The 72089-nt window shown below is 38.8% G+C and overlaps 1 protein-coding gene across 1 annotated transcript; it reads right to left on the bottom strand.

Annotated features, from left to right (window-relative positions):
• Positions 1–7023: 7023 nt before the first annotated feature.
• Positions 7024–52391, bottom strand: WNT7A (Wnt family member 7A). The gene is made up of 4 exons (XM_032210997.1): positions 52321–52391; positions 49978–50204; positions 26975–27246; positions 7024–7503 (listed from the first exon to the last, which is right to left on the bottom strand). Exons 1-4 carry the CDS (start codon positions 52389–52391, stop codon positions 7024–7026), a joined length of 1050 nt encoding a protein of 349 aa, XP_032066888.1.
• Between the last annotated feature and the right edge of the window lie 19698 nt (positions 52392–72089).

Genomic DNA, 72089 nt, shown 5'->3' on the forward strand with positions numbered 1-72089 from the left:
TTACCGTGCCTAAGAATGAGATACTAATTCTCAGTTTTACATTCGTTTTATTTTCCAAACTGTAACTTGTGATGAATTCTACTGTACACTGCCTAGAATCCTTCTTTGAAGGAGATGGGAGATTTAGAAATAAGAAATATAAATGTAAATAATATTTCTACATGTATTATATATATTATCTGTAAACCTCCCATCTCCTTCAGGGAGGATTCTAGGCAGTGTACAGAGGAATTCAGCACAAATTATAGTTTGGAAAATAAAATGAGTGCTTTAGATAGATAGATAGATAGATAGATAGATAGATAGATAGATAGATAGATAGATAGATAGATGATAGATAGATGATAGATAGATAGATAGATAGATAGATAGATAGATAGATAGATAGATAGATAGATGATAGGTAGGTAGGTAGGTAGGTAGGTAGGTAGATATAGATATAGATATAGATATAGATATAGATATAGATATAGATATAGATATAGATATAGATATAGATATAGATATAGATATAGATATAGATATAGATATAGATATAGATATAGATATAGATATAGATATAGATATAGATATAGATATAGATATAGATAGGAGAGATATATAGAGAGATATTTCCCTGACAATATTTTTACCAAAAGTAAACCTCCCCACTGAGTTGAATCCTCTGAAAAGTAAAGAAGCTAATATATCAGGGTCTCTTCTAGAAAAAAAAACAAAGTTATGAACTGCTACCTTAACATGCAATGATTAACTAAAACCATGATATGGATTTCTTAATAAACTCCAAACTGATTTTCTCTTTTTTAAACGTTTCTTTTCAATGTTTCTTCAAGGAGCAGGCAGTGTATAGAAACTCCTGTTTTTTTCTTACAAATGAAAGGTTTCAGCACCAGGCATAAACTTTTTAGAATAAAAGTAGTGTTGCTGGAATGATAAGGGTGAGAAAATTGGCCATCTGCAGGGCTTTGGCAACATTTCTAGAGCACACAAGACCCCTCCTTCCCCCAACTCTCTTTGAGGTAAACAAACCATGCCTTAGTTACACTGGCACTAATTTTCTGCATATCCTTAACTTTTGTTCTAGGATGTTCTGATTCTTTTTGCTTTGATACTATTTTCATTTAATACAAAGAACTTCCAGATTACTCCCTTAGTAACCAATTGGGAATTTCTTGTGTGTCAAAAATTGAGAATAGGAGATTGGGAGGGAGAAAGAGATCAAATCCTTCAGACTGGCTCTGAGCTAAGTGGGTTGTGACATTTGATACAACCCAAGTAGTATACTAAATACTGTGAGCTACCTATTGGCCTGTGCTGCATATCAATGCTTGTTGGCAAAACTATGACTGGGAAGAAGAGGACTGGGGTTGAATCTGCCTAAACTTTATGTGTTTATATATTTTTCTAATTAGCTTGCTTCTAGGAGCAACCAATTTAGAATACTGTTCAATGAATATTCATTGATGTATTTGAGAGTTCACGCATTCTCTAGATGCCCTTTCTTGCAAAATCACAGTGTCACATTAAACCAAGTAAAAGCTCTTTAAATTAAAATAGACTATTTGTTTCAGATCTTAATTTATAATCTTGAGCAAAGACATTCTAATTAAAGATTATATAGCTACTGCTAATAAACATTAGGATAAATAATTTTAATATCAAAAATTGGGTTTATGATTCTTTTGGTTTCAAGTAATGGTGTTTAAATAGATATTATGATATCTTTTTTTCCTTCCTTCCTTCCTTTTTCCTCCTCCTCTTCCTTCTTCTTCTTCCTTTCTCTCTCTCTCTCTCTTCCTGCCACCCATCACACAAAAAGGGAGACTGTGGTTTACAACAATAATCTTTTTGCATTAGTGTTGTTAATTATGTTTATTTTAAACTGCTATTTCCCTTGTGAGGTCATAGAATAAGCTGTGCAGAATGTACCTCAAGCACCAATGGTTCATTTTATGCTGAGGCTGTTTTTCCAGGTATAGTGAAGTTTGCAATAGCAGTAAGAAAATTACAGAAATAAAATAGTTTGTGTGTTGAGTTTCTTCTATATTGTGTTGATTTGATCAATGGACTCAAATAAGATGTGACATTATTCTTATGTTTATGAAAAGGCTTTTACTGATATTTCCTGGAAAGAGTGGCACTGACATTCCATTTAAAGAAAACTAGATTATTCTATATATCATCACAGCTCGGTTTGGGACGTTAAAGCATAATGGGTAAGATGGAGCTTCTGTGACCATCTCAGGGGAAACGTGGTGATGGAGGAGATGCTAATGATGATGGTGGTTGTCATTAAAACTATCCCCAACATCCTTTTGGAGTAGTGGAAATATGAATTCGCAGTTGGATCATAGTACTCCCAGGTATTCTACTCCTATTGGGATGGCTGTTCAAATATACATAAAAATGATGGTGTTGAACAAACATTTATGTGGTACTTTTTAAGACTTCCTTCATTCTGTCATTTTAACATTAAATCTATATGGAGCCAGTGGGTGAAATATACATCTACCACAGATATGGAACAGGGCACCATCAGTATTTTATCAGATTCCAATTAAACTGTTAAAAAATTAAACTAGATCTTGTGTTCAATATTAGACAGAATGAAGACAAATACATTGAGATTAAATTCATATCAGAAATGCAGTTGAAAATACATTGCTCTCCTGTAGGACTAAATAGTATGTGCCTTTTTAGATGGAGTTTCACTTCCTCTTAAAGGTCATAATTCAGAAACTCATATCAAAATATTTATTATGCTCATAGACCAGCATAAGAGTTCAGATTTGGGTGTTCAACTGACTTTAGTGATCACACTTAGAATTTAATTTTAGCCTTTTTCTAGGCAGGAATGTTCGCTACAATAATAGGCATCTTGCTAATGTTCCATTTACATTTGTAGTGTTTTGTGTATGTTTGAGGTACACTTTTGTAAATTACAGTTAATTCAAAATGGGCCATTTAAAATGGATCAAGCTAGTGGAGAATAAATCATCATTTTAAAACAGTGCACTGGCTGCAATGGTCAGTTGCCAAATTCCAATTAAGGTTTTGGAGTTTCATTTAAAGACTTAAGAATGTTTGAAACACTAAGGATCCCCCTTCTTCCACATTGTAACTATTAGAATCCTTACTGAAGACATTTCTCAGTGCTCCAGCCTCTCCTGCAAAATTATTTTTTAGCTATGGTGCTTTAATTCTGGAATTCTTTCCCCCATAATCTTGTCCAGCATAAGTTCAAAAAATTTCAGTAAAGTTTAATGCTGATTATCTGCAGCAGACAGAATAGCAGTCAGACTATAGGAGGATGAAAATGAGGAAGGAGGAGAAATAGAAGGAGAAGAGAAGGATAAGCACAAGCACAAGGAGAAAAGAGAATTTCCATTTCTTTATGACGGTTCCATGCTTTATTCAGTGATAATGATGATATTCTGAAAAGAATAGGCCTTCTGTCTCTGAGGGACTCTTATATTTGCACTCTAACACCTTAATAAGAGTAGCTGCATTTGGCAAATTTTATGTTCCATGGAGTTTTAAATGGTGAATGGCATTGCTCCTTTGAGAGTAACAGTCAAGTTTAACTTGACCAGCAAGCTTACATGCAATAAAATTAAATTGTATGATTTCTACCCTGATTTACACAGTATATTATCTGTATCCTATAAAATGCAATTTCTGTTGTTTAGCATATTTTAAAATGTCAAGGAAACTATGTCTAGAAATGGTCTGTTTCACATTGGCCTGTAAATGACTTGCTTTGTGCTGATTTTCAGTTAATGTTGAAGTTCATTATTTTATTCAGTGCCTCTAAATAAACTACTACATTCATAATTGGTTAACGGTTTTTGGAACAGACTGACCTCCCAACTTGGTAAGTAGACCATTTCAGTCCTGGAGCATTATTTAGAAGTTTATTTTAATTAAACTTACCTGTGTAATTGGAATAATGCGTTGTTTGCCTTGTTTTAAACGCAGAAAGGTCAGATGCAACTATCTGTATGCAATTCCTTTTAAAATTTTACCTCAGTTCCAAAATCCTGTCTTTTCAATATGTCAAAATATTGAAGGGATATTGAAGGGATATAAAGAGCCTTACCTGGGCCATTTTTTGAAAGCAATGTTCAGGAACAGTTTAGAGTTTAGCACAATGGCATTTTACATGGTTTAAGAAATTAAGAAATTTTCCTTCCATAAAAGAAAATGAACAGTCCATTCAGGGCAGGGGTGGGTTCCTGCCAGTTCTAACCTCTTCTATAGAAGAGATTCCACAAATCTACTGTGCCGTTTAGAACCGGTTCCAGCTCCCTCCCCCTGCCCGTCCCCACATCATCAAGATGAAGAGCGAGAGGAGGAATTCTGGGAGTTGAAGTCCACAAGTCTTAAAGCTGTCAAGTTTGAACAATAGTTTTTTTTAAAGGGTTAGGGGTGCAAGGGTCTTGTAACTTGATAGTTTTAAGACTTGCGTGCTTCAAATACCAGAGTTTCTGAGACAACATTTTGGTTGCTAAGCAAGAGTGTTGTTAAGTGAGTTTCACCACATTTTACAAGTTGGCTATGCCCACCCAGTCACGTGGCTGCCAAGCCACTCCCACCCGGTCACATGGCCAGCAAGCCACTGCCACAAAGCAGGCCACACCTACAGAAGAGGTTCTAAAAATTTTTTGAAACCCACCACTGATCCAGGTACAAAAAAAGATGTCCTCTCAGGCATTCTATCCTTTGGGTCCCTAAAATCAGAAGGGTGCCCCCCAATGTTATTGTTTTTCCCTCTGTGATTGCACAAAACTATATTAGCAGAAGACTTCATATCACTATGTAAAACACACTGCAAATATATAGAATAGATTCTCTCCCTCTGTTTTTTAAAAAATGTCTTTTTATATGTTTCTTGCGCATCCTGTTGTTAAATACCCAAAAGAAAAAGACCAAAACATCTAGTTTGTCTGCTGTGTGGTGATAACGTGGAAGTTGGTCCCATTTCTTTTATTTTGGTATCAGTTTGCCAGAGAGACAGAAATACTAATAAATTATAAACTTGGGGATCAAATGCTAATGGATCCTGGCAGAATGATCACAATGATGCCACAAAAGCAAACTATTTAATTGAGCATAATTGCACTAGAAAATCTTAGGGATAAGAAAGGAAATGCCAAAGTGTAAAAACCAAAGAGTACAAAAGAAGCAAGTGGGTGGGAGAAATGGATGGGTAATTGAAAGCTTTTCTAAATATGACTTGAGAATATTTGGGAGGCAGGGGAAGAGAAGAGTAAGGGAAATGCCAAAAACCAGTTGGACAAAACCCGTAAGCTTTTTGCCTTATCTATGGGAATCAGATGATGTGTGTCATGCTAGTTTTTATAGTCATCGCCCACAGTCTTACCCTGATAAAATCAAATTTGACAGTAGCACAATATAGAGGTTTAACTGACAGCACACACAGCACATTTGCTAGTCATAATGCCACAGTTTAATGACTGACGCATCTGGGAAGCTAATTCAGATTTTTCTCTCTCTCTCTTTTTGAATGGGATAAAGGAGCATCCAGTTAATTCCAACCCTCAATTCAAGCCTTGTAACAAAACTGATGCTACATACTCTGTTCTTGTTCTGCATATTCTGCAAATTGAACTACAGGAGCTACAGCCACTCTGTACATACATCCGGAGAGAAAATTCATTTTGTACTTTGTATATACACCAGCTTGTTACTTTTTATGTCAACGAAGTAACTGGCCTTAATTGTTAAATAGCCCATGAATTACAAATGGTGTGCCTGTTTTGAGAAAAATTACAGGTTACAGAATTTTACAAGCAGATATAGTATAAATAAAATATTCATATAAAAATAGTCTCTTACAAAATATATTCTTTTATCCCATGGTTCATTTTCCAAAGGTGGAAACTTGTCTGGCGTTTTGCATTTATAGGTCGTGTGTTGTTTCCAACTGGATTTTTGAAATGATCCTTTTAAAAAAAAAAATTGGAAAAATTCTGTACTGTGATATCTAGAGGAATGAATAGCAATTTGAGATTCCAGACAACTAGCAGCATACAGCCCAAAATTATAAAAGATGCCTGCTTTTGTACTTAATACCTGCAGAAATTATCCTGCATTTGCAACTAGTAGAAATACCTAAGTAAACAATAATATATACACCTCAAGGGGTTTCCCCTCTACTGAATCTACAAAAATGATTCCACAAAAAAGCAGGCTATCTACTTTAATTGCAGAATGCTTCAAAAAAAATGGTGGTAGAGAGTTTTTAATTAAATAAATTAATATTAGTTTTATCTGCAAAAGTGATTAAATATTGCTATAATTATTATGCTGAGATTTCCCAACACGCTGTGCTAAAATCAGCAGCAGAGCAGAAAAGCAGCTAAACCAGTGTTTATATGGGAAGCACCCATTGGTCTACTTGCATTAGCACAGGCTGAAGAATGGGAATACAAGGAACAACCAACAAGGAACAACCAACAAAAGTTTTTTTCACAAATATAGAAATCCCTACAACTGCATAATTCACACTCTTTCAATGGAAATTCACACAGGTGCATTGTCCCCCGATTGTGGACAAAGCCCCTCTTAAAATATGACTTTTTTCTCAGATCACACTTTAGGCACGTTGCATGCCTCGTAAATGCCTCCTCCAAGATATTCAATTTTTCCCACAATTTTAAGGCAGTCCGTAATGTTTGGATGGCCCAGATTGAGTATTTCTCCAATGTATTTCATTTTTGTATAGTTTGCATTAGCTAAAGTTTTGCATTAAGCAAATAGTTTGTTTCTGGATTCCTTTTAAAGATCTGGGCATAGTGTTTGGGCTGTTCCCAAAAGTCTTTGACCAATATCCACATAAACACTGTTAAAAGGGAGGAGAGGAAATGGGATTATTTTACTGGATTTTCTTTTGGAAATCATTTGGGCCTTTGCTACAGTATTATTTAGATACACTGAGCTTATGTGCAAAAAAAAGGTGTGTACTCCAAGGCTTTAGGTTCCCCTGCCAAAGCCACGCTTTCATTTACAGGTGTAGACTTCTGTTCGTTCACTGCATGTGTTACATTTGACGTAACAGCACCAGTGAAATTTGCAGTTGCACTGCCAGACTCTGGAATATTGATGTGTATTATAACCTCGTCCACAACACATCAGGTCACAGCCATTGGTTTGCTGGGCTGTTTTGTTGCACATTCTGCCCTGTGTACCCACACTGCCAGTCACAGGATCCTCTTCACAGTAGTTGGGTGATTTCTCTATGTAGACTAAGTCTGTATCCATCGGTTTACGATAGGAGAGCGGTTTCTTTATCTTCAGAAAAGTGGGACGCTTATTACGACTTGCCCGCACGGGTTCAACCTGAACAGCTTCGTTGTATTTCTCCTTAAGGATATAGCCCAGCTCCCTGAATTTAGGAAGAGTTGTCCAGCATGTTTTAGTAGTGCATGATCCTGACACTCCATGGCACTTGCACTCCAACTTCATGTTATCTTCAAGGATCTGGAGTGAAAAGAAAAGAAGACATGATGTTTGAAACAAAGGAGGGAGGAAGATTTGGAGGCAAAATTAAATTATTGAAGAACTCACAATCCAGTATAATTATCCACACATCTGTTTTTACACCATCTACATGATGCTTTCAATGATAAAAACATGAACATGTTTTATAAAGCCAGAACAGGCGCACTATACTAGCAGTTGTGTTATGGTTTGTGTTCTCGGGTTGTGAGGTATTGCAAATTTAGCTCAATTGTATTTTAACTCCTTGCAAATTGTTCTGTTCAAAAAAAAAAGTATTGCAACTCTGAGATATTTTTAACAGAATTTGTTCCATATATTAAAACATAAAATCAGCCTGTTCAGTCTTTAAAAATATATTATTTTCAGCAAGTTCAATAAATGGGAAATAAATTGAGTATGAAAATATATTGGACAAACCTAACCATAGTGAATGTACTTACAGATAGATATACATTCCATTTTGGAGTAGGAGAACCATTGCATCCCCCCAAAATATATGCTAGCTGAGATCTTAATAACTGTCACTAGCATCAAAAGTGAAGTACAGGTAGAGATATTAAAAAATCTGGAAATTTTTGATGCAATGAAACACCTTGTCTTACAAAAACTATTAGAAATTTGGAAAGAAATCTAAGTATATGCCATGTTTCCTTTTTATACACATAAAGTCTCTTTCTACAGTGTTTTATGTATATAAAACAACAGTGAGATAAGTTGAGCAGAGTGAAACTGACTGGTCCAAAGTCAGATATTGTGGGACTTGAATCCGCGTGTTCCCAGCCAAAGTAACCCATTACAATACACTGACTCTCAATTCAGTTCAAATGGCTAAATGCCAATAAATATTGGCAAACAATTATATTTTTGCAAACAAAAAAAAACATTTAAAAAACAGCAAATACAGTGGTGAAAAGCTCCACAATTTAGAAATCAAAAGTTCTGAAGAACTTCAGAATATTCCATTCACACCCTTCCTCCAAACCATCCCAACCTCTACTAGATCAAGGCATTTTGAGAATGGCTCAGCAATTTTTGAAGTAAATCCCCTAAAGAGAAAGTGAGTTGAGGTATTCCAGGCTTACTTGTCCCTATCTTCAAGACATCTCAAACTGTTTCTAATCCAGAAGATATTTTGCCACCAAAACACTTTGAAACACATAGACTAGAAGAGTTTCAGTATGTTCCAGAGATGGAATAGAACAGGAATGTCAAACACAAGACCCAGGGGCCATATGCAGTCCATGGGGTGCTTAGATCTGGCCCATGGAGCCCCCCCTGAAACAGCAAAGGACCAGCCCGTGGTGCCTCTATCAGTGAAAATGGAGTTCAGGAGGACTACCCTTTGCTGGCAAAGGATTGCAGGAGGCCATCGCAGCTGAAAATGGAGTCCAGAAGACTGTTTTCACTAGCAGAGCGCTTGGTGCCCCCGACATGAGTGATGTCGAGCTGTTTATGCCCACCCTGGCCATGCGCACCCTGGCAACGCACCCTGTCCCCCCAAGGTCAACTACAACCCTGATGTGACCCTCAAATCGAGTTTGACACCCCTGGAATAGAATGTTTCAGAGGAGGTTTTTTTAACAATATTCCAATCCCAAATTAGTCAGTTTTTCTTTTTTCTAATCAATACTGTATATGTCTAGTTGTTGTCTTGTGTTCTGAACAGAACACAGTGAAAGTTGTGTGGAAATAAATTTGGAATATATATCTTTAACTGTAATCTCATGTTATACCCAGAAGTGCCATTATTTTCAGTTTCTATATTTATTTTCATCCTTTATTTTCCAATTTCTAATTTTTACGAAAATGAAATGTTACTTACATTGTGCTAAACACCACTATTCTTTTAATGTTGTTTTACTGATTGATTTGCTATGGTGTCATATCTGGCCCAATTTCTTACCTATCACAATCATTTTATGTATCATTAATAAATAAGTTTCCAAGGTGTTGCCAAGAAACAAAAATGCATCTCTATTACACATTCAAGCAGCCCTATCATTAGGATGTTTTTAAAAAACCTGGCTCCCTTAAGAATTTAGAGAGAAACTCTAAATTCTAAGGCCCTTCCAAATCATTTTTGAAATATGTACAGCCTGAAAACAGAGCATTGTAGGAAGGCTAAAGTAGGGTCTATCACAAGGAAACCCTGCACAGAGTCTAGTCTAGTATCTATAGGCAATTTAAATAAGGATACTTAAATAAGATTTCCAGTTTACCCTCCATTGAATAGGTTGCATTCTCAGAAGCACCAAACATATCTTGAGATGTAAAAAAAAAAGGTTTTAGTTTGGGAGAGCAACCATTTAATGCTGCTGTTCTAAGTATTATGATTTTCTTTATGTACACCATAGTGCATATTATTTTAATCACATTCTAATGATATAAATTATGCTTTGCGACATCCTTCGCCTTTCCATTCGCACATGCTCAAAAAGTGGCAAAGGCAATAACCTAATCTGCGCTCATTTTAAAATCTCATACTTCTGTACTCTGATTAAGCTTGTGGCTTTGATGAAAGTAGAGTACACTTTTACAGTGTCCAAGTTCCAATTCAGCCCACGGATAGACAGAGACATGACTACAGAGGGAATCAACAGCTCCATTTGAAAGAGCTGAGTAAGCTGCTGCAGAGGATCAATAGCTAAAAAGTCTCGTGACATATGTTGAGCTTGCTGTTCTCTGGATTGTATGTTGATGCCAGATGGAACAAGTCCTGTTTAATTCATTCTGATATTTCCTTCCTCATTTTAGACACAGATACTGTAAAGTATATCGCTGATAGGGATATGCACTGACAATAAGATTTGGATCAGGCACAAATTTCTTCTCCTGTGAAATAGTGAAGTTTAACTTAGGAAAAATCAGAGACTACTTGATTTGATCCAGGATCCAAATCTAATGCGAGTTGCCCCTTTTCCAATGTCTCTAATGAATATGGAATTTAGAGTGCTTTCACTACTTTTGTGAGGAGCTCTATTTTAACTAGCATCTCAGTCTCAGTATATTATGGTGCTCTGTGTTCCCAAAACATTATGGCAGAGTTGAACTATACTAGCCTTTGACTTTCAACAACAATTGGAACCAGAATTTTCCTTGCTAAGCAAGGCAATTGTTGCACCTGGTTTTATGACCTATTTTGCCACAGTTGTTAACCAAATTACTGCAGTTGGTAAGTGAACCACACAGTCATTAAGAGAATCTGGCTTCTCCCATTGACTTTGCTTGTTGGAAGCTGGTTAGGAAGATGGAGATCACATGATTCCAGAACACTGCAAATGTTGCAAACATATGCCAATTGCCAAGTGCCTGAATTTTGATCATCTTAGTGGGGTGATGCTACAATGGTTGTAAATGTGAGGACTGTTTGTAAGTCAATTTTTATAGTGCCAATGTGATTTCAAATGGTCACTAATTGAAAGGCCGTAAGTCAAGGACTACCTGTATGTGTATATTGCCTCACTATCATAGGTGAACTGAAGGGAAGCATCTTCCTTGAAGCATTTCAAAAAGATACTTGGATCAAAGCTTCATGAAAGCAACTGCATACCTTTAAAACTCCACATGTCACCATAACCTTTTAACTTTTTTATAGCATGGAATTAAATGTTCAGATAGTTTAAATGCTTTTGAGTGGAATATTTTGCCCAGTTTCTGAAAAACAGTAGCAGTGGTTTTGGAGCTAAGCTCCATGTAATTAAACCAGAAAGTTCCTGTAACTGTTGGTTCTGAAATGTGTTTAAACACGATAAATTCGTCTCTGTTTCTTAGTGAACAATTTCTATGAAAATTGAAGTTATTGTAGAGGTGCCCTGCTGTCAAGAGACCTCCCTAATTTAAGGTGGATTAAGAGATTTCAGTGTTTAAATTGTGATTTTTCTAAAAGGAAAATAAGTGCTTTTAACTTCATTGAAACTTGGCCATAATTATATAATATTTCCTAAATGGGAACTCTTAATAGTGTAAGTTTCTGTTAGGTTCAGAAAAGTGAATTCCTAGTTCTCAATGTGTATACAAGTATTTTGATTTGAAGGTCATTCCTAAATCAACTAATGTTCCTTAGACAACATCTTCTGAACTTCAGAAGTGGTTCTTAAAATATTCCACCCAGATTTATTCTTTCTCCTATCTGCTTTTCTTCCCTCTGCATATTCCATAGATGTATTTGCCTCTCCACACTGCTCAGACAACGAGTCTTCTAGTGGTCCCAATTCTGTTTATTCCAAACCAGATCAAAACTTCTTCTTTTTACTTGGTACTAGAGCAAGTCCCATGCATTCTGGATAACATCTAGGTCTAGGGCAATCTCAGTAAGAAATGTATTCTTTGGGGTATCTGAAATGGCAGCTTCCTAAATTTATTAATCTTTTCTGTAATATTTTCAACATCTCCTGGAATACAAAACTGCATCCCAATGCCAAAATCACCATTGTAATATGTGCTACCTGTGTCAGATTTTTAGCCATCTCAATACTGCTAACTCTGTCAGCTTTTTAGGTCTAATGACAGGCAATTGTGATTACACCTAAAAAGCTGTAAATCAGATTGGACTGGCATGGGAAATCAGGCAAAGCCAGATGTAAAGTCTCCAAATTTCAGGACTCCTCATCATGAATCAGCAGTGTGCTCCAGCTGCCAAAAAAAAAAGTCAATGCAGTCCTAGGCTGCATCAAAAGAAGAATAGTATCAAGATTGCGTGAAGTATTAATGCCACTCTATACTGCCTTAGTAAGATTGCACTTGAAATACTGTATCCAGTTCTGATCACCACAATATAAAAAAAGATGTTGAGACTGTAGAAAGAGTGCAGAGAAGAGTAACAAAGATGATGGAGAGGGCTGGAGGCTAAAAAGTATGAAAAATAGTTGCAGGAACTGGATATCTCTAGTCTAACAAAGAAAAGGCCTAGGGGGTGGCATGATAGTACTCTTCCAATATTTGAGGCACTATTACAGAGAAGAGGGGATGAACTTATTCTCCAAAGCACCTGAGAGCAAGACAAGAAATAACAGATGGAAACTTATCGAAGAGAGATATAACCTAGAACTTAAGAAAAAAGTTCCCTGACAGTGAGAACAATTAACCAATGGAATGGCCAGGGATGGGCTTCAAAGATTTTAGCAACAGGTTCTCTGCCAGGTTGCTGGGTGGGCATGGACATGGTGGGTGTGGCCTAGTCAGCCTCCTGCACCATAGAGGGGGTCACATTTTCACCCTCCCCAGGCTCCAGAAGCTTTCCTCAAGCTTCTGGGAGGGAGAAAACAGCCTTCCTCAGGCTCTGGAAGCTCTCTGGAGGCTGGAAATGGGCCTGTTCCAGAACTTTCAGGAGACCTGTTTTTCGCTTTCCCAGAGCCTCCGCGAGGGCCCTGCACTTACCGGGCATCCCAAACGGGCCTCATGGAGACTCCTGGGAGGGGCAGAATGAGAGTTGCAGGGCAGGGTGGGATTTGTGGGTTCGCTGGACTGGGTAGATCCTTAGCTAGAGGATCACTCAAACCTGTGAGAACCCACAGCAGCCCACCCTTGGGAATGGCTTACTTTCAGAAGTTGAGGGTGTTCCATCATGGAGGCTTTAAAAAGAGACTGGACAGTCATTTGTTTGGAGTGGGTATAGGGTCTCCTGCATGGGCAGAGGGTTGGAGTAGAAAACCTCCAAGATCCCATACAATTCTGTTATTCTGTATTCTGTATTTGCATATGCACAAGTTTTTTATAATTATGTATTGTTATCAGATCAGTATGATTCAATCTCCCCGAAGGTAGTCAAATGTTGCTATACTGCTTGTAAAATTAGAAAGATATTGAATGAGGATTAAAAACAAAATATAATTTATGAATTTTTGCTGATGATTTGCTGATAATTATGGAAAAAAACTTTTAAAGAAACATCGTATTTGAAAAAAGCCTGCGTGGGTCTCAGTACCTTGGCCAAGAGCCAAGGTGGCGCAGTGGTTAAATGCAGCACTGCAGGCTACTGCTAGATCAGCAGTTCAGCGGTTCAAATCTCACCGGCTCAGGGTTGACTCAGCCTTCCATCCTTCCGAGGTGGGTAAAATGAGGACCCAGATTGTTGGGAGCAATATGCTGACTCTCTGTAAACCGCTTAGAGAGGGCTGAAAGCCCTATGAAGCGGTATATAAGTCTACTGCTATTGCTATTGCTAGTACAAGAGGCATTTTATACAAAAAAAAAATCAGCAGGCAAAGAAAGGTAGTTAATCTATTGAGAATTGTTAAACAAGAGCATGGAGAATATGAGATGCAATTAGGTCAATTGACCACAGAAGGATTTTATTTTCATGGCTTTTGTAGACATAGTTAAGAGAAAGATTTAAGATAGATAACAGATATTTGGAATTAAACAGCACAAGACAGAATTTGAAATTGAATTATGTACAAAGAACATATAATTGCTAAAATATATACATTTTTGTTGAAATTTCAAAAGAATATGATAAAATGGGGAAATGTCTCACTGAATTTTACATTATAATATAAAAGAGAATGTTTGTGAAATGATGCATCTTTGATACACGACTCCAGAAAAATTATCTAGAATGTATAAAGTACTTTGAATTGATATTGGAAATGTGGAAAACATAAAGGATCATTTTATTATGCCTAGTGAACTTGCAAAAATGTCAGAAATTTTTGGATTCAAATTCATAAAGGGATACAAAGAATTTTAAAAATATTTTGAATATTCAGTTGAAACCAGAACTCTTTTTGTTGTGATTACAGTAATGGATAGATAACTAGAAAAGAGTTATGGAATATGGCTTTTTACATATAATGACTGCTGCAAGATTATTATTTGCATAAAAATGGAAAGACTCTGAAACACCCATAATGGAGGAATGGTTGGTAAAGACAATAAAATTAACTGAAATGACAAAATTGACTTGCTGGATTAGAAAAAGGCCAATAACCAGATTTATTATGGGCTGGACCCTCCTTTTTCCTGAAAAAAAACTGCATTAACTAGTTATTTAAAAGATCGGACTGGAAGAACTGGAGAAAACCAAAAGAAAATCTTGTACTAATTGATTGAACTAAATATCAGAAAAGTACTCTTATTTCAGACCAACATGTTATTAGGGTGTTGATCAAATACAAGATATCTGGGAAATGATCTCATTCAGAAAATGATGGAAGTCAAATTTAAATTCTCCTTATAAACAGCATCACCATCAGATGGATTTGCAACTGGCTAACAAACCATACTCAATGAGTAGTTCTTAATGGTACTACATCTACATGGAGTATGACATGGTTCCATCTAGGATGATTAAAAGGCTGGAAATTAAAATATAGGAAGAATGGTTGCAGGAACTGGGTATGGCTAGTCTAGAGAAAAGAAGGACTAGGAATGACATGATAGGAGTATTCCCATATTTGAGGGACTGTCACAAAGAGGTCAACTTATTTTCCAAAGCACCAGAAAGCAAAAGACAAGAAACAAACATGACACTTGTAAGAAAGCTGCAGAATTACAGAAGAATATGTGTACACTAAGCATTACCAAACTGATCTGTTGTGGAGTGGCAGAAATCAATAACGAATCTTTTTGCCTACCCCCACACTATAATGGAGAGGGTTGTACCAAGTCCTGCAAAAATTAATCTATGATGTTAGCTTATTTGGGGATATGAGTTCCATAAAATGCCAATCTGTAAAGACTCCACCAGAATGAACATCTGGGTGTCAAATACCAAATTCTTATCCATTTAATTTGTGTTAATATCTTATAGTGCAATATTTGCCCAACTTCATGTCTTTGACATCATCTGCTTTGAGAAGAAGAAGAAAAAAGAACCTGAGAAGGAGATCAGGAGATCCCTGCTATGCCAGTCTGTTTTAATCCTAGTCACTTGACATCTGCACCTTTAAAGGATGGGCTGTTGTGGTTTACTCAGCTGAAGAAGTAGACATTTGTGTATATTATTCTAACTTTTTTCTCCTGCTTAGATTTTTTTTTTTGTAACATAGACAAAGAAACCCCTGGCACTTTTTGGGCTGAAAAAAGCCGCCTCGGCTTATACTCGAGTCAGTGAAAAATTTGCCCGAAATGGAGGAGAAAAGGGGGCGGGGCCATGCCGCTGGGTGACACTCGTGAATGGCCCAGTGCCCCTGTGAGTTTCCCCTCCCTCTGTGTCAGTTTGCCGCGCAGCGCGCACCGCACCATCCCCCCTCCTCACGTTCTAATGTAATGCAGGGCTGTCTTACGATTCCCCTTCCTCCCCCTCCTGCCGCTCTGCAACGATGTCCCACCTCCTCCTTGTTATGGCAAGCAGCCACATAGCGATGTCCCACCTCCTCTGGTACAGTGATCCAATGATAGGAATCACTGTGCCGTGTGTCATAGGAGGCAGGACATCGCTCCCGCGGCTGCACGGGACATCATCATCACAGCGGGACATCAGCATCATGAGGTGAGTGAAGTATTTCATTGAATACACCGCTAGTTTACTGTTTTTCTTTGAAATAAATATTCAAAAACATTATTGGTATCTATTTTTATTTTTGAAATTTACCGGTAGCTGCTGCATTTCCCACCCTAGGCTTATACTCGAGTCAATAACTTTTCCAGTTTTTTGTGGTAAAATTAGGTGCCTCGGCTTATATTCGGGTCGGCCTATACTCGAGTATATACGGTAGTCCCATCAGAAGTTTTGTTTTTTCTGTGCTGATCCAGAAATTCTGCCTTAAATTCTAGGAATTCACTATCCCTACTGAAAGGAGGAGGGATTAAATGAGGCATCTGGACCATTAGTGAGTTTGCCTATTTGTTGTCTTCTCCAGCACTAACAAATAGTTTAGTGTTGATTTGGAGGCAAAACTGTATTAAAGAATATAGCAATTGAGAAAGTGGAGTCCTTAATACTCTCTGAGCTTAGTTCTTTGCTTGCAGATGTTTTTTTATCTGACTAGGTAACATAAACAATACTAGTGAGTGTGAAGTTCACTGCCAGCTTAAGTGTTTATACACTTTATATATAGTAGTTTATCCTGCCAGTGTTGGTGAGGAGATGTTTTTCTCCTTGGTAGTTCCTTGATTAGGAATTGTTTTCTGCTTCATTGTTTGTCTGGTGTTATTGCTTTACATACAATTGCACACCATTCAAAAGAAACAATAAAATAGCTAAGAAGTAAACCAAAAGATCAGAATACATCCTCTCCATCAACCTATACCCAGATAAGTACCAGACAAATATCCAGATTAACCAGATAAACAATCAGATTAACATCTTTCTTTTCCCATTTTTTTTTCTTTCTCTGTCATATATTTCTTATATGCTGCAAGCTACTCTAAGAGGCTTTCTGGGTTACTGCTGCTCAGATTTCCAACAATGTGCAAAGAAGAACAAAGATTATAACAAATTTGGAATACAAATTGTATGATTAATGGCTAAGAGAACTAGGTATGTTTATCCTAACAAAAGGAAAGCTTGGGGAAGACAAGATAGGAATCTTAAAATACTTGAAGGGCTGTCATAGGGAAGAGAGCATCAGTTTATTTTCCATAGTACCTGAGGGCAGGTCAAGATGCAATGAGTAGAAATTCATCAGAGGGAGAGATCCCATCTCAAAATAAAGAGGGATTTGCTGACAGTCAGAACAATTAATCAATGGAATAGTTTACCTCCTAAAGTTGTGGTTACTGCATTGTAGGAGGCCTTCAAGAAAGGATTGGACAACCATTTGTTCTGGATGGTATAAGGACTTCTGCCTTCAGCAGGGGGTTATACTAGAAGACTTCCAAGATCCCTTCTAACTCTATGATTCTATGATTCAAGGACCCAATCAAGGAATTACCTACTTAGAGAAACAAACAGTAAATAACTGAATTGAGGAATTAACAGAAACTCTGCCACCAACACTGACAGGGCAAGTCAGTTGTCTAGAAACAGAGAGCAAGCCAAGAACTGATGATATCATGTAGTTGGGCAATGAAATATCTGCAAGAAAGGAACCAAGCTCAGAGAGCAACTAGGATCCCAAAAACTAGATTCTGCTCCATGTACAGTCTCTTTTCAAAAGAGATGATGGAGGCATAGGTCACTGGGAATAAGTTGATAATTTATTGTGAGAATGTTTGCTATTCCTCTAAATTGTTTATCTGTGTCAATTTGATAAATCAAATAAAATAGAACAAATAAAATTATATTTTATTATTTTTTAATATATAAAGTAGAAACAGGAAGTTAAATATTTTAAGTAGGAATTTGGTCTCATTTCATTCCAAAATAAACATTCAGATTGTAGGATTGTATGTATGTTTGTATCTATGAATATATAGAATTCTGTACAATACTGATATAGCAACTTTTCCAGGAAGCTTTCAAAGGTAGCCCTTTTATTAACTAGTATTTAAACTTGGATTGCTTTAACTTGCTTTCTACAATTAAAACTATGTATTCCCAATCTTATCTTTGAACACCAATGCTAAACTGTCTTGCTGCCTTTGAATCCTTACTTATTACTAACCCTTTTGATAATGACAACTAAAGAACAATAAGGCTTCATATGAAGAATTCTTGTTTGCCGTTTCACCATTATTATCAAAAGGAAAAGAAGAGTCGAGAAGAATCAAATGTTTCAAATTCATTTTTGATCAAAATAGATAAGCTAGTGAAACAACATTCTAATGGAAGTTAGAGACATAGGATGTAGAGACATAGATACTTGTTGCACAGTGATTAGAATGTAGCATTGCAAGCTAATTCTGCCGACTGCCAGAAAGTTCAATCCTGACCAGATCAAGGTTGATTCGGCCTTCCATTCTTCCAAGGTCGGTAAAATGAGGCCCAGATTGTTGGGGGCAATATGCTGATTCTGTAAACTGCTTAGAGGGGTCTGTAAAAGCACTATGAAGCAGTATATAAGTCTAAGTACTATTGCTAAAAGTCAGAAAAAACAAATGGCAAACTTTTCTGCCTTTTGTAATATGTACAAGTATTATAATCCATACTCTTTCCAGCTGCAGCATACAATAATGGGAGAGATTGTGATGTAAGAAAGTGAAAAATTAATTTAAGATTATATAAGTCTTTATCATCAAATTTCTCAAATGAATTTAAAACAGCCAATAAAAATTGTTCCAGCTCTGGATATATACCTTGGTGCCAATTCTGGCAGCAAACAAGGCCATCAAGCACAATGACAGGAGCTGAAGATATATTATAAGGGTGTTATAGACCCACAATTATCTTATGGACCCTGGATTGCCACCTCTGCATCATAAAGATGCCTTCTCAATACACACTTAGAAACAATTTTTACTGTAATCAATGGGATTAACTTTTAAATAAAACAGATTGTTTAATAAAACATAACATTAGAATTCCTTCTTTGTGTAGCATCTTTTAAAATCACAAAGGTCAGAAAGGTATATGTATGGTAGAGTAATAGCTACACTACACCCAAGAGCATCTTCAACCTTAGGCTTCAGTAATACAAAAGGAAGCTGCATGGAAGATTTCAAATCAGCATCTAGCTGCACAAGCAGTTCTCCCACACACAAACACCTCGCTCTGTTGGATAGTGGCCAACCACTTGAAGGCTTTAAAGCAAAGATCAGCAATGTTAAACAACAGCAAAGTCAGAAAATGGCTTTTAAATGGCATGATTAACACCTGAGCTTCAAGGCCTAGGTGGCTTTGTGGCTGATACCATAATATCACTTGATTCCAGAGGTATCTGAGCAACCTCCATCATTTTTTTAATTATTCAATAGGAGGATGTTCTTCTAGACTTCCTGGAGTCTATGGCAATTTTCAAACGTTCCAAACATATGAGGGCATTTAAAGCTTTTTCTGCTGGCATGACTTGAGATAGCTGACTGCTACAGCACATATTTTTGGTTTCCATACTAGTACAGCAGATTTCCCTCTTCAAAGATACCTGACTTAAAGGCCAGACTAAGACTGGCACGTCAAGAGTGGAGGAGGGAAGTTTCCCTTTGTGGTGCTATCTCCATGAACCTATTCTAGCATGGAGGCCATGCTTTGCTAGCAAGTGTCCTTTGTTCAACCACTCCATGTTTACAATTATTTTTTTTCCATGGTTAAAATGGCAGCTTATGGCCCTCTCAACCAATTCGTGTTAGAAAACAGAATTAAGACTCTAAAGAGAAGACTAAAACAACAATTAAAAACTCTCATCATCAATACTATTCAGGGTGTCCATGGAGGAGGACAATTACATTAAAATGCAGCTGTTAACTGGGTGATCAAAGCCCAGCCACTTTTTAACATGCATGATACATCCATTAAAAGATCAGAGCATTCCATTGTCCAGTTTCATCTGCCATTTTGATGTTGTTCACATACAGAGAGACACATAGACAGCCCTGGTGTATTGAAATGTTGCAATGACAGGAAAGAAAAAGCTGATTGGTATTTTTAAAAAAGCTAGGCTAGGTATCTGTGAAACCAATAACATTATTCAGATTTAGGAGCACAACATGTAAATGCATAAGTTATTGATCATTTGAACAGCCTGTGAGGAGATTCCTTGAAAGTTTGGCCATGTATTGAACCTTTAGATTTATCTTGTGGTTTATGTTTCTTTCCTCATTAACTCATTCTTCTGCTACTAAAGTTTATGTGGTCGAAGATGATAAAAATCTGGGTCCATTTCTTTAGAGTCTACATTCACGTAACCTATTTTACAAAACACCCTCAGATTTAAACTGAAGATACTAATCAGTTGGCAGATATTTGGACTGAATTTGTTGAAAGAAGGAACATTCCTCAAAGTAAGAGTTGTCAGGGATATATATGTATATCATTTCTTAGATTTTTATGCTTTACTGGAGAAAAAAATTGACACAAAAGGTAGGGGAAGGACTGTGGCTTCGGGGCAAAACATGTGCACAGAACGAGTATCTGGTTCAGTCCCTCAGGCCTTTAGGCATGGCTGTAAAGAATCCAAATTCAATCCTAGAAAGCCACTAACAGTAAGAATGCTCCTGAGCTATATGGCAAAACCACCTCATTATAACTCAGTTACCAGTATCCAAAATGGTTTATCGCCACATAACACTTTTAAAACTGTCGGTAATTCGATTGCTCTTCACTTTTTTATCTTCTTTAGAATAAATTCGTACTTCTGTGTATTCCTATTGTAAGTTATGACCTCATCTTTGATAACTGCACATTGCATTGTTCTTTGTTGTATTTGCTTTCAACTGTTTGATGCCTCAGATTTCAATTCAAGCACTGAAAGAAATATAAAGTGCTCCCAGCACACGACATGATAGGATTACTAAGTCAGTTCACCTAAATCCTGCAATGAAGAGGCACATCAAATAAAAAGCCACCTTGATAAGTCCTTGGTTACAGGAGTCTTCTAATGCAGCCTGGGTCATAATTTATCACAATGACTCATAATGTGGTGTTATGTGTAATATGATGTAATGCTGATGCAAAATTCCATTCATTGAATTTCAAGGTCACAAAAGAGAAAACAAGTGAGAGAAAGAGTACACTTTCCTTATCGTTGTAACCAAATGTTCTTCCTTGAAAAAGCTTTGACTCTTTCTTACACGTGCTCGTATTCTGTAAAATTCCTGCTTGAAAATACTCTTCTGTTTTGTCTAGCGTATCCATTAAATAACACACTTCTGCTATTCTCACAAGACCTTGATTAAAAAGGAAGTTGACTTTGATAAAAGCCAAGGCTTTTCTTAACCACAAAGTGATTTTCAAGCAGCCACCTTGTGGCTGAGATCTGCACTGGAACTGATTTAGCTCACAGCTTGCTGCTTTATTGCCACAGTAACTAAGATGCCAGTAGCCAAAATGAGGCAGCTTGCAGAAGTATTCAAAGATCTCCTTCTGAGAGCTAGAAAAATATTATATTGGTGAATGCTTCAGTTTTAACAGTTTAAACATATTGTACGGTAAAAGTACAAAGACAGTAAGGACATGGGAAGTATCTACTGAGTTGCACAAAAATATACTTCAAGACAAGTTATGGATGTGTTCTATGGTTCAAATTTAAGATTCACAGATGATGGGATGCCCACGACAACTAAAAGAATACAGAGGATGGGAACATCAACAAAACCCAAAACTGATGTCAGTATCAAAGCTACCATGGCCAAGCTAATCAAAAGCAGCTCATGTTACTTCAGCCAGGAATATGTCTACAGATGGTTTAATTTTTTAAGTTTATTCTTTTCTACAAAAAGATGGGACTTATTGCAAAGTAGGTGTGTTTATCAAATTCCATTGTATTTTTAAAATTATAATATCACAGTCAGTGGTGAGATTCAAATAATTTAACAACCGGTTCTCTGCCCTAATGACCAGCTGAGTAGGCGTGGACCAGTGGTCATGTGACCATGTGGGCCTAACCAACTCAAAGTCACTCACATCAATGGGCGCTTTGCTTTGGCTGTTACAATGTAATAAGGGTTAACCAGAGAGGCAGTTTCTGTAAGCAGGGCAATAAAGATTAGGCTAGAAACAACTCCAGAATGTTTCCTTCCTGCCTTCCTTACAGGATTAGCCCTGTAAAAATGGAAAAAACCAAAAGGAGATTTCTTCCAACCACCAGTTCTCCGAACTGCATAGAAAGTTAACAACCAGTTATCCCGAATAGGTGCAAACTGGCTGAATCCCACCACTGATCACAGTGTTCCATCTGCTCTGATTGTGTATTTATCAATACTGACAATGAGTTGTGTTTAGATTACATACCACATTATATGCCAGATGCAGGATCGTGATACAGAGAAGAAATGTTAATTATGTATTTTAATGTTGTGATAATTATCATAGATCTTTAAAAGGGCCCTATCCATAATACTTTTTTTGTACAGAATCAACTTTAGCTGGCTAAACCACTGGATCAGGGGTGGGCTCCTATCGGTTCAGCCCGGTTCAGCCAAACCAGTAGTGGTATGCTGGCCTGGTTCACAGAACTGGCAGTGACCCAGGCTGGACACGCCTCCAAGCTGGTTCCCTGGTTGCCACTGTCACCGCCGCCATCTCTTTTTTTAGTTCTGTGCATGCGCAGAACAATTTCCATTGAATTGTGCATGCGTGCACAACACACATTCTGCACATGCGCACAGAAGAGCAAACCAGCAGTAACGCTGGTCAGAACCCACCCCTGCACTGGATACATGTTTAATTTAATTGATTTCTGGCTTTTAGGTGAATAGTTAATTCTGTTGAAGTTCAGATTGCTGAAGTCAAAAGGCTAGTTTATAACATCCTTCAATGAAAGTTGGTAGATCACAATCAACCATAGTTCTTCTTTATACTACAAAAATCAGTAGATTGAGTAGCTCTGGATAATTGGCAAAGAACAAGAAGATATTGCCTTCATATCCTTCTTGAAGTTTTATAATGACAACTAGTGGGCTTATCCTTAACAAGGATAAAGTACAATAAGTTTCTTGAACTGATCTGATAAAGTTCTTCCTAGATTATTTTACTATGCACAATAAACGAGTAGATGGCATAATTAACTCAGAAAATGTTGTTATTGTTAATATTGCTCTTAATGGAATGTAGCAAGAAAAGAACTCTGAAAGAAAGGATATTCCCTGTGAAACCATTGACCATTTAAGTACAGAATATTCCTGACACATTCCCTTCCACCACCTTGTAATCAAATAATCAGATGAACCTCAAATCAACTGATGATATTTCATCAAAAATATTCAAACTAGATTATCTATCCAATTGAAATAAGGTCGGGGGAGGAGAGACAGGCTAATGAATTGTGTCATATGATGACCTTCATATAATAATTGCTTGGCCATTTTCTGTTCATCAAATACTTTCTTCTCCTCACTATTTTAACTAATGGATTAGGAAAGAGATGGTTAAGATATAATTATCCTCAAATGAGTAAAGATATCCCAGCATCCTCAAATGAGTAAACTATGCATTGTACTGAAATGGAAATAACTAATTAACAATCATCACCAAATAATGATTAATGTAATTATATTAAAACTGCACTAATGGAATTTGATTGTAGAGTATTCTAATAAGAAATTTTTCATATCTCAGTGATAACTATGGTATGCCTTAACAACAACAAAAGAACTCTTTGGCATGTAATTATATTCCAAATCAAATACTTTGAAAAAAAAAGTCAAATGGTATAGCAATTTGATCTGATTTTTATATTAAATATTTTATTATCCGTTAAGTAAATTCTACATTTAAAAATGCCATTTCACCAATGTTTATATTTTGTGAACCTTCATTTAAATAGCTGAAATAAACATCAAAGTTATTAGTATCTACATAAATGAGCTCGTATGGATTTCTTTAATACTGTTAACTAGTCTTATGCTGGATTATAGAAACAAGAAATTGCCAATAATCCCAAAATCAATACAATCGTTCCACATTGGGCAAATATATAAGTATCTGCCCATTAAACATCCTTTAAATTTGTGGGGGAAATGTTATAGGGCCAAAAATAGCACACATGCGATTTTCCCTAATAATGCATTCTACAAAGTGAAAGTTGTTGATTATTAGTATTAAATGCAATTTAAGTACACTATATTGCCAAAAGTATGTATCTACCAGCCACTTTTGCATTACAGTTTATATATTTGAATCAGTGGTGAAATTCAATTATTTTTACTACCAGTTCTGTGGGCATGGCTTGATGGGCGTGGCAGGAGAAGGATACTGCAAAATCTCCATTCCCACCCCACTCTGGTGCCAGCTTAGGTGGTATTTGCCGGTTCTTCAAACTACTTAAAATTTCCATTACCGGTTCTTCAGAACCTGCTGAATTTCACCCCTGATTTGAATGCTAGTATGTGTTGTGATACATTGGTAGTCTGCGGAGCTGGCAGCAGAGTTGGACGGTGAGGAGGTTGGGGAGCAACATGGGCCAGTCTTGGAGTCTGAGGAAGGCTCGGACAAGGGCTCTGTGTTGGAGGCAGAGAGGGAGCCAGGACCATCTGGGAGTTATGTGCTGCCTCTGGAGTCTCTGGAATCTGACATCAACGAGACAGAAGAACAGTATGAGCCTGTTCCTACTGTGTGCATGCGCAGAGCTTCCAGAAGGCAAGAACAATTAAGACAAAAACAGCAACCCAGGAGTAAAGCTTGGAGATGATTGGCTCATCCGATAAGACATAAAAGGGGAGCAAACGGATGTGAGCCTTTGCAGAAAGCAATTTTGTTCATTCTGGTCAGTTCAAACTCTGAGAAACTCTGTTTGACATTGTGCTCCATTTGGCCTTGCAAAATTAATTGGCATTTAGGTCTTTGGCAGTGTTTAAAGGGAGATAAAGGTGAGTGCTTATCAGCCTTGCCCTGAAAGACTGATTTTTCTACCAACAATCTGGGACTCTAATGCTCTACTGAAACTTGTATGAATACAGCAAAGAATACATCTGTTCACATGACATTCAACAAAATTTTAATGTGTGAAAATTCACTATACACATTAGGACTATTGTTAGGTAAAATCCCCATTGGGAGAGCGAGTGCATTCAGAGAAGCGTTGTGAGAGTGTTGTTGGAGAACACACAAACCAGCATACAGAGACACTGCAGTTTAAATAGTTTCGTGGAAATAGAGGTATCAGAGTCCATCAAACAGTCCAAATCATACACGGTTAAGACAGTCAGTCATCAACGTCTTTCAGTTAAGGTATAATCCAAATAACATAGTCCATAATCATACAAACAGTCCGGTACACAAAGTTTGCTAGCAGTCTCAAAACTTACAATAGCTCACGCTGATCACTACATGGCACTTCTAACAGCCAGCTTCCAAACACTCAGATCAGATCAGCATCTAACAGTGATTCTGGCTCCATCTTATGGCCGCTTGAGGAAACAGCAACCAATCACATTTACAGCATGATTTAAAGAAACAGGTACAGCATTGCTACATGATTTATATATTGCCAACCCAACCGTTAGATTATATTTCTAACAACTATGCAATGCTTTGAATTCAGTTTCACACACACACATGCTTCCCAGCCTGAACAGTTCTCACATACCAATTGTGCCACACTAAAAGATGTCTATAAGGGAAGTAAGGTGGAAAAATGTGCGCTGTGACATTGTGACACAAATTCCTTACATATTTGCTGACTATGTTATAACAAAAGCATATAAAGACAGAGCTTGCATTGAGATGTCAAAATGCACATTTTGTCATTTTGGTGACATTCAGTGACTGCTGTTATGTAGATATTATAGGAGAATTGTCACGTTAATATTTAAGTATAGTATTAATTCTGCTCTATTGTGGGGAACTATTGTATTGTCTTTGAAAAGAAAATATTGTTATGCCGTTGTAGTAAAAATAACAAGAAAAAAAATCCCATGGAATTCTAAGGCCAAATATAATAGTAACTTTTATGGGTTACAATCTACTTGATCAAAAGTATGTTACACGATATGCAATATACATGAATTTAGAATAAATACCAAATGGTAAAGATGATACAAAGACCTAAATAAACGTCTTTCAGCATCCTAGGATGTCCCGAAGGTGCTATATTCAAAATTTGTTAAATAGAAATAATTATCATCAGTAGCCCATGCCATCACTATTCAGCAAAACCTAAGCCTTATGTGTGGTAAAAGAGACCAATGGATGTTCCCATGGCTGTATCGGGGTGGGGGTGGGGGATTACTGCCATGCTTCCAAGAAACAGGAGCTGTGGTATTGCAGTGGTTAGAATGCAAAATTGCAGGCTAACTCAGCCAGCTGCCAGAGGTTCGAACCTCACCAGATCAAAGCTGACTCACTCTTCCATCCTTTCAAGGTCAGTAAAATGAGGACAATATGCTCACTCTGTAAACAGCTTAAAGAGGGCTGTAAAGCACTGTAAAGCGCTATATATAAGTCTAAGTGCTAGTACTATTGCTAACAGATCATGTGTCAGAAATGAAAAATTCATCAAATTATGAAATTATTCTGGGGATTCTAAATTTGTAAAAAAAAAAAAATTTTTTATATATATAATCATTTTTTCAGTCCCATCTTGCCAATTTTACAGTTTTTCATACAGAATGAGAAAAGTACATTCTAACCATGAGATCTATTCCCTGCATTGAGTTGTTCCAAACAGAATTATGATTTAAAAGCAACAGTTTGGTACTAACTTTTTATCTTACCTTCTTACACATATGATGCACTCATTACTTCATGAATAATAAATAAGTCATAAGTAAAGGAAAAAAATCTGATCACTGAGCTACATGCATGATTAATGTTAATATATTATTTCATTATGAATATGTTTTTCTTGTTGTTGCTTCCTGCTTTATTATTGTGATACATCCTCCTTGTACAAATAATTTCCTGAAAGTCCGTTCCATTGATATGCAAATTCACATCCTTGTTAAATGGGAAGTGACATTACCTTCATAGCACATGCACATACATAATACAAAATAATTTGCTCGGCCACATTAGGAGCGTAGCAAAGGTGCCTACCTTCCGCCCAGCTTCATTGTTGTGCAAATTCATGAGAGTCCTTGCATTTTGCTTAATCTCCCTTGCATCCACAAACACTTTGGAGAATCCTATTCCATATCGGATGTCTGCAGAGCATCCTCCCCATTTCCATCCTTCGTCTTTGTGGTACTGTCCTTGCTTTTCCTTGTCACAACCACAATTGCTCAGGTTCCCCTGGGTGCAGGCAGCAGTGATGGCATGGGCTACTCCAGCAGCAATGATGGCATAGGTGAACGCTGCTTCTCTACTACCTGAAATAAGAATTACATGTCTCAGAAAAAGATAGACTATTTGGAAGAAGAAGAGCAAAACAGCGATAACAATAAAAACACAGTGTGCAAGTCTATGCAATGAAAAGGCTGCAAGGCTATTATTATACATGCTTTAAATTTGCAGCCATAAGCATTTCTTGTCATATACGAGCACTCTTCTTTTGTTGATGCTCAGACACACCCCAAAGAATCATGCTTTAGTAGAGACAGCATATTTTTTAGCATTTCCCAAAAATGTCAAAATAGTAAATACTTCATAATACAAAGCAAAGTTGCTTTTTTTCAGTTTGCAACCTGTAGTTCAATGAGCTTTTTAAATACTCAGTTGGAAGACTTTAGATCAGAGAAATGTTTCACCGTGTGACTTAACAATGTACAGGGTGTTTTAGACTCAGCATAATAATAGGAGTGTCATCTGACAGAAGTGCAGAAGCAATACACAAGCTTTATTACACTTACTAGTTACTTGCTGTAACTGATACAAACACAGTGGTTGGAAAATGACATCTTCAAAGTACAGGCATATTGTACAGATACTCCCTCAACTTACTACCACAATTGAGACCCAAATGTATGTTGTTAAGTGAGAATTTGTTGTGAGTTTTGCCCCATTTTACGATATTATTTGTCACAGTTGTTAAGTGAATCACTGCAGTTGATAAGTTAGTAACCTGGTTGTTAAGTGTATCTGGCTTCCCCATTGACTTTGCTTGTCAAGAACAATTACTTGAAAAAAGTAATCACATGACCCTGGTAGGCTGCAATGATCATAAGTATGAGCTCGTTGCATAGCATCTGAATTTTGATCACATGATCATGGGGAATGCTACAAAAGGTTGTAACTGTGGAAAATGGTCATGTCACTTTTTTCAATGGTTTTGTAACTTTGAAACTTAATGAACTGTTGTAAGTCGAGGACTCCCTGTATTTATGGTCAAAACACTTTTTCTGAATAGTTGTTGAACTACACAAGCTCTAGTATCTATCTATAAGTATCTATTAACACAAAGAACTACGGCATGTAGTTGCTATTTAGACTGCATTAAACACCACATAGGTTTTAGAATCTGGGGAGTTTTCTGCAAATTCCATGAATGGGTGACAACAGGCTGCAAAAAGGCCAGTTGTCAGGGGTGATTGCCTGTCCTTGCCCAATTAAAGAGAGAGAGGGAGGGAGAGAGAGAGAGAGGGAGAAAGAGAGAGAAATTAAGCCCTATGGAATTCATTTGGTATTCCTTGTGGCTGGGAATTCTGGGTCTTTCAATCCCCATACCTCTGGAAGGGATCATGTTGGAAATCACATTCTTTGTTCTCAGCAGCATTGTTCTCCATGGGTGATCTATGTATTAATTCTGGCCTCTAAAAGGTTTGGTTACTAAGAATATTTGTTTCGTTATTATTTGCCACAGATAACTGGCAGCGTAATGGATTCAAGCTTGACATCAATAAAATCTGTTAAGAGATACCTTTGTGGGTTTATCATATTCCTTTTTATGTTTAGTTTTTATTGCATGTGTAGATAGAAGAATGTTGTGCTTTTAGACTTCTTAAATTCCTAAGAAACGTAAAACTATCCAAGGAGTATCTCTGACATAAGCATAATTTAAGTATGATTTAGATTAGACTAAGGGAACAAGCTGTATGTATGCTTTTTTATTGGCATATTTCATCTCAGGAGGATGTTTCACAGACTTTGCACATGATTTAGGAGAAGGTGAACATCTTACCATTTACATGGAGATGTTACATGTTAACTCATTCATAACAACAACAATAAATATCAATATTGTGCTATTTGGGAAAACATAATTTTCAGAAGGCGATTGAAATATATCCTTTAAAAATAAAACTAGGAATCCTTAATTTTTCTTGTCTGTCTACAAAGTTTGAAGACTGTCTATCTTTATGGTTGGTTGTTATGGATCAACACAATTTAATAAAAATTAGGAATCTTCCCACCAAGGTCTTGAACTTCAACTCTGAAAGGCCAGTTTTCTTCCTTTATTTATACTCTTTTTCATTTATTTTCTAACATTATTTCGTGTGTGTGTATGGAGAGAGTCCCTAATTTGCATCTTCTTACCTATCAAAAGATTTTCAGCCAGTGCTGACCAGAAATCTTATCCATGTTCCATCCCTCTGTAACAATCATTGTCATTCTGACTGGTTTTTCACAATCAAAATCCCCTTATTATGACAATATAGATAGATTGCTAAGGATAGGGTAGGCAGAAGGAAAATCTGTTATTAAATTCGTAAAAGATTTGCAGTTGATCAGCAAAATAGTTCCACTCCTGTCTTAATTTTAAAAGTTGAGAAAAAGACTTGGGTTACCAATAGCAGGTGTTTGTGTGGAAGATCTGAGAGCATTGTGCAATGTGAGTGCTGAAAACAAATTCCTAAGTTTTCCTTTATCATAGATGTCATGAAATGTATCTATGCTATATGAATTAACCCAGATTTCTTTGGTTTCTTTTTCCTTCTTTCTTTTCTTTTCTTTTTTGGATGGCTTGCATTTTACTATTTTATTGGATTGAGGAATTAATAGTTTGGCAATTTTCCCAGTACTTGTGCAAAATTGAGTATGTTGTTATCACTCACAATCTTTTTTTTAAGATATCATTTGATGTAAATATAACTATAGTTCAATCCTCAAATAAATATATGGGACAACTTGTAGCCAACATAAATAGGTGGACAGATGGACAGATAGATCAGTAGACAAACAAGGGAAAGAATAAATTCAAATTTATTTTCCCCATTATCTTTTTATATTTCTCACTGTCCCCTCCATTTTCCCCATTATCTTTTTATATTTCTCACTGTCCCCTCCAATGGATAAGGGGTAGTTTCAGATGGCTTTTAACAATATTTCTGCTATTTTAAAAAGTATATTTGATTCCATGGTGCACTCAATTATCTTAGAAGGTACTTGACTAAACACAATAGAATTTACCTTGGAGCATATGGGCATGGGTTAAGAATTAAATCTTCTACCCAATTATCTACTGATGATATGACTACTCTATTAACCTTATCTGACCTTTCCAAATATTCTCTTTATTGTTTTCCATATTGGGTCCTGACTTCAGTTCTTCTGTTGCCTCATATAGTCCAATTTGGTTACCAAAAATTTTATCTGAAAAGCCTTGTTATATATATGCAGTAAGAAAGAGAAAGCTCCTTACCTTTGTGAGTAAGTATTTCTGGCTACCTCCTATCAAATATAGCATGGTTAAGAGGTATGTGGGTTAATTAAAGAATAGTAATGAACTATTATGTATGTCGGCACAGAAGGAGTGGTGGTTTTGTTGCTATTTTCACTCATCTCTGTAATTTATGAATAGAGCTTTATTTGCGAGGGCTTTCCACGAACACATGACCAATTTTAATGTTACCATTCACTCCTTTGAAATTATGACCTATGATCTATGCCCCAGTTGGTGTAGAGTTGTTTCATCTAGTGTATCAATGAATGTATCTTGCTTTAAGATTCTTATCTCTCTAATTGCACAATATGAGGGCTGAGGGAAAAAATTCCTTTCAGAGATTCCCTTTGAAGACAAGTCAAGTCAAATCTTCTCGGATGAGGAACTCAAATCTAATCACACAGTTCCCAATTGATCTGGATGATTCAGACACTTCTGCCCATGTGTAGAGATGGCTTTTAGTAAACTGGCTGACTGAATAGATTTGAGAATCCAGTTCAAGACAGTTTTCAACACTAATCTGAATCAACAAATCAAATCAATTTGCTATATTGAAAAATCTTGTTTTTTCCTTTACTTTAAGACAGTTTGTATTTAGACTTAATTTGTCTTAATACTGGCTACCTCGTCTGAAATTACTTTCAAGGTTGCTCTCTAGTCATAATAATCTGCAATATAAGGCAAGGGTCCTCAATCCCCAGGCCATGGTCCACTACCAGGCCATGGTCTATTTGGAATTGGGCCATGCGAGTGACTGGACTGAGTGCGTGCATGCGTGCACTGTTCAACTTGCACAAGCAGCAGGCTGGCAGGCACTCATGCACACCAGCCCACCACTTGTGCAACTCAAGCCGCACATGTGCGCCAGTCCACCACTCACATGAGGGCTACGTGAACACATGCACAGGGCAGGCCCACCGCTCATGCAGCCCAATTCCCCTGTCTCCTCCCCAGCCGGGCCACCAAGCCTCAAAGTTGGGGGCCATGGTATAAGATACCAAGGTCTGTCCAAAAAGGGAGAACAAATTGTCCTCTAACAGAATCAGTTTAGTAGAAAATCATATGAGAAAGGAAAATTTGTTTGTTGGCATATCAATGACTACCACATATAAAATAGACATAATCTCAGTGGTGGGATTCAGCCAGTTTGCACCACTTCAGGACAACCGGTTGTTAACTTTCTGAGCAGTTTGGTGAACTGGTTGTTGGAAGAAATCATTAGGGCAGAGAACCGGTTGTTAAATTATTTGAATCCCACCACTGCAAAATCTGGAATAAGTTTCCATTAAGAGCTTTCAGTTTCAGATTCGTAAATTCAGTAGGGTGTCAGGGTTCTAAATAGCATCCCAAAGAGTCCAAGGCAAAGTATTGCTCAAAGTTCCAATTTATTAAGAGAGCTATGTTTGCACATCTGGGAAAACCCGAATCTGAAAGATTCCTGGTTTTCCCCACCCAATTAAAAGTTCAGGATTTTGCCCCCACACCCAAAGTCCATCACAAGGTCCAATCTCCCACTGCCATGCTGGCAGTTCCACCCATCCAGTTCCAGTCATGTGCAGAGGTGCAGAGACAAAGGATGACCTTGGCTTTCTAGAAAGAATTTTGTTATGGTTACATAGCACCTAACTCCGTATAATCACTCCTCCCATTTTCCCACAATAGAAAATGCATAGTAGAATAATAGAAAGTGTGGCAGGCCAAAGATCCAAAATAAAAGATCGCTGCAGGCCTGACACGGGAGTATGCAGGCCTGACACGGGAGTATAATAAGATGCTGCCCAATTGTTTGTTTCAAATTCCTTCTTTGACATATGGTCTGTAATGGAGCCTATGGAGCCTTTCAGATTCAGCTAGGAAAAAGATACTTCAGAGCCAAGAAGACCAATATTTAACATATTCTATCCTGAAATTCTTCACTGCACTTTTTCCAGAGACCATGCAGCTGTCCTTCATAGAAAGATACTCTGAAGTTTTCTGAAGTTGCCACTCATCTCTAGGAGGGGACATGGCAGCCTTAAAGAATTAAAGCCCTGATTGGAGCGATGTTTGCACTCTGGTACCTCTAAAACAGCTTTTCAGAATTGACTCTCATGAGCTGCATTGCTTATGAATACTTACAATATTCTGAAAAAAATCATAATACTTTGAAATGTGTAATTACTATTTATAACATTCTGGAAAAAAATCATACAATACTTACAAATGTATAATTGGCCTCATTGTTAATTAGGTTGCCTTTAAACCAATGTAGCTGGTGCAGTGGTTAGAAAGCAGTGTTGCAGGCTAATTCTGCTGACTGTCAGGGGTTCGATCCTCACTGGCTCAAAGTTGACTCAGCCTTCCATCCTTCCAAGGTTGGTAAAATGAGGATTCAGATTGTTGGGGGCAATAGGCTGACTCTGTAAACTGCTTACAGAGGGCTGTAAAAAGGACTATGAAGCGGTATATAAGTCTAAGTCTAAGATTACCCGGCCTTTTCTAAAAGCTTTCAATGGCAACACCTTTCAGCCCTGGACAATAAAGTCAATGACAAGGGCTTATTGAACTCTAGTCCAAAACATAAAGTGTAAGTTGCCTATCCCTTAGTGGGTTAAACAGCTCTCCCTCTCTTGAATCTTCTTTCTTATCCTCCTGTTTAAATTTAGATTTGCTCATGAAAACTGTCCAGTTTTAAAGGGCAGAAACAAGGACATATTGGGTAAGGATCCAAAGCAATTTGCTATCCCAGAGTTATAAAAAGCTTGGTACGATATTGATTAGAAATCATACCCATCCTTCATTAAATCTGAAAACTCTTGTGGTTCTTACTGATGACACATGAGCTATAACATCAAAGCATTTCTTCCTTAAAATAAGTAGAAAACAGGCTAATTTCTTAAAATCCAGGTTTTTAATTTTAAGTTGCTGCTGTATCCAACAGTGTATGGTTATTGTTTTTAGAAATATTTTTTTAAGTCTGAAAATAAGAAAGATCCGTCTTTTCAGGTAAAGGAGAGAGTAGGAAGGAAGGAAGAGGTTCCAGTGTGAGAAATTTTGCTGAGGAAAACATTGCCCATACCAATCACTTAGCAAAAATAAACGAAAGCCACCACCCTTAAAAAAAAAACTATATCCAGTTAACAATTGAACACAAAATGATAAATGTACCAAAGGAAATTATGTATAAGAAATTCCCACCCTAAGCTATTTTAGACATTATGAAGCATAAATCAAATAATACTGCTTTCAGAGGGGGAAAAAAACCTTGTTCAAGAAACAGCTCCAAGAATAATTACAAATCTTGCTGATGACTAGGGATGCTCCTGGCCAAGGTTTTTATCATGCCATTGCCTGCCTCCTTCTCAACATTTTATGGGGAGGTTAGATAGTCTAATACCATGTTTCCTTGGTACCCTCCTGTGCTTTCCCACCAGTCTGTCTTTTTTTTTCTTTCAAGAAAAAATATCTATCCCTGAGGTGGAATAGCTGGAAAATGCTTTTCCAATTTTTAATATTAGTTGCATCTTCTACAAAACATCCCAAACATACCAGGTAGCAGTAGAGCCAGGACTACAATAAAACAACAACAACACAATTTTTTTATGTTACATACAATATAATGTATATTGCAAAGAACAAAATTAGAAATTTCTTGCCACATGAAGTTGTGATTACAGGTCATTAATATGTTTTGCTAAGGGGCAAAATAAGAGACAATTATTGTGTTTAGGCTCTGCTTGTGAGTTTATTCACGGTGGCCACTGAGAACCTCCACATTGGATCTCTTGGTTGAAAATTCTCAGCCAGCAAGGACAATTGTTATGGATTGTCTGATTTGAACTTCAAAACTTCTATAGAGCTTTAGGTTACCAACCCACATGGGCTTTTGGCTTTTTTGTGATATTTACATTTGTAATTATGTTTCCTATTTTCTCCAGATGTGTGAACTGATTTGTGAGGGTATAATTCACAAAAATTATATCTAAAAAGAGAGGGCCTCACCACTGAGAAGAATTATGCACCATGCAAAATCTTTGTAACATTATTTGAAACAATATTGAAATAATACTGAAATACAACTTATTTCCATTTGCAAATATATACCTCTAGGTGGGGGTGGGTTCTGGCAGAAACTACTGCGGGTTTGCTCAGGGACGCACATGCACACACTTGATGTGCGCTGCACGTGCATGCACAGTACAACTAAAATTGCTCTGCGCATGCACAGAAGCAAAAAACAAGATGGCAGCACCTCCAGCAGCATCTCCGGCACCACCAGGAGAACCAGTTCAGGGGCATGGCAGGCCTGGGTCTGCCAGTTCCAGCGACCCAGGCCACCAAGGTACTACTGGTTCAGCTGAGCTGGTCCGAACTGGTAGGAACCTACCACTGCCTCTAGGCATTTTTATTCAGAAGAACTGCTCTACTAATCAGTCTCAAAAAAGAGGGATCTAAAAGCAGTCACAATTACCTGAAGTTATCATATTTATTCAACGTGTAATTAATTTATTTTAAAGAATGTTTAAAAGTGGATAATGTGATGGCACATAATCAAAGTAATGTTCAGAATGATTGCAATGGAAATCAAACAAATATAACTTTTAAGGAATTTCTTCTGTTAATTTCCTTTTCTTAGAGAAATTATCACTTTCACCCTAGCTGTTTCACTTTTTATTAAAAAGTTTATATTCCATTTTATCTGAATACTCTGCTCTGCAAGGCAGTTCACAGATAAAATATTTAAACATTGTGCTTATGTTGAAGAGAAACAACATAATTCATACAGCAGGAGTTCCCAAGCTGCGATCTAAAAGACACTTTCGGGAGATAGCAGAAATGGGAGCAATGCAACTAATTTACCAATTTGTTAAATTTCAATAATGAGCATCTCCTCAGATTCAAATCCCTTTAGCATTGATGCAACTCTGCATCAAGCTTTTAAAATGGTAAATATGAAACTGTTAGTATTGAAAGACAAAACGGTTAATGCCTGATTTACAATCAATCCATAAGCAATAAAGGGCCTACCTGGGGGGATATTTACAATCTGGATTTGAAGGTCTGGCAGCTCCGCCCTCCCTGCAGTCATGTGACTGCACTTCAAGTGCTCAGAACCTAGGCTACATATATGGCATTTTACAGTGTACCATAGTCACATTACCACGTTTTATGAGGGCCTTGCTGAAAACCAGATTTACTCTCAGTTTTCTGCAAAAACCAGCCCATAGAGAATCTTGGGTACATGTAAGAACTATTAGCATTTGTTCAACAACTGTGACATTCACTTTACAACTGTGTCATTTGCTTAACAACCACTACAAAGAAGATTGAAAAATCAGATTGCTCACAACCAGTTGTGGAATTTAAATAATTTAACAACTGGTTCTCTGCCCTAATGACCCGCTGGATAGGCATGGCTTGGTGGTCATGTGGCCATGTGGCCGTGGCCAACTCAACATCATTCAGGTCAACCTTAGCTGTTACAATGTAATAAGGGTTAACCGTAGAGGCAGTTTCTGTAAGCAGGGCAATAAAAATTAGGCTAGAAACAACACCAGAATGTTTCCATTCTGCCTTCTTTACAGGATTAGCCTTGTAAAGTGGAAAACAAAATAAGATTTCTTCCAACAACCAGTTCTCCGAACTGCTTAGAAAGTTAACAGCTAGTTCTCCTAAATAGGTGCAAATCCCACCACCACCATAATGGGCAGGCTCCATTATGGTCATAACTTAAGGACTATCTGTAATCCCACAAATCCAAATTCCGTATACATCTTCCTTGGAATATATGTTTTGATTGTGAATCAATGCAATAAAAGAAGTGAGGAAAAGGGAGGGGGAAGGGGAGGGAGGGGGGAGAAAAAAGACTAATTCAGCACAAAGAAGAACTAAAGAAGCTTCTTGGATGAGAAGCGAAACATCTTCAAGGAAAAACAAACATCCAGTTGCCTTTTGAAAAAGCATCTTTGGGACAACCATGGCATGGATGACTGAGAATCTCCATAGGCATTTAACTTAGCACAAAAAGCTAAATTACAGTAATAGGCTCCAATAAATTAATAACATTTAAAGAAGAGGTTGCACTGTCTCCATAGGTTTATAGGGTTACCTGCAAAACTTGAAGACTTTTCAGGGAGCATAAAAAGTCTACATCAATCAAAGAATGCGATTTAACGTTCACTGGAAACTTAAATTAAAGATTTCACTAATTCTAGAGGCCAAAGAAGCAATAGAAATATGTGGAAGTTCATATCACGTTCAAAATGTAGAGTAGAAAGACTCCTTCATTTGATGGGATATTGTATATTTCAGTGGAATTGTAAAGCATCATACATGTATGTTAAAATATGTCAAAGCACAAAGATTGAAACCCTATTTGGAAAGAACCAACAGACACTTTCAAATGAATAGATAGTGATTTAGAAGTGCTGCAACTTTTATCTTGTTCAGGAACAAAAGACATTAAAATCGCTGGCTTTTGGCAATTACTAGAAAGATTCCTGACAGTTCTGGATAATTTTTTCAAACCACTGGATAATTTTGAGACTATCTTTTTGGAACTCTGGTTAATTGGTTGAATGGCAGTTTATTTAACAGTTGACCCATGCACTCCTATCATTAAATAAAATGTATGTCCTCTGTTTTCAAATAAAATCCAGGATTTCAACTTTTTTGAGAAATGCTACCTTATCTTTAAAAGGAAACATGACTACTTTCAGTTTGTTTGCCTAATGCTCTTCTAGTCTGTTTGTCTTGAGATTCAACTTGATAGTCCATATCCAATTTTACTTACTTGCTAAATAAGCTTACTGAGATAATATAAAGGACTCTAGAGGATTTGGAGGTGTGAGGCAAGCATCCAAAATAGAAGTATGGCTGACTTTGTGGTACCATATAAATCTGAAGATATGCAAAGTTTTGATGAGGAAGATCACAACTGTTTAAAATCAGTTAAGAAAAGATAAAATATAGAAGCAATAGGGATATGAACAATGTCTTCATTTTTCAATGAATCACAATTTTAATAAATCTATGTTCAACTAGTTGCAGAAAGTAAAGAAGGTTGAACTATTTAAGAAAACAAAATGAGAAGGGTGCCATGTAACACAATTGAATACTTTATTTGACCAAGTGTAATTAGACACACAAATAATTTGTCTCCAGTGCAGAAGCTCTTGGTGTACATGCAAAAGAGGTGGAGGAGGACGAGGAGGAAGATGGTAAATAGTAATACAGCCATACTACTTGGGTAAATATGCATAAAGACTTGGAGACTTGAAAATACTTTATACTATCAAACCAGCTGTGTCATAAATTAGGTATTCTGGAAAATAAAAAAGACAAATTTGTATTTGTCTCTGTAAAACATATGTTACATTTTCTGCTATTTAAGGTCAAGGGCCAGGGAGGGAGTTATCTGAAGAGACATGTGCTGAATTATACAATGATTGTGAAAATATAAAGATGGAAAGTACAGCAGAGCTTGCCAATTATGTGCCATGAACTACATTATTTCACATCTCTATAGAAGTTGTAATTCATAAACAGCAAATTGAAGATGAGAAACCATCTTTTCCCAAACTATCTAAATTTACCTCCTTCAATTCCATTACCGGGCATAGATATGGCCATTAAACAAAACCTGTGCAATGAAAAATGGTGGCCTAAAAAATAATACCAAAGGCCCATTTCTCTTGATAAACAGTCAAATCTTGCAAGGTGCAGAACACCTCCCACATTTCCTGGATCTCCCTGGACTGCATGGGGGTGGGGAGCCTGTTCTGAGACTCAAGGTATCAAGTTGAAAAATAGCTCCGAAAGAAAGACCACTGCCTTTTAAATATTTCAGCAATGTAGCTTTATACACTGGAATGCATGAATGAGATTTTTGCCCATTTCATCACGATGCAGAAAGAAGAACAGTGTAAAATGAATGTCTGGCAGAACCTAGCACAGTGTTCTATACGCTTACAGTAAATCCATTCATTTCATTCATACTTAAAAGGGAATTGGCCCAATTCAACTCAGTAGAGCTGCTGAGTACAGATATAGTAGCCCTCGACCTACAATAGTTCATTTTGTGACTGTTCCAAGGTGCAACAGCACTGAAAAAAGAGAACTTGTGACCATTTTTCACCTGACCGTTCAAAATTCAGAGGCTTGGCAGCTGGTTCATGTTTATGACGGATGTAGTGTCCTAGGGTCATGTGATCACCTTTTGCAACTTTCTGACGAGCAAATTCAATGGGAAAATCAGATTCACTTAACAACCGTGTTACTAACTTAATAACTACAGCAATTCACTTAACGACTGTGGCAACAAAGGTCATAAAATGGCACGACATTCACTTAACAAAAGCATCACTTAGCAACAGAAATTTGGGGCTCAATTGTGGTTGTAAATCGAGGAGTAACTGCAGAGGAAGTGCTGGATTAACTACAGGTCTCATAATACTCAACCAACATCATTATTTTGAAATAACCGGCAGGAAGAACAATATGGGCAAAAATTGTAGAGCAAATGTGCTATGTTACTGCTCACTGACTTCATTTTAACGTCTTCTTTTTCACAGAAAAGTCACTATTTAATTACAAAATCATCCTGACTTGATATATGGCTTCTGAAGGATACTATTCAACTTATCTGTGCCATTAGGACATCAGAATACATTTTGTGCAATTGTGTTTTCTTTTGGAGAAAACTCTTAGCAGAACTTTAATCAGCATTAGAGAACCTAACTCTTCTAATGCAGGTAATGCAATCCTTTGTTTCTCTAAAACATGTACTCACAAGATACATTTGAAGGCAGGTATGAAATGAAAATTCCTGTAAAAGTGACCTTGGGGCAATGTTTTTATCTGCCTATGACAGTCACTGCCTAGAAGATTGACTCTTTGGCAAAAAGCATCATGTTAATTTTTAGATACTCTCTGCCAAATTTCCAAATTGGCTTCTGTTTTTTGGTGTGTGTGTTTTTAAAGAAAACTTTTTTGGATGCCAAAACAAAAACTGCAAATATACCTTTTCCCCTATGTCATATATACAAATTATTTACATGCCTATCTTGTTCTTGTTGAAATCAAAGTAAACTTATATTTATTTCCTGACAGTCATTACTTCATTATTCTCTGTGCAGGTATTACAAGTCAGAAAGAAAAAGCAGTCAGGTAACATGTATATTAAAGTTTTAGTTCTTTAGCAAATATGTAAAGTTTGTTTTTTCCTCTGTTTCTTGTTTTTGTAAATCTATCATGTTCACTGAAATTGATGGTTATTTAAAAAAAAAAACACATTCCACTAAAATGTGTATTTCTTTGCAATTTACCTTAGTCTATTTAGGATTTACAAGCAATCTTGCTAAAATAATATTTTTTCTACAAATATTTCCCTGTTGAGTTCTTCATTCTCTGAGCTTCATTGGTTTCCTGCAGACGTTTCATTACCAACCTATATCATCAGTGCACTGAACTGTCTGCATTAAAACCATTAAGTGAACACCAATAACCCAATATGGTAGTCCTTGAATTGCAATCATTTCTTTAGTGATCATTCAAAGTTACAACAGAGATGATAAAAAAGTGACTTACAACTGGGTCTCACTCTTACAACCATCGCAGCATCCCCATGGTCACATGATCAAACTTCAAGTGTTTGGCAGCTGGCATATATTTATGATGATTCCAATGTGGGTCACATGATCACCATTTATGACTTTCTGAGCTGGCTTCTGACAACCAAAGTCAATGGGGAAAGCCAGATTTGCTTCACAAACATGTGATTTACTTAATGACTGCAGCAAAATAGGTTGTAAAATTGGGCACGACTCACTTTACAAATACCTTGTTTAGCGATGAAAGTTCCAATTGTAATTGTGGTCATAAGTTGAGGACTGCCTGTAACTCAACCATATATTCTCTACTATTGGAATTATTTAATTATCTTGAATGAAAGAGTTGTGGTGCAATGGTTAGAGTGCAGTACTGCAGACTATTTCTGCTGACTGCCAGTGCCTGCAATTTGGCAGATTGAATCTCACCAGGCTCAGGGTTGATTCAGCCTTCCATCCTTCTGAAATGGGTAAAATGAAGATCCAGATTATTGAGGAAAATATGCTGACTCTGTAAACTGTTTAGAGAGGGCTGTAAAAGCACATGAAGCAGTATATAAGTCTAAGTACTATTGCTATTGAGTGTTTTGGGATGGAAAGTTGGGGAACTTAAACTGATAACGGTGATATATTTAGCTGCCATTTTTTATTAATATAATAAAAAATGTACTGATAGATAACCTCAGTATATACAAATGTTTTAAACTCTTGTATTTCACCTTAATGGTACAAGTCTATTTCTGTACATTGCCAAACAAGTTTTCTAGAGTGTTTCGTGTTCTTTATTATCCCACCTGACCTCTTATAATGGGTTCTGTGGTCAGCTTCATACTAAATGATTTCTAAGAGGGATTGCTCCCTGTCAGCTTTTCTCTAATATTTTTCAGACTTCTCCTTTGTCTTCAAATTAAACACCAACGACTTATGTCTTTGATTAATGGACTACTTTTGTAGTTAAAAGTGTTAATATAAAATGCAGTCAAACTGCACTGAGACAAGAAGTTAACAAGAAGACAAAGATCATCTCAAATAGAGATTGGTAATAATCATTTTAAAAATCCCTCTACTTAAAAAAGAGCATTACTAGTGTATCAAAAAAAAGTGACATTGACCTAATGTAGTTGGGAATGCAGATATTCAGTACTGTAAATACTTTTACACATATTGTCTTGGTTCCCATATTCCTGGGAAATATAGCTTGATAAAATTCTAATTCAAAATTGTTACAAGTATATTTCTCAATCTTTGCCAAAGAAAAAAATAATAATAGTGCAGATTGCCCAGGTAACTAAGTTCAGTTTTTCAGAATTTTTTCCTGTAATTGTAAAGATAATCATCAATGATTTTCTTAAATGAATATGGTTTAATATAACGATGACTGACAGGTTAGTTGACCGGTTAAGATTGTTCTAGGGTGATTTTATGCTTTCCCTTATGGCAAGCTTCACATTGATATATCAGGTGCTGTCTCAGTACATTCATCACATGTACACATCTTATTAAGAATAAAGTAATTGATGAAACCAGAGCCATTTAAATTGTTATACCACAAGAGCCTATCATTTTACATTCATTCATGCAGATTTGTGAACATCTAAATTTTGAGAGTGTCCTTGACCATGCTATTGCAAGTATACCAAACAGGATATTGGGATGTTATGTGTATCCATTTTATTTAAACTAACTGGTGTTACAATCTGTTATATTGTTATTTATTTAAGACACAGATTGGCATTCCTAGTGCAAAGAGTTCCTAGGGTGAATTATGTTTTACAAATATGCTATATGATATAGAATAGATGCTTTTAAATTACGCTACATGATACAGATGCTGACATCTGGTGCAATGGGGCAAGATAAGTTTTATTCTGTATGTTATTATAGTAGTGGGCCACAGTATAGCCCATTCTACTCATTCATTACACTCAGTGTTGACTGTGTCTAAATATAAGTAGTGATTTTCATATCAATCAGGAATTGCAATCCAACTTTGTAAATCGAACCCAAATAGTGAATGGTATGATGAATTTCAATGGTAATTAAACTTTCCTTAATAATTTACTGTAAGTATATGACCCCCATCCGAGGTCAATTATTCTAGTAACATTGGTTAACAATATCCATCAAATGCTAATAGGTTATCATATAATATTCTGCTGAAAGTATGTCATTATAAAATAAATTAATTTAGAATTTCATCAGTGTGATTTATAATTAATTGGAATAGATTTTAATCTTGCATTTCTGTCCTTAAAGAAATATCTTTCTTTATCTTTAAAAGAGTTTTTAAAGGCATCAGAGGCATCCAAAGTAATGGTCACTGGCTTCAAAAGGGACAACACAAGCAGGCACCCCACTTTTAACATGTGTCAAACACACTACATGCATGTAAAATGAGGCAGGATTTCAATCCTCCCACTGCACTTTTCATTGGGAAGCCAGTTTTGGGTGTTTTGGGTGCCCTAAAAACCATGGAATTATTTATAAATCTAACTCAATCATCTTCAGTGAGGAGTAGAAGCAAAATTCCCACAGACATTTTTTTCCCCTTTGTATCTTTTCATTTGTAACATAACGATCAATCCTCAAGCTTAAAGCTAGCTAGATTTGCCTGGTTCTTTTTATTTATTAAATGGGCTTTTGGATTAGTCTAATATCAGGTTATGAACATCCACAGCTATTTTTCAGGGATGGGCAAAGCCACAATGCAATATATATGCATACAGTTAAGCACATGATTTGTTCAGAAAAGAGTAGAAACTTGAAAAGTACCTTCACTGAATCAGAAAGCATTTGTCTATTCATATCAGCAGTCTCTATGTCTGCTGTGCATAGAATTAAAGACTGGAGTCCTTTCCAACCACAACCAGTTAGGATAGAAATTAAACCTGGGATTTGTCCAACAAACAAAACAGGACTCTGCAATTGATCTGCAACCCTTCAAGCATTCAACTTTAGGAGCCTTCCAAGAGACCATACTAGACTCTGTGAAGAGCAGCTTTTGCATATGGATGGAGAAAAATGGATATATTTGGCTATAGTTTAAAACTCACTTTATTTCCATAATTTTGATTAGCTATTTTCTTCATCAGCTAACACAAAATACTTTATATAATATTTAAATTTTAAATTTCAAAAATTCTCTTGAATCAGGATGTCTTCATGGAAAAGCAGATTACAGGCTGAATTGCATGTTTAATAATAAAATATCTGGTCATAAAGTCAGTTAATTAGATCTTCAGTTAATGGTTGATTTCTAAGATGCTGATCAAGTTACACAAGAATGTCTGAAATTAGTCATGAGGTATTTCTGATCAGTCAAAAGATAAATCAAGGAACAAGAACATAATCTATATTGATTGGTTAGGAACTTAATTTGTTTTGAAAATATAGAACTGTCCATAATTCCCATTCAACTGTATTCTCTACATTCCAGGCTTATTCATTGAAAAATAAGTGGTACATTTGGAAAAGAGTTTACGAAGGCCACATTTATATATCCTACTATATTTGTGTGCCCTAGCTGCTCAGTCAAACTTTTGAGCAGTTGAATGCCAATTGCCTAGCTTGAGAAGGTGAAACCTTTATTTAGGAAGGGTGAGGGGAAGATGTCAGGAGAAACATTCCTTGTAATGTTATAGGTATATCACATAGAATACTGCAAGTATATCACAAAGTTCTTCACTCAATATATGCACTGCTCCTGCAATTACCTTCAGTTCCTTGCCCTACCCCATCCATCAGTCTCAGCCCAATCGAGGATTGACTAACAGCATCTTGTCTTTTTATGTACCCTAAGAGCATATGCACCAAAGACAAATTCCTTGTGTGTCCAATCACACTTGGCCAATAAAGAATTCTATTCTATTGGGTAATTCTGCAAGGTACACTTTTCTCCTCTGACCCTGACTCACAAAATGAACATTAAAAACCCTGGATTATTGAGTGACTTACATAACTCATAATGTTCCTACCATTGTTCTACTTTTTCAATCTGTGTATTAGGATTTTCTAAGGCAGTTAAGAAAGCTTTATTTCAAGGCATGAAGAACCCCTTTGGAGCTGTTTGGCCAGTGAAGACATATTGATACATACTTATAAATCAGCAGTCATGTTGATTTTTTTCATGTCGCTGTCAGGCCTCATCTTTGGTTCCGGTGGCTGACAGAGGCTTCTATACATGTCAACCACTGGGAAAAACTGTCTAGTGACACTTCTCGCTCAACTTGGTTCCTTCCACATCATAAGAAGCTTCCTTGAAGCAAGTCCAGCTGCCTCACATATCCCTGTTTCTAACCAAAATGGGTTTCATCTGCAGGCATCAGAGATGAGGAAAATGTTTTTAATGTTCAAAAACTCAGAAAACCCATCCAAAAATAGAGACCAAGCTTGAAAGATTACCAGTTTCTGATTTTTGTATCTTTTGGGTTGTTTTTTTTAATAAGTCCACTTGGAAAACATATTTTGGGGCAAGGAAGGATTATGCAGCAAGATGCAAAGGATTGTCTTTGAAATATCAGAAAATGTATTTGAAGATTCTCTACTGTGATTATTTAAATCACACACATACATAGGCCAAAATTCAAATGTAGGTAGTCCTCAACTTACAATGATTTATTTAGTGAACATTCAAAGTTACAATGGCACTGAAAAAAGTAACTTACACCCAGTCTTGCATTTATGACTGTCATAGTATCCATTCCACATGGTCACATGATCAAAATTCAGGCACTTAACAACTGGCGTGTATTTATGATAGTTAGAGCATCCCGGTGTCATGTGATCACCATTTACAACCTCTCCCGCTGATTTCCTATAAGCAATGTGTAAAACTAGATTCATTTCAATGACCATTTGATTCACTTAGCTACAGTGATTTGCTTTAAAACAATAGCAAAAATTAGTCACAACTCATGTAGCAGCCAACTTGCTTAGCAACTGAGATTCTTATCTTCATTGTGATTGTACATCACAACACCTGTAGCTCTTTTTACTCAATAATACAATATAGTGCAGGTGAGCAGATTTTTTTTCAAAGGGATGCTGCATTAAGAATGAACAACATCCCATTCTTCAACAACCCTTCGTGTTTTAGACACTTTCCACTGATATCTTTGGAAGCTCTTTTAAAATTTGCTGTCAAGGAAAGGTTTTTTTTATCTTTAATTAACTGCTAATTAGAGGTTATACTTTTCTAGCCTGAGGGGTTAGGGCCCAGATGGTTCTCTAATAGCCATTTTATGCTCCTTAAGCAGGAGGTAAGTCACATTTAGTGAAAACTGAACAAATCAGGCAACTGAAGATGCCAGATTATGCATTATGCTACGAATGAGGTTATGATGAATGTACTGTACATCCACAAAATCCTGGGACAATTTCACGACAAGGCAGCAAAGAATCTGATGGTATCATCAGAATCACAGTGATCTTAGGCTAATTTTCAACTGTATGAATGCTTAAGAAAGATGTAAAAGGAATAAAAAATGGGAACTGATCTGACAGGAATGAAAGATTGGTTCCTATAAAGAATACAGAATACAAGCCTGTTTATTTGTCTTGAGGTGGTGTTGCTTCAGAATTAGATTGTGTTTCTCCAAATCTTCAGAGATGTTATAGCAGCCCCATGGTTATGCTATACCTTAATAACTTGGAAAGTATTTGCATTATTCGTTAGTTCCAAGTTCTTCAAAGGGCAACAGGGAACTTCCTTTCACTTATAGCTGAGAGTTAGTCAAGTAGGTGATAATCTTCACACTATTCCCAATAGCTGCTAGTTCCTAACAAACTCCAAGCCTTTCACCTTCCACTCTAGCAGTATTTTCTAGGACCCAAATATATATGTTAACCATAAAAAATATAATTGTAACATATACATATACAAGGCTGTCGATCCGAGCTCCTAAATCACAAGACAGATACATGAAGATATTTTTAAAATATTTTAATGAGTGCAACTATTCTGAAGAGTTTTTCTACAAAAAACAGAAATGTTATATTGGTGAACCTGGAACTATCTACTTGAAAGATAAAGCATGACTTCAGAAATCAGGAAGATCTTAAACTTCTGTTGCAATTTGGAGTATTAATACATCTATTTAAGATAAACTTGCCAAAGTATTTTTTAGGCTGTCCTTAGTACAACAGTTTCAGCATATAAGGAACAAACACCGTTCACAGTACTGTAATACCTTTAATGCACATCTAAGTATTGGTGAATTAAGACTAAATGGGTCTGGATCAGTTCTTCCAGCAAATCAAAGCAACATGCATCTTAGACACATTTTCCTCATAGTGTTGCCTTTATATTGTGCCCCCTAGGCTACTATAGGACTCTGCCAATGTTCTTTCTCCCAAATCCTCTTTGAACTTTGACTGGCTTCTTTCCAATACTTAAATCTGAGGACATAGATGCAAGCATGTCATATCTGTTAGAAATAACAGCTGTGAATAAAGGATTAAAAGCATCATACGATTACATGTTTGGAACCATGCCCTTAGCATGTCTTGTTGTCAGTTGAAAGTAACACGCCAGGAATCTTTTGGTGTTACAAACCATGGAATGATTGAATTGCGGCTTCATCACATTTAAAATGAAGTCATTGTATAATTATGTTTCTCATATGCTAAATTGATGGGAGGAGGCTAAATTATCAAATAAAGAAAGTCAATGCATCCACCTGATTATTCATGAGTGAAAAAGTGGCTGAAATCATGGACAGCAAACAAATACACCTCACGTCTAAAGAGAAAAGAATGCAGATGCTCTCAAGGAATTCCTTACCTCAGGTGTACTCAAAAAGGTGCTTTGTTACATGAAAAAATAATCATTGGCAATAGTTGTCATTAATTGCAATGGAAATACTAAGGAAAATCTGAAATTTTTTTCAGCTATGATTTTTAAACCTACATTCTTCCTTTAAAAGTGGCACTAGCACAAGTAGCATCCATGCTATCTATTCAGAAGCATAAAAGTATAGAATTATTTTTTGCAGGTATATAGGACTATAACGAGGGGAGAAATGCAGCAGGTTCTGACAGGTTCTGGAGAAATTTTGAGTAGTTTGGAGAACCGGCACATACCACCTCTGGCTGGCCCCAGAGTGGGGTGGGAATGGAGATTTTGCAATATCCTTCTCCAGGAGTAGGGTGGGAATTGAGATTTTGCAGTATCCTTACCTAGGAGTGGGGTGGGAGTGGAGATTTTGCAATACCCATCCCAGGAGTGGGGAGGGAATGGAGATTTTGCAATATCCTTCCCCAGGAGTGGGGTGGGAATGGAAATTTTGCAATATCCTTCCCCAAGGTGTGGGGAGGGAATGGAGATTTTGCAGTATCTTTCCCCAGGAGTAGGGTGGGAATTGAGATTTTGCAGTATCCTTACCCAGGAGTGGGGTGGGAATGGAGATTTTGCAATACCCATCCCAGGAGTGGGGAGGGAATGGAGATTTTGCAATATCCTTCCCCAGGAGTGGGGTGGGAATGGAAATTTTGCAATATCCTTCCCCAAGGTGTGGGGAGGGAATGGAGATTTTGCAGTATCTTTCCCCAGGAGTGGGGAAGGAATGGAGATTTTGCAATACCCATCCCCAGGAGTGGGGAGGGAATGGAGATTTTACAATATCCTTCTCCAAGGAGTATGGACGGAATGGAAATTTTGCAGTATCCTTCCCCTGCCATTCCCACCAAGCCACGCCCACAGAACCAGTAGTAAAAAAAAATGAATTTCATCACTGACTATAACCCAATAGACTACTACTTTTCAGTAAATAAGTTGATAGTAAATGAAGTGCATATAATTCTCGACTTATAACCATTCATTTAGTGACTATTTGAAGTCACGATGGTATGAAAAAAAAGTTCATGTATTTATAAAGGCTGAAGCATTCCAGGGTCATGCAATCGCATCTGTGACCTTCCCACCCAGCTTCCAACAAGCAAAGTCAACAGGAAAAACTTGATGGTTGTGTGATTCACTTTAAAACTATAGTGATTCACTGAAGGTCATAAAATTAAATACAAGTCACTTAAAAACCACCTTGCTTAGCAACAAAAAATCTGATTTATTGTGGTCATAAGTCAAGGACAACCTGTAGATGCATTTTGGTGGAATCCAAGACTCACTGGCTGCAAGTCAATACAAATAGAAACACTTCTCCAAAGATAGCCATACACTAGTGTTGAAATATATCCATTGATTTTCTAAAGTTAAACTTTCAGTTGTATAATAATGAAAAAATAAACACAAATAAATCCTAGTTAGGAGCACCAGATAGCCCCTTCCCTATGACAGTACCTTTCAAATACCTTCCCATCATACATGGCTATTATATTTGATCCACCTAGGTGGAAATCATGGGTATTGCAGCCTAATCATCAAATATATTCAAAGAACATCTGTTTAAGAACAATTGTCCTGTGTCCCAAACTAGTTCACATTTGTATACAAAAAAGTGCACTTAGTTTTTGAAAGAGCTTAACTATTTCATATAGAAGACTATACAGAATAACTATTGGTATTTATTGATGACAAACACATACAAGTCCTCAAATTTCAATGTTCACCTATATTTGGGACCTTCCTATTTATTCAAATGTTATCTATTGTGAAACTTTCAGAATTTTGCTGAATTGGATATCAAATAAATGTTTGACATTTGCAAACGTAATCACTCCTTATTCAGCATTAATTAATTAATTAATTCCTACTGATGGACCTAGGCTGCTGATATGATTCAAGAATCAATCTCCTTGAATGAAAAGTTTTTTGGACAAAAGTGGCAGATATCTACTTCAAAGACTTCCAAGTCAAACAACAAGAATAAATAAGCAATCTTTCAGAAAAGAGAAAAAGCAAATTGATATTTTCAGAGGTATAGGACTGTTCTTAAATATGTATCGACAATTAAACCACTATATAATAGGCAACTTAATTAAAGATCAATACTGTCATCTACTATTTCATTAAAATCTGATTCTATTTCTAATTAATTAAAGAGTATTTTAAAAAAACTATTTTGGCTGATCAAGAGTTTCAGATTATTTTCACACATGATATTTACACCATTCCTCACCCCCACTCCCTTCCTGCATTTTAAGATTCTGGACTGCAAATTTGAAATGTCCATTAGCTGGAAGGATGTTTATATGTCTCACACAAAGACTATGAAAAGTTCTGTTACATTCAACGTGCCAAGTTTACATGGCATTTTCACACAGAGAACTTCTGTATCTTTCAGTATTATTAGAAACTGGTTGGTGATGTGATTGAAAAGCCTGCACGGCTTGAATTTTGTCAGTGATACTTTAATGGCTTTCTCTCTAAGTGCATCATGGCCACAAAATTGACCCCCCCCCCCCAAAAAAAAATGTGCAAACCTGAGCCAAAAGCAAATTAATAGCATCATTTCAATCCTAACCATATTTATTTGGAGATACCAGGGAACAGGGAGATCTATTCCCTTGTTTTAAGAGTGGGGAACCTGTAATCAGTTCTACAGATGCTGCTCTATTATCATTCCTAACATCCAATCAAAATGGTTAAGTGATAGATACTAGACTTAATATCAGCAGTAATTCAGGAGCATCTGGAGGGCCACACATTGAGAGTGTCAGCTGTAGCCTTACAGTTTGGACACAACTTATCTTGGACTCTTAAAACTTTTTTGAAGTTTTAAAGTTGGGAGAAAAAAAATTTTTTTTTAAAGGTAAGCTTGGGAGTGAAGTTCCAATGACAACTTTTCTAAAGGCCATGCCTTGTATATATGTTTGCGAAGAAAGCCAGGTTTTGGAACTACCCCTGAAAGTAACCTCCTGGAACAGTTGGACCTGCTCCATGATTTCCCCAGCTAGTGACTCTTCTTTGAGCGGATTTCAGGCTCACCCCTGGAACAGCTTATAAGGAGGAGGTAACATACCCACTTTCAGCTCTTTTCCAAAGACGGTCCTCTCTCCCAAGGCGGAGCAGTTCCACCGGCCATTGCGAAACTGGAATTGACACTCGTTGATTCCCATTTGGGAGCCTTCCCCGATCACGATGATGGCATCGGGTCTGCTCTGACAGATAGCTCTCTGCCTTGGAGCCAGTCCCGGGATTTTGTTACAGATGATACTGGCTCCCAAAGCCACGACTGAAGAAAGACCCCTAAGAAGAAAAGGAGAGGGAGGGAGGGAAGGAGAAGAGCGATCATGAATCCTCTCATCCGAGTCGGGATCAATCGATTCTCTAAAAGGCTTCTTCTTTTGGGGCGTCCCTCGGTACGAACTGGAAGTGGCAGGTTTCTCAACATCAAAGCCCGCCCGGATGCCGCTTAAGCCCTCCGAGCGGCTCATCTGCCCATCAAGCCTCGACAGCCGCTTATTCCACCGATTGTCTAGAGAGCAAAGCTTTCAGCAAGCCTAAGAGTGGGGGAAAGGGCGGGGGAATTTCTAACCACCCCCACACCCACCCTCGCAGAAATCGGTAAGGGGGCACTGAACCGGCCCGCCCGCCCTCCCTCCCTCCCACCCCCCCTTTTGTTCTCCGGCGCCCTCGGTAACAAGTGTTCCCTAAAACTATCCGGCACCTACTCGAGCAGGGCCAGAAGCATCATTTTTGTTCCACCAGCCCCCCCGCGGCCAAGAACACCAGTACAGCGCTGCTTCGTCTGCTGGCGTCCGCTGTCCCTCCGGACTACGGCGCTGAAAAAAGGAGTTGGGTCAATTTAACAGGGAGGAGAGCCTCGCCTCCCTTCTCTCTCCCAATCTCCTCGTGCGGCGGGTGGTGGGTGGGGGTGCTCTCTCTCTCTCTCTCTCTCTCGCTCTCTCTCTTATTCCGGACTTCCCCAACCGGGGGCCCTCCAGATGCAACGAATCGCGACTGGGAACTGGAGGGAAATGGTAGCCCAGAGTATTTGAAAGACGCTAGTGGGAAGAAGGGGGCTTACAGGATTGGGTCCTGCTTACAGGATTGAGAAAGAGAGAGGAAGAGAGAGGTGCCAATGTGTGACCATCCTCCTGGCCTCCCTTTACATTTAAGACAACTAGCAACCCATCTAGGCATAGACTGTAGGGAGGGGGAGAGTGGTCAGGATCCTACTTCTAACCCCCTTCCAAACATCGGCGCGTAGGAATTCCACTGCCTTTCCCTTGCCTCGACACCCCCCCCCCGCGAGCAGTAGGTCTCCTCCCACGCACCTGGCAGATGATCCCAAGCCTGGCCAGCGGGGCAAGTAGTAGGCGCCCCTTGGCGAGCTGGCTTTCCCAACAGGATTTATTCCGACGGTCCCAAAGCGGGGGCGGGGAGAGGCTCTTCCCTAACCCTGGCTGTGAACTCCTTCGGCTGGGTGCTTTCTTTCCGCGGCACTTGGTAGGCGGGTTCTTTGAACGGGAAGAACGCAAGTAACCTGGGCGCGGCGAAGTTACAAACGGGAGCCTCTGAAATGACTGGGAGCTGGTTACAGGTAACCAGGTTACTTTTGTGCGCGCAGTTGGAAGCGCGCTGGGGTGAACTGTTCAGCCCGCCGCCGCCGGTGGGAAAAAGAATCAAAGTAAGGCCCGAGATCCCGCAGCTCCCCGGGGAGTGCTGAACGAGCCCAAAGAATCTGCGCGGGGTTTCAGCTTGAGCGACCTTCGCACAGAAATAGTTCGGCTCGTGGATGCAGGTTCAGTTCTGAAACTTAGCCGTGGCACGTGAGATAACGTGGAGTCAGTGGCCAGACTCAGAGCGCTGCCCAGTTCCTTTTCTGGGTACCAAAGGCAGGACTCGGTCCAGGCCCCCCATTGGTCAGGCCGATAACACCGAGAAAGGGTAAAAAGGACCAAGGTCCGCGGATCCTGCCCTAAATCGCCTGTTTCCCCTGGCCTGGCGCTCATTGCCATTCTGGTCATGTCTCTCGTCTGGCCAGGCGAGGACTTTCGCCTTTCCCCAGGGCTTACGCACATTTAGAATTTCGCTGGGGACGAGAGCAGCAAAAATAGTCGCCTCACCCTGGAGCGAGCGAGCGAGAGAGACGGAGAGAGAACCCTTTCAGACTCCCCCCCCCCCCGAGTTAAATGCTAGCGCAGGTCTGGACAGGTTGAGCCACCGCAGTGTGTTTGCCTTTAAAAATGGGGGGTGGGGAGAGAGAAAGAGAGAGGGGGAGGGAGGGAGAGAAAGAGAGAGGGAGAGAGAAAGAGAGGGAGAGGGGGAGAGAGGGAGAAAGAGGGAGAAAGAGGGAGAAAGAGGGAGAAAGAGGGAGAAAGAGGGAGGGAGGGAAGGACAGAGAGAAGAAGAGACTTACCCTATTTTGATATAGACAATCCCTAGGCTCATAAAGATGTGGAATATCCAGCGCCTGGTTTTCCTGTTCATATTCCTCGATCGTCGTTGGTTTTCAGATCAACATGAGAAAGTTATGCCTTTTTTTTGTAAGTGTATTTAAAATAACAAGGATAGTGATAATAACGCCTGCCCCCCTGCACGCTCTCTTGCGCCCTGGTGGATTCCTCGGTGCCTCAGACAGTGCAACGCCAGGTCAAAGTAGCTCAGACAAAACAGTCCAGCCCTCCTGCGCTCGGAGCCACCCGGAGCGAGCGGTGTGTGTTTGTAAATCCCAAGAGGCAATCACCATCGCCCTCCACTGGGTCTCTCTCTTCGCTCCCTCTCGATCCCGGATTTGTATGCCTGTCACACGTAGCCCTGGAAAGCTCGCTCGCTCGCTCGCGCGCGCGCGGGGAAAGGATGGAAAGGTCTCTCTCTCTCCCTTCGGCGGCGACGGCGGCAGCAGCAACTCGAGAGAATTTTCCCCGCAGGTTTCAGCCTTTAGTGTCTCGAACGCTTTTCTCTCTCCTTCAACATACCGGGGCGTGTTCTCCAAAGGAGGGAGTAGTCCAGCCCGGGTGGGGTGGTGGGGGTGGTGGGAAGGGAAAGGAGTCAACTGGTTTGGGGTGGGGGCGAGGGTTGGAAGCGGGATAAAGAAACCGCGCACTGGATCACCTGTTCGCCTTCTTCTCCCGCCTTGCCCCCAAAGCCATCACAATCAAGGATCCTGTGGAAAGTGGCTTCGTTTCTCTCTTGCCCTTGAATTCCTGCAGCAAAAAAAGGGGGCATCCGAGAAACAGTTCTCTAAGTCCTAAACAGGGATTCGATGTCTCTTATCGATCCTCACTTCCTTCGCCCCGCAACGGGAGCCAGTCCGCCTCCGCCGCCGCCTCCTCTAAGCGAGACCCAGTTTTTCTTGGCTTCTGATTCTGACGGCGAGCTTCCCTTTATCCAGCTCCACTGTCTTCTGCCGGTTCAGGTTGGCGCCTCTCCCTGCTCCCTCCATCCCTCTCTCGTGTTTCTGAAACTGTCCCAAAACCTGACCGATTTTCTCACGCCTTTGGGGGGGGGGGAGAGGAGAGGAGCGCGCCTTCCCCTGGCAGTGGAGCCGCGGCTTCTACCTGCCTAGGAGCGCGCGCGCGCCCTGCAGGGAGGAAAACAACCACCACCTTCTGCGCGCGAAGCACCTGGAAGCCTGAAGTTAGTAGGGGGTTCCTCTTGGATGGCTGAAGCCTGTGCCTAACTTGGCAGCGCCTATCTCTTGCTTTGCTTCGGTTTCACCCATACACGCCCGCAATATGCATCGCACCTCCTCACTAAAGGGCGGGGAGGGGAGGGGAGGAGGGAGGTGGCATCAGCAACAGCGCCGCGAAATGCAACCTTAGGAAGTTTGAAGTCAGTTTTGTTCGCGCCGGTGCCGAAAGCCTGACTCTCGGGACCCTTTAGGTCAGGAGGTCTTCAAACTTGGCCACTTTAAGACTTGTGGACTTCAACTCCTATGCTGGCTGGAGAATTCTGGGAGTTGAAGTCCACAAGTCTTAAAGTGGCCAAGTTTGGGGACCCCTGCTTTAAGGTCCTATATGCAGTGTTTTATTAACCATTAAGCGGACTAAGCACCTCCTTAGGGCACCAGGACCAAAGGGGGACACCACAAAGTTGAGAAAGAAAGAGGGGGGGAAATCCAATGAAGATTTGTACAGTATGTACAATGGAGGGGGGCACCAAGATTTGTCAGTGCTTAGGACACCAGTTAGCCTTAATCAGCCACTGCCTATATGCCGCTGCTGCCAGAGCTCTCGGACAACAGCACTCAAAGCAAAAGACTTTCACTGCTTACCTGGTTTTGTTTAGGTAACTCTCTGACTGATTCATTTCTCCCCCCTCCCTACCGGCGCTCACAACTGCAGTCAGTCCGGTATCCCGCGCGGGATTCTTTGTGGCCCTGAGAGCCAAAGAGCTGCCGTGGGCCGGGTGTCACGCAGGTGCGGATCGTGGCGCTGCTGCTTGAGCTTGTCGAATCCCCTCTGGCGTTTCCCCTTTGGACCTAGGATGTCTCCGGACCCACCTTTAAGCTTGGAGCCCCACTGAGGCCACCAGCCCCCCCCCCTCCCGATTCCCATTGACTTTGGGTCCCCTCCCTCTTGGCTCGGCCCCTCCCTCTTGGCTCGGGATGAGGGGGGTCGCTTTTTTCTTTTGACTATCTGCCCTCTGGTCTTAAGCGCCGGAGCTGCCTCCCCACTCCTTTTGCTCCGCTTTCCCGCCCTGCGCTCCGGAGAGACCGCCCGGCCACCGGCGTCGCTGACCCGGGCTTTTATATGATGCTAACCGTGGGACGCAGCTCCGGGGATGATTCAATTCGGAGGCCGATTTCCTTATCGCACACGCAGGAGGGAGGATTGGCCACATGGGAACAATCGGGCGGAGGTGCGGTGGGGTAAATGGTTTTGAAAGAGGGGGGACGCAGAACAGAAATAGCCTCGGTCCACGAGAACTGCTCTCGTCTCGGATGAACCAAACAGGTCAACCAGAATGAAAGTTTCGGCCGGTTTGACAGAGTCGGGACAAAAGCAGCACTTGGCGAATGCTTAGAATTCCATTCTTCTTTCGAATATGAGCTCTTACAACTGCAGAAGTCCGCGTCCGCAAAACACCGTGTATAAGCTGCAGGTCCTCCGCTCCCGTCTTCTCCGCCGGTCAAGGCTGGGAGGCGGGGAAAGTGGAATTCTTTTCCAGTTTAGAATCCCTTGCCTTGCATAGAGAGTTCATCCTGGCTGCAGAAACTTTTGCCGGTGACTGACTGTCGCTTTAAGTCTCTCTAAATCTCTACTGTATAAACCAGGCGCCAAGTGCTTACTTATTCTCTCCTTGCCTGCCTGTTGCCACGTTTATTTCAGTCTATACCTCTAATCACATTTTGGTAGTTGGCGGGGGATGGGGGTGGGGGGGGTGGGGGATCCTTTGCCTTCAAACCAGTGATCAATTTTTAAAAAAAATCACAACGCGATATTAAAATAAACAACACACTTTCAAAGCCTAGAAGATGAGCTCTAAAGTTTGTTGAGATAATTCGGAGAAGTGATTTCGTTGTTTTGTTTTTGTAAATACGCCATCTAGTGGAATTAAAGATGAATCGGTGAGATGACCTTTGATAAAGGTGCATTGAAAGGACATTTGATGTGGCCCCCTTTATTCAAATTGGACAGCTTGTTGTTGCACAGAATTCTGTGCAACATTGTTCTTTTAATATTATTTAATTAACAACACCTGGTTATTCCTTTGGTTTGTGTTGATTTCTTTTGCATTTCCCCCAAATAGGAGACCAGACTAAAAATGTAATTTCACCCAACCCAAAATAATATTTGGAATAAGAGAGTAATATTCATTACGCAAGGACAAAGTGTGTAAATATAAGAGTGGATGGGTGGAAAAAGTTGCAATGAACATGATGTTGCACTTCAGACTTTAAAATTGTCTGAAGTGTTGTTTCCAAACCTGGGAAATTATATTTTTAATATAAAAAATATAAACTGTACCCTCCTAGGAAGGAACTCCTGACCCATGTAGTTTAGTAGTCTGTTTTCAAAGTGCACAAGTGCACAAGCAAGTCCAGTAGTCTCACTCCCATCAAGACTAATAATACAATCACTTCTGGGTGTCAAAGTCCTAAAATAGTATCAACACTTCAGAAATTACTCAGATCTGTTCCTCATTATGCAGAGACTTAGCTGGGGGGGGGGATATCATGATTGGAACCGTGGAAGGAAATAGAAGACAACGAGAACTAACAGCAGAACAGATGGATCCAGTTACAGTAGGGACGAGAACATCACTGGAACACCTAAAACTGAGGGGCAGACGAAGGAAATCTATGTGATTGTTAAGAATTAATGCCAACTTGGTAGCCCATCAGCATTCAATCAACCAATCAAATATGCTTGTCTCATAAGTAAAAATGACCTTTTTATGCTGGAAGTTGCCTTGAGAAACCAACAGACTTGCCGTCTCTAAGCCTGTGTTGTCTGGAATAACTAAAAAAGACATGCAAAGTTTCAGAGAGGACTTTTTCCAAGTATATAGATACAGATTAACAGACTTGGAAGCAAGGATTAAATGAATTTATCTTTGCTACCAGTTCGCAAATGTGAGCACGCATGCACGGACCTTCCCCTTAAGCACAGAGCATCAAAAATGGGACATTATGACATTGCCACCACTAACAGTTCGCCTGAACCAGATAGAACCAACTGAATTGCATCACTGGTTGGAAGGGACCTTGTAGGTCATCTAGTCCAACTCCCACCCAAGCAGACCCTACACCATTTCTGACAGATGACAGTCCAATCTCTTCTTGAAAGCTTTCAGTAATGAAGCTCCCACAATCTTCAAAGGCAAGCTGTTCCATTGGTTGAGTGCTCTCACTGTCAGAAAATTTCTCCTTATTTCCAGGTTGAATCTCTCCTTGTTCAGTTTCCATCCATTATTCCTTGTCTGGCCTTCAGGTGTCATAAAAACCATAAGCCATAAAAACCCATAAAAAGGATTGTTCAGACACATTTGTATAGCCTTTGCTATGCTACTAAACTGCAACCCTTCAACAATACAAGCTCATTTCAAGGGGACTTTTACCAGATACATGGCCTGTCGATCCAAAGACTTAATATTAAAATATTGAATACCGAGTTGAGTGTGTCTGAAATCATAATCTAGAACTCATAAATGGAAATAATGGGGGGGGGAACAGTCTCCACCAGTAACCAAATTGTGTAAAGCCCATTGGGTGTGACCAAAGCTAAGTAATATTAAGTCCCACCGCTACTCGTAGAAACTTGCTTTACTATTAAACTCATTGGGATTTATTAGAAGTCCATTGTGGCTTTAGTGTAGTGATTTACTGCAGTGTAACATTTGCAGCCAAAAGTATTTTAAAATCTAGCTAATAATGAGAAGATAGTTCTCCAAGAACTCTGAAATAAATAAAGTGTACTATCAGCAGTATTAGCAGCAAACTTCACTTGCTTATTTTGTAAGGGTATTTTTTTTAATGAAAAAGGAGATATGTTGCAAGGACAGGGACATTTCTTGCATAAATGCATGGTCACCATAGGCTTCTGCAAGACTGACTTTCCATCTCTTTATTTAGCAGCAATAATCTTCTCCTAAACAAAGATAGCCAGCCAAAGCTACACCCAAAAGTCATTTATCATTTGTTTCCACATTTGTATCCCTATTGTTAATTCTCTATCAGGGTTGCCTTTGAGGTGAGGCTATGTAACCATTTAATGCGCTACAAGGTCAGGATGATATGCTTGGATTGAGTTGGGATACACTTCAGTCTTAATAAATTGCAACTCAAATCCTAAAAAGTTTGTTCCCCTCTTTTAGCAGGGGGTCTTCGCTGTTGTTAGTGTAAAGATGCAAATCCATTGGTAGAACCAAACAAGGAAATTTGCACAATGACTTCCCAGACAATGGCTGGCACTGGGCAGCCTTATTAATGTCTTATTTTTCATATGTATGAAAAGTAATTCAAGCAACAGCAACAACGTAACCAACCAACCAACCCACCTCCCAAAAAGAAAAATCCTTTAGGAGCACTGGCCACTTGCAGTTTGAATTCAAGAGAGAATGTTTTTAAAACCCCATTCTGTAACCAGATCCTAGGCGTACCTCCCATCAATGGCCTTCCCTTTTATCAAGCTAATCATACAGTTCCTTTTTTGTTGTCAAAACACCTCCTCAAGATTGAAAGCCTTTTTTTTTTCCAGTGACGGGATTTGGGTTGCTATCACCAATGTTGCTGGGTGTTTGAACTATCTCCTTTCCCTCTTTTGCACCCATCTGAAAGAGCATAATCAACACAATTATTGGATTACATGCCTGTACAATTCTAGAACCCAAAGTCAGACAATTTAGATCATGGCCCGTTATATACCAAAACAAGCATTCCACAAAATTGTTGACATTTTAAAAATGATATCAGAAATGGTATCTTCTGGGGGGAAAGCCAGACGCTCTGTTTGTTCTTATCCCAAGACTGGAAGCAAACATCTTTAACTGGAGAACAGTTAAATAGTGTGAAGTTTTATTTCATTTGTATGCCGCCCTTTTCCCTGTAAGGGACTCAGGGCGGCTCACAACTCAAACAAGGGAAGGGGGATACAGATAATTGACAATAACACAGAACAATACATAATTAAAAACGCAACAATCATACCATTTGAGATAGGGGCAACGATTCTTTAGCCCCAGGCCTGTCGGAACAGCCTGGTTTTAAGGGCTATGTGGAAGGCCTGGAGGGTGGTGAGGGTGCGAATCTCCACGGGGAGTTCGTTCCAGAGGGTCGGAGCAGCAACAGAGAAGGCTCTCCTCTGGGTAGTCGCCAGACGACACTGGCCGGCGGATGGAATTCAGAGGAGGCCTAGTCTGTGCGATCTAATCGGTCTGGTGGAGGTAATTGGCAGCAGGCGGTCTCTCAAGAACCCAGGTCCAATACCATGAAGGGCTTTATAAGTGACGACTAGCGCCTTGAAGCGTATCCGGAGACCAATAGGCAGCCAGTGCAGCTCGCGGAGGATAGGTGTTACGTGGGTGAACCGAGGTGCACCCACAATCGCTCGCACGGCTGCATTCTGGACAAGCTGAAGTCGCCGAATACTCTTCAAGGGCTGCCCCATGTAGAGCATGTTGCAGTAGTCCAGTCTGGAGATCACAAGGGCATGAGTGACTGTTGTGAGAGCCTCCCGGTTCAGGTAGGGACGCAACTGGTGCACCAGGCGAACCTGGGCAAATGCCCCCCTGGTCACAGCTGACAAGTGGTGTTCAAAAGTCAGCTGTGGGTCCAGGAGGACTCCCAAATTGTGGACCCTGTCTGAGGGGCGTACTGTTTGACCCCCCAGCCTGAGAGATGGAACACTTGGCCAATTAGTAGGAGGGAAGCACAGCAGCCACTCGGTCTTATCTGGATTGAGTACTAGCTTGTTAACCCCCATCCAGTCCCTAACAGCCTCGAGGCCCTGGCACATCACGTCAATCGCTTCATTGAGTTGGCACGGGGCGGACAGATACAGCTGCGTATCGTCGGCGTACTGGTGGTATTTTATCCCGTGCCGTCGAATGATCTCACCCAGCGGTTTCATGTAGATATTAAATAGGAGGGGGGACAGGACTGAACCCTGCGGTATCCCATACGTCAGGGGCCTAGGGGTCGGTCTCTGCCCTCCGACCAACACCGACTGCGACCTGTCCGAGAGGTAAGAGGAGAACCACCGTAGAACAGTGCCTCCCACCCCCACCTCCCGCAGTCGTCGCAGAAGGATACCATGGTCGATGATGAAATAATGAAATATTATTTCTAACCAGACTCTGAAGTCATCTCAGGTAGACACTTCCCATTCCAAGCTAATTATGCATTGCTCTCAGTCTTTGGATAGACTTAGAACTTTGGAGAAGTTAGGTTACTGCCTGGGGGGGGGAGGGGAGAGAGGCAGGTACTTCTGCTGACCAAGTGCCAAGAGAAGAAATCTGAATAAAAGCCTTACCTTTCTACATTAACATCAATTATGAACTTCTGCATGGACTTGGCTTGAATAAACACATACTCAGACATGCAATTCAGTCCTACATATGAATACATAAAAGGAGAATACACAGGAATGCAATAAAAATTGATACTGTCTAAACCTAGAAGTTGTGAATTATGCCAATCTGATTATCCAGCAGAGTTTCTGTTCAAGTCAGGTCTTGCCATATTGATTTTTATTTTTGGTTGACTTTTCCTGCAAATGTTTCAATTCAGAACTTTACATCACAAATTTTAACCAGGGTTTGAATCCACAGACATATTGAACTTGCTGAAGCAAGCAAAATAATAAATTAATTTGAATGCCAGCAAATTAATATTTTTATCGCATCATCCTTTGTTTAATAATATTGACTCTTTTCACTTTTTGAAAATGGCAACATTAAAATACACATTTATCTTTTTTCATTGAATGTTGATAGTTATTTCAGCTAATTTGTATTTTACAACGGTAAACATACATCCCAGATGAATAAACAAGAATCAAAAAAGGAGAAGGTATATGATTGTAACAGGACAGTTGAAAAAAATCCTGATAAGAAGTTACACAAAAGACCAGAACTTTTAGAACTGTGCATGGAGATAATTATAGCGGGAATATAGCAGGAATGAAGTAAAAAGAACTATGTAGAAGAATTGGAAGTCATGGGAAATTCTCTGTGAGCCAAATATTTTGAATAACCATTCCCAGCTTCTGGTTTCCTGATTAGTCAATGCCTCCTTCCTCTCTCCTTCTTCCACCACACATTGATGGATCATTGAACTTCTAGATTCCATATAGGAGGAAATATCCAGGCCTTCAAAGATTTATAAAATGCTTGCAGTGTTGAGGGGTCAAGTGAATCTCAGGGGCAACAGTGTTCCAAAGGTCAGGCAATGCAACAGAGAATAGATGTTTCCCTGGTCCCACCAGATGGCATTTTAATGGAACCCAAAGCATGTCTATCCTGTGAAATCTAGTGGGATGGGAAAAGAGATACAGATGTTCTCAGAAATAACTTGGCTCTCTACCATTAAGGGCATTATAGGTGATAATCAAAACCTTCAATTGCATCCAGAAGTGAATTGCGGCTCACGGAGTTGGGGCATACTGAGGTGTTCCTGTAACTGCCAATGTTGCAGCTTCCAAGTAGTTTTCAAGCGCACTGTAATAATCCATGTAGTATGGATCACAAATAATGTTTCCCAATCCAGGGAAGGGTATAATTAGTATTCAAGACAAATTTCTGCAAAGGCCCTCCTTGTCATGGTTGCACCTGTGCCTTAAACAGATCAAGGAATATTTCCAAATTGTACACCAGCTCTATCTGGGCCACTGTGACACCATAGAGAACTAAGGACTCTAATGGCCTACAGCATCACCCAATATCTAAGCAACATAACCTCTGTTCTCATCACTGTTATATTAGTACTAGAGTTGGTTGGCTCTAGAAAATGTATAAACTTATTAACAGAGATCTTTCTTGCAAGTCTTACAAAGCTTGTAATTTCCAATATTTTGTTAAACAGCAGTCACAAAAGTCAAATCTGGAAACTCCATATATTTTGAAAGCAACAGTGATAGTTATCTCCTAACATAACAATATGACTCAGAAGAGAATTGATCAGAATAATAATTTCTCCCATGAGCAGAGGAAATAATAGTTAATGGAAAAAATGGCAATGAGTAGAAATAAAAGGGTAAGATGAAGTCAAGGGGTGTATAGATGAGTCATAACATTAAGAGGGATGATCACTTAGTTGTCAAGTTCAACCACAATAATTTTCCATCTGTCAAATTATATATACTCTGTGTTTGTGTGTTTGTGTGTGTGTCTGTGTGTGTGTGTTTTTTTATTGGCATCTTCTTACTTATTTGTTGAATATGGGATGATATATGCTAAAGTAACATTTATCTTTTAAAGAAATAAGTTTTACATTCACTAATGAAAATATTAATTTGACATAAATTTCTCCTAGTGCAATCTCTTTTGTTTGTAAGGTGGAATCAATGATGCTATTCTTTTTTGGTCTTATTATAACTTCTTGTACTGTACAGCTGAAGAGACATTTTAGTTGGCACAATCCACCCTTCCATTTCAACAAAAGATAATCTTCAATTACAATTTCAAAAAATATATCAGCTTTTTATCTATATCTACAGTATGTATTAGGAACTATTCTTCCATCTGTAGATCCAGAGCTGGTATATCTGGGATGCAAAAATATAGACAAATACCAGAAGCAAACTTGGTCATTTCTAATGGCTGATTTTGATGGACATGACACTGTGCCTCAACACGAGTGCCCTATAATTGTTAAAATAGCAATAGCAAGATTACAGAATTTTTTTTTAAATTTTAGCTTTGCTCCTGTTAAAGTTAAATGTCAATACAGTTAACAGTGCTTAGAACAGCAATAACCCAAGAATCTTAGAAGCTATATTTTGTTTAGCTAAATATTTTAATTCTTCCTTTAAGCCCTCTTCCTCATTTCTGTGGTTAGCATTGTCCACAGAATAGTCAGATTCCAAGGAAATGCCTCCTAATTAGGCTTTCTACCTTTTTTCAGTTTTATAAAGTTGCAAAAGATCCTTATATTTCAAGATTTCTCACGGACCCACACGTCACGTGCAACATGGTCCATCTTAAAGGAATACCAGACTTTAGCTTTCGGACCAGTTTGTTTTCTCTCATGTGTTACAGAAACAAAAAGCAACTAGCTTCAGGACCAGGAAATAAATAATAGGGCTATAAAAAATGAAATGTTATTTAAAGTAATACAGTACATAATTTATTTTAAAAGAAAGTAAGTTCAATTTCTGAAGGTTAAAAAAAAATCTTTCTCTTACACACATATTTTTGGCAGGGTTTTTTTTTAACTCCATAGGACTATTTTTTATGTGCTGATATCATCCCCACAGAAAACAAATTAAAAATGGGTGAAAGGCTCACCTTTGATCTCATTTCCTTTTTAAGTTATTTCTGTCTTATTGTACAAGGATAGCAACATGTTCCTGCAGAATCAGCCCATCACTACCCAATACAATCAACATGGATGTACCTACGGTGGATATAAAAAATCTACATAGCCCTGTTAAAATGCCAGGTTTTTGAAGTGTAAAAAAATCAGATCTATATAAATCACTTCGGAATTTTCCTCCACCTTTAATATAACATATAAGCTGTAAAATTCAATTCAAAAAACAAGCTAAAATATTTTTTGTGGGGGAGGTATAATAAAAGAAAAATACAATAACACGATTGCATAAGTGTGGATACCTTAAACTAAAACTTTGCTGAACCACATTTCGATTTTACCCATAAATCCAGTCTTTTGGGGTAACAGCCTATCAGAGAGCCGAGGTGGCGCAGTGGTTAGGATGCAGTACTGCAGGCCACTTCAGCTAACTGTTATCTGCTGTTCAGCGGTTCTAATCTCACCGGCTCAGGGTTGACTCACCCATCCGAGGTGGGTGAAATGAGGACCCAGACTGTGGGGGCGATATGCTGACTCTGTAAACCGCTTAGAGAGGGCTGAAAGCCCTATGAAGCGGTATATAAGTCTAAGTCTAACTGCTATTGCTTTGTACATCTTGCCTTGGGGATTTTTGCCCACTCTTCTTTGCAAAAGTGCTCTAAATCTATCAGATTGTGAGGGCATCTCCTATGCACAACCCTCTTCAAGTCACTCCCTCAGATTTTCAATCACATGTTTGGACTCTGGTTGGCCCTTCCAAAACGTTTATCTTCTTCTGGAAAAGTCATTCTTTTGTTGATTTGGAGGTATGCTTTGGGCCGTTGTCTTATTGAAAGCTCATCTTCAGCAGTTTGGCAGAGGCCTGAAGGTTTTCTTCTAAAATTTAACGATATTGAGAACTGTTTATAATTTCCTCTCCTTTGACTAAAGCCCCAGTTCTGGCTGAAGAAAAGCATCCCCAAAGCATAATGTTGCCATCATTATGCTTCACTATGGATATAATATACTCTTGGTGATGCACAGTGTTACGTTTGCACCAAACATACTTTTTGGAATTATGACCAAAAAGTTCAACTTGGTCTCATTAGATCATAGCACATTTTCCCATGTCCTTTTGTCAGGCTTGATGTAGGTTTTTGCGAAATGTAGCCAGGTTGGAATGCTTTTCTTTGTAAGAAAAGGCTTGTCTTGCAGCCCTACCCTACAACCCAAACATATGAAGAATACGGAAGACTGTTGCCATACATCACAATCAATACTTGCCAGAAATTCTTGCAGCTCTTTTAATGTTACTGTAGGCCTCTTGGTAGCCTCTCAAACCAGTTTTCTTCCAGTTTTTTCATCAATTTTGGAGGGAAATCCAGTTCTTGGTAATGCCATTGTTATGGCATTATTTCTCCAGTTGTTGATAACTGTCTTCACCGTGTTCCATGGTATATCTAATGCCTTGGGGAAAACATTTGTAACCCTTCTCCTCACTGATATCTTCCAATAATGAGATCATTTTGATGCTATATAAGCTCTTTGCAGACCATGACTTTTGCTATATGAGGCAAGGGAATAAATGTCAGAAACATTCTACTAGAAGAGCTGGACTTTAAATGGGCTTGATTAGAATCAGTATAATTGAGGTGTGTACTGACTACTATTTACCATCAATTAGAATGTAATTGGTTAATTTTGCACACATACCTAGCAGGGGTGGGTTCCGGCTTCTGCTACTGCTGGTTCACTCGGGGACGTGCTTCAGGTGCGCGCACACTTGATGTGCAGTAGTAAAACAAATGCTTCTGCGCATGCACAGAAGCAAGAACCAAGATAGCGGCATCTATGGCATCACCAATAGAAGCAGTTTGGGGGCGTGGCAGGACGGGTTACTACCTACTCGGCTGAACCAGTCCAAACCGGTAGGAACCCACCTCTAATTCCTAGTTATAAGTGTGTGTGTGCACACTTTTGTAAACATGTTATTGTACATTTTTACTGTTATTTTTCCCTTAAAAGATTTCAGTTTGTTTTTCAATTGAATTTTAGAGCTTATATGTTATACCGTTATATCCACTATCAGAATATCTGTTATATAAAGAATACTGTAGGGATTTTTTTTTTGTATAATAAAACATGGGCCATGATGTAAGATAATTGAGAATCTTGCTTTAATAGATGGCAGCTTTGCTGATTCATCAAAGTATGTCTTTTGAAATTCTGGACAGAACTATAAAACTAATGTATGTTTATGCCAAGGGTTACTTGTGTGGAGATTTAGTTTGCATCTGTTTTTTCAAAAGCCCTATTTCCAAACAATAATTTAGAAGAAAATGAAAGGAAAGCATCACACCTATCATTGTGAACACTGTCAACCTAATGCCATATTTAAAAAAAACAAAAAAACAAACCAAGTACTGACATGTCCCTTTGTGGTTCAGAAAATGTTCACATTTCAAGACAGCAAGGAAGATTCACCAGATATCAGTATCCCAAGATGTCATACTTGTATCAGGTATTTCATGTATCTGGTGATCACTCATGTAAGATCTTTTTCCACAGCAGCCATTTTCAAGTAGGCAATACCTTTTAAACATTGTGGATGCAATTGCTGTTGCTCTTATTGTTTGGGGTCAATTTTCAAGGGAGGATCAGGAAGAAATTTCTTAAAATAAATTCTTTAAATAATTAATTTTAAAGTATTATTAGATGATAAAGAAGGGTTTAAAACAAGTGGCTTTCCAGATGCTGCTGACTAAACTCCTTAGTACCTCAGGCAGCATGTCTAATGGTGAAAGATTCTGTGAGGGATAATTCAGTAACATGAAGAAGATCACAAGTGTTCCACCTTCTTGTAGTATCATAAATAATACCTACAGTTTCGATTTGTACTGTAAAGAAATTAGAGCTCATAGTTGCATATATCATACTGTGAGACACCATGAGGCAACATTCTAGAGCAGTGTTTCGCAACCTTGCAAAACTTTAAGCTGCATGGACTTCAATTCCCACAATTCATATTGGCTGGGGAAATCTGGGAGTTGAAGGCCATACAGCTTAAAGATATCAAAGTTGAGAAACATTAATCCAGATGTCATAGTATCAGCTAGCCTAAACTACAATTGCCCCAAGGCCTATCTTGTATTCCATTACTAGAGATCAGGGGAGGATGCTGTGGGAGCACCACTTTTAAAGCAAGATTCAACTCTCAAGACACTTAAGATTAAGAGAGGGAGAAGACATAGTCTTCCCTTCAAGCAGCAAAATGTCTTCCACCACCAGCCTTGCTCCATATTTGCATGCATATACATACATACCTCCCACCTGCCAGCCATTTGGAAGCCTGCCCTTATTGATAAACGAGTCCCGAACATGATGAATGACACCAGGCCCACACTCACAAGAGCCACACAGAATATCACCACCAAACATCCACAAAGAAAACAGACAAAATCACAAACTGATGAGGAGGCACGACCGAGGACCAGAAGCCAGACTGCAAATGCACAGCCTCTTTAAACCCCTCCTATCCTTACATGAAACACAAACCCCCAAACAATCAGAACACACCTCCACCCAATCAGGACACACCTCCACCCAATCAGGACACAGCCAAGCTCCCACCCAATCAGTTCAAACCCCCACTGGCAGTTAAAAGGAAGAAACAGCTGAGATCTCACATTGCTCCTGGAAGCACCAAACCTGAAGTAGCCTGAAGATGACGAATGAGACTTTGTCGAAACGTCGCTAAGACATCTCCAATTTTACGCGGGAGAAAACCCGAATAACTAGAGACCTACATACTAACACCCGCGAAAACCTCAGAAAACACAAACACACACACACACACATATATATATGTATATATATATGCAACAGTTGACAGACATACTGTACATGCCTGTATACCATTACATGGAGTTAAGGAATGGAAGTACTAAAAGAATGTAAACAGACTATTGGGGAAAAGAATGTTTTTTTAAAAAAAGAAAATATTTTCATGCCTAAGACATTCAAAACGAAAAGTGTCTTTTGCTCTTAAAAATGGGTAAAATTTTAACAACAAGGACTGCAGGAGTTTTGGGTTTTTTATATTAACTTCTAAGGGTTGCAGGGTCAACACGGGGAAGAAGACAGAACATAACCCTGAGAAATATAAAAAGCCAAAGATCATGATATCAATCAAATATCAATCCCAGGATTAACTTCTGAAACCTCCTCTTGAAGAAGTATACAAGAGTATGTCTTAAATCTATCTCATACTGTTCCAGAAGGATACCTTTGTGGATGACATCTAAAGCCCCTGGAAACACCACCACCCGACCCAACAAAACTATAGTATCATCTTCCCCACTCCTGACACTCCCATTCAATTGTGTTTCATTCTCTTTGATTGCCGTACTAGTCTCTGCATTTTTACTTACAAGGTGTTCCAGAAAAGGTTTGCCATTAACTCCTTTCTAAGACTTGCGATCCAAAGGGACCCACCTGTCTTTGTTCCTAAAGTGGGACTAGAACTCACAGTGTCCCAGTTTGTAATCTGGTGCCTTAACCACAACACCAAACTGGGTCTCATCTTCCTTTTAAGTTCCCAGCATAAATGAAATAATTAATAACAGGCTTGAAATTGGGTGGAAACAAATTATATGCCTTCTATTCCATGTAGAATATTGAAGATAAGCCAGAAAGTATTATGTATAGCATAATTTTTTTAAAAAGACAGAATAATGTCAGTAGGCAATTTACTATATTTATATTTATCTCTATTTTATGTTTCTTTTGAAAATTCCCTTTCAAAGTTTCCTAGGGCTCCATAACATTTGTTTACAAATGGTTTTTTTTTCCTGGTTTTTGAAAGTTTCAACTTAAGACAAACTTGGATTCAGAAAACTGAAATGCATTCCAAAGGGTCTATACTAGATTTCTCCTGCAAATAGTTTCAGTGGAAACTGAAAAGAGAGAAGCCATCCTTAGGAGTTTACCTTATTTAAAACCACGCACATTCAGGAATTTCAACTGCCTTGCTTTGCCAAAAGTTAAACTATTATAAAACCTTATTTCCTGACACTGTAAGAAGTGTTTCTATTTTCATTTATTTTCTGTCTAAGGTCCTAAAATTATTTTCACTCATGTGTCCTGATTGCTGCTAAAACATGTGCTCTACAAGTCTGGTTTTAAATGCTCTTTCATCAATATCTAAGGTATATTTCATTTTGGTTATCTAATAGCACTGGGTAGTTAACAGAACATGCTTTTTACCTTGGAAAGGCAGTTATCATTGTACATCCACCCATAAAGGTTTTTCCTTAGGATAATGGATGTTTTAATGATTCATCTTGTGGACCCTGCCCTTCCTTATTTGCACAAAATATCCTACACCCTGTAATAATTTCTGGGTCAGACTCAAGCCATACATGTAAATCGTTTTTGGACACAGAGACAAGAAAAGATTAAGTTAAAGGTTAGGCTTCCCCTAGGTCAACCAACCCCTTTTGGGTGTCTAGGTCATTTCAAGAGCTGCTAATAGGATGTTATTAGATCACTGGGTATTTTCAGGAACTAAGCCAGTGGTCAGCATGAGGCAGAATTTATTGTTGGCCCACAGAGGAAGGCCAGGGGAAAATAGTATTGCTGTTGTGCTGGAAAATTTCACTGTTTCTGTTTCTAGTGGAAAACAGTTATCACTAACACATCCTGACATATAATTTGCCTCATTTATTATTGTCTCGCACTGACTTAGAAACGCATAATAAGCACAGGGGATTGTAGTTCTTTAAGGAAACATTATAACACCAAGAACTTCTTCTCACACAAACTGAACTACATCAAGCTGAGTTAGATAAAATATAATTCAGATTTTCCTTAAGCAGCACAGAGAATGACTAAATACAATAATGATTGTGATAAAAATGTATAGACTTGTGTTCTGTTCCAGTTTCATAGCAGAGCATTACATAAAGGGAAAAATAACAGATTGAAATGTGTAACATATTGAGTAGATCTGCGAGCTTTATAATGCAAGCCTTTATATTTTTATTTTTAAAAGTCTTACTAAATTTATTAGAATTTGTTATCTGGAGAGGTAGGTTGGTATCCCCATCTTAGCCAATTGGGGCAGTTAATTTTAAACATTTAGTAGCACTAAAATCCATTTTGATTCACTATGATCTTTGTTGAAGGTGGCCATTAGGGCAATTTTCTCAGCTGGCATATGAAGAAGTCACATCAGTGTTTATAAGAAGACATTGACACATTATTTTCCACCCTTGAGAGCCAGTTTGATATAGTGGTTAAGGCATCAGACTAGGAACTGAGGGACCATGGGTTCTAGTCCTACCTTAGGCACGAAGCCAGTTTGAGCCCATCACTTCTTCTCAGCCTTAGGTAGAAAGCAATAGCAAATCACTTCTGAAAATGCTGCTGAGAAAAATGTGGTAACTTGTCCAGGCAGTCACCAGCTATCAATGCTGACCTGAAGGCACAAATATATATTTCCATCCTGCTTTCCCTCCAAAATCCATTAATTTGAAATGTATAATCTTATTTAGATGAAGCAAAAAGTAACATTATTATTTGTAGTATTGTCTTTATTATGAATTATGACCTATTACAGTTAATAACTACAGCTATTAATTAACCGGACTCTAAGAAATACATTTCTTAGAAATAAGATAAGTAAAAACAGCCCTTGATCCTATTTTCTCCCTTTTCTGCGTTTGTGGAAAGTGCTGGCTGACTGATCTAGAGAAGCCATGTGAGAAAGATCAGTAATGTGCAATTCTCATGCATCTGATTTCTTTGGTTTGTTTGTGTGGGTGTGAGGGGAAATGTGTGTGGGAAATTGTTTGTGAGGGGGGGGGAGAATTTTTGTAGAGTTTAGTTTTTGAGTTTTTTTTGAGTTTTATTGGGATTTATATGCCGCCCTTTTCCCTGAGGGGACTCAGGGCGGCTTACAACCACAAGGGAGGGGGGTGCAGTGTCAAAAACAGAACAGTATGTGAACAAAGAAAAAATAGTAAAAAAACACAACTTTCATTCAGCAATCAAACACTCGGGCGGGTAAATTGGGAACCTATCCCCAGGCCTGCTGGGAGAGCCAGATCTTGAGGGCTGCGCGGAAGGTCTGGATAGTGGTGAGGGTACGGATCTCAACGGGGAGGTCGTTCCACAGGGTCGGAGCTGCAACAGAAAAGGCTCTCCTCCGTGTGGTTGCCAGTCGGCATTGACTGGCAGATGGAATTCGGAGGAGGCCCAGTCTGTGCGATCTAATTGGTCGATTTAGGGAGGTAATCGGCAGAAGGCGGTCTCTCAAGTACCCAACTCACATTGGTTCCATAGTGTTCACATAAATCTGTTACCAGTTAAAACGTTTCTTCTCCTGGAACAGATCCACTTCATCTGGATCTGGTACATTCCCATTGGACAAGTGGTCTATTACCTATCACGTTTAACTTTCTAGTGGAGTTGGTTTCTGAGTATTCTATATTGTCTATCATGCTATTTGTAAAAGGTTTCAGGGGGCCTGGGGAAGAGGTGGGATTCAATTTTTTTTACTACCAGTTCTGTGGGCATGGCATGGCTTGGTGGGCATAGCAGTGGAAGGATACTGCAAAATCCGCATTCCCTCCTGAATCAGCTGGGACTCAGGAGGCAGAGAAAAGATGGGGACAGGGCCAGTCAGAGGTGGTATTTACCAGTTCTCCAAACTACTCAAAATTTCTGCTACTGGTTCTCCAGAACCCTAACCCTAACTCTAACCCTAAAACATGGTTTCAGAAACTGGGTATGTCTAGTTTAATGAAGACTAGGATAGCAGTCTTCCAATGTTTGAGAGGCTGTCACAAAGAGAAGGGGGTCAACCTATTCCCCAAAGCACTTAAGGGCAATACATGAAGTAACGGATGGAAACTTATCAGAGATCCAACCTAGAACTAAGGAGAAATTTCCTGACAGTGAGAACAATTAATCAGTGGAAGAGTTTTCCTTCGGAAATTATGGGTGTTTCAACACCGGAGTTTTTAAAGATGAAATCAGGCAGCCATTCTTCTGCTTGGGCAGGGGGGTTTGGATTAAATGACCTCCAAAGTTTCTTCCAACTCTGTGTTCTGTATTCAATATAGTATTTCTACCTTTCTAACCTCATTTGCCTTGGATTCAAAATTTAGTCAATCTGGGCAATAAAGATCTATAACTGAATGGAACAAGGTTCTCTATGCATGTGGTATGTGGTTTTCCCATATAATTTTATTTTTTAGGTTTATTGTGTTTGTTTTTTAGGTTTTTCACTGGTGTTTAATTATATGCCATCCATTGTCTATGATGAATTAGGTGGCCTTACAAATCTGCATTAGAAATAAACAAACACACCTCTTAGAAAATTGTAATGGAGTGATTCAGGCCTTGGCTAAGAAGTGGAAAGGTCCAGGAACAAGTGCACCTACTGCTGTGGAAACCCACAGGGTGACTTAAGGCCAATCACACTTTCTCCAATCAACATATCCCAGTGTTGTTACACATTAAAACTTCCCTTCCTAGGCTCTGTTCACGCAGAGAATCTCACAAGCTTGCAAAATGCCCTGAACCGCACATTAACTATTCCCGAGAATACCAAGAAATCAAATCAATGCATTACTGAACGAATAAATTCAGACTTCTCACCTGAAACACATATGACCAGGCTCAAATTATCCTATTATGAACACATTATGTAAAGCCCTGGTTCTCTGGAGAAGGCTCCAGTGCTGGAAAAGGTGGAAGGAAAGAAAAGAGGACCTCCAGCAGTTAAGAGGATGGACACAGTTACAGCGGTGATGAATGCATCAGTAGGAGACCTGAAAAGCCAGCTTAGGGGACAGATCATCATTGAGAAAATCTGTGTGCGGTTGTCGTGCTTCAGAGCGTCCTGCAAACACAGCCAACAGGGCCCTCCCCATATTTCTCACCAACAGTAAAAGAAAAGAAAACTCGTATTAAGTCACTAAGAAAGGTAACTAATGAAGCTATTGTAAATCAACAAGCAATCTCTCAGCAGATGCCTCTTTTCTGTCCACGCCTTGTTGCTAAGGATGAGGGCGTGGTTTCCTTTGGAGGTTACGCCCGTTACTTTCTAAACATAGATCAGAGCAGAAATTTAGCCGGGCGCAGCCTCTCTAGCTCTAACTTAACGCAAACTACATTTCCCAGAGTGCCTGCACGTTTTACAAACGAGCCACGAGGAGAAGGGAACC

Source organism: Thamnophis elegans, chromosome 2 (assembly GCF_009769535.1).
Source record: "Thamnophis elegans isolate rThaEle1 chromosome 2, rThaEle1.pri, whole genome shotgun sequence".
Taxonomy (NCBI): domain Eukaryota; kingdom Metazoa; phylum Chordata; class Lepidosauria; order Squamata; family Colubridae; genus Thamnophis; species Thamnophis elegans.

Bases quoted from the DNA above. Each gene is read 5' to 3' on its own strand.
- WNT7A (XM_032210997.1), bottom strand. From the start codon at position 52,391: ATGAACAGGAAAACCAGGCGCTGGATATTCCACATCTTTATGAGCCTA. The intron at 27,247-49,977 runs GTATGTTACCTC...TTCTTATTTCAG, and splicing joins TGGAAAAGAGCTGAAAGTGG to GTAGTAGAGAAGCAGCGTTC. The intron at 7,504-26,974 runs GTAGGCACCTTT...TTTTCACTCCAG, and splicing joins ACAATGAAGCTGGGCGGAAG to ATCCTTGAAGATAACATGAA.